Raw genomic sequence first — 72,089 nt, 5'->3', positions numbered from 1 at the left:
AAGGCATCTGCATGTGTGTTCTGATCACGTGTTATCTTATTCAATTCATGATGGTCAAATTTTGCCAGCAAGGAGTTGGCCGTTTTCATGTAAGCCACCATACGGTCGTTTCTTACCGCGTACTCCCCTTTTAGCTGATTGATCACCAGTTTTGAATCGCAAAATACAAGCAAATGCCGAGCGCCTAGAAAATGTGCATTCCGCAAACTGGCTAGAAGGGCTTTGTATTCAGCTTCATTGTTTAATGCTTCAAAGCAGAGCTTGACGGCCTGCTTAATTATTGCGCCGTCGGGAGCCATGATTACAACTCCGGCTCCGCTGCCCCACTGATTGGATAATCCATCACAATACAACTGCCAAAGGTCTCTAACATAAATTCTCCAGTTGGGCTCCGGACGAATCTCATCGGGCTTGAAATCGGCAAGACCCCCGGTGAATTCGGCAACAAAGTCAGCAAGTACCTGTCCCTTGATTGAGGTTCTGGGTAGAAACTGAATGTCATACTGGCCGAGTTCAAGAGCCCACTTTGAAACACGTCCTGATGCTTCTGCACTTCGTAGTACTGATCGGAGGGGATAATCTGTTAGCACTCCAATGCTATGTCCCTGGAAGTAATGCATCAGTTTTCTTGCCGCCATGACTAGGGCTAGGATGAGTTTTTCCAGCGGAAGGTACCGTGTTTTGACGTCAACCATTGCCTTGCTCACATAATACACTGGCCACTGCTCCCCCAGCTCTTCCTTTATCAGTACGGTGCTGACGGCCCTGTCAGAAACTGCCAGATACAAAATGAGCGGGTCACCAGCAGCGGTTGTTGTCAAGAGTGGTACTGAGCGGAGGTAGGTCTTGAGTCCGTTGAAAGCGGCTTTGCATTCGGCAGACCATTCAAAAGCCTTTCCCTGCCGTAGTGTATGAAAAAATTGTCGGTAACAATCTGTAGACTGACTGATGAACCTGTTGAGTGCGGCGGCCATCCCCATCAACTTTTGAACCTCTTTTACTGAACGAAGAGAGCCGAGTTCCAAGATTGCTGTGATTTGCCTCGGGTTGGCCTTGATTCCTCGGTGGTTGACAATGTAACCCAAGAACTTGTCAGAGCCGATCCCAAACGAACATTTGGAAGCATTAAATGCTGAATGTCTTTTCTAGATCGGCTATATGATTCTGTTCTTCCTTGGACTTGACCACCATATCGTCAATGTACACTTCCATAGTGTGGCCGAGTTGTTCCTTGAACATGGCGATGACCAGTCTTTGGTAGGTTGCCCCTGCATTCTTCAGCCCAAAAGGCATAACTTTGTAGCAGTAGGTTCCTCTTGGGATGAGGAATGCAGTTTTGTCCTGGTCCTCCGGATGCATCGCAATTTGATGGTAGCCTCTGTAAGCATAGAGGAAGCTCATACGTTGATGGTGTGTCATCGCATCTACAAGTTAGTCGATTCTGGATAGGGAAAGCAATCCTTGGGACAAGCTTTGTTTAGGTCCGTGAAATCGACGCACACTCACCAAGTCCCGTTTTTCTTCTTCACCGCCACTGTATTAGAGAGCCATGTAGGGTAGGTCACTTCCCTAATTGCCCCAGCGTCAAGCAACCTATCAACCTCCTTAACAACGGCAGCAGTGTGCTCTGTGGCTAACTGCCGGCTTTTCTGAATAGTCGGCTTGCACTTAGGATCGACATTCAAATGGTGCTGTGAAACTGACGGATCTATAACCGGTATCTCATACGGAGTCCACGCAAAGACATTGAGGTTGCTGAGCAGGAAAGAGATTAGCTACTGCCTGTCAGCCTGATTCAGGGAGGCGTCGACCATGAAGAACTTGTCTGGGTTTCCATCGATTTCAACTCGGTCTAAACCTTCCGTGGCCTTTTCATTTGGGAGCCGCCTAACATCTTCGAGGCTCTCTCGATCCGACACCTCAATGGAATTCACTTATAGTTCCTTTGGCATTTTTTCGACAAAGAGATAACATGCTTGTGTCAATTTCTGGGAGCCATGGATTTGCTCAATACCGTGTTCTGTCGGGAAACATAGCAGCTGATGATAGGTGCTCGGCACAGCCCACATAGTATGCAACCAGGATCGCCCCATGATGAGATTATACGGCGATGGCAGCTTGACGACCAAGAATTCCACATCCACTGTTCGGGAACCTGCTCGAATGGGTAGTCTGATTTTCCCCAACGGGTACTCTGGATTGGCATTGAAGCCGAATAGTAGATAAGGGGCCGGAGAGAGATCCGATTCGGAGAAGCCAAGTTTGGTAAATGTCTTATAGTACATAATCTCCGGTGTGCTCCCCGAATCAATGAGTACACGCTCAATAGTGAATCGGTTTACAAGTAACTCAATTATCAAGGGATCAATGTGGGGCAATGTTACTCCGGCCAAATCCGAATCATCAAAAGTAATAACCTCGGCTTCATGGGGCTGTTAAGCTAAAGTGAGTCGGTCTTGAGGGTTAGACTTCGACTGAATTGTATGCACCGCTGATGACATTGGCAGGCTGTATATCATGTGGATCACGCCAAGCGGGGGTGAATCCTGTCTCAAGGCTTTTGCTTTGGTTGGGTTTCCTTTTCGGACGTACTGTTGTAGCCGGCCATCTTGTACCAATTCCTCCAGGAGGTCCTTCAGTGCATAACAACTATCAGTATCATGGCCATGGTCCTTGTGATACTCACACCGTCTATCCCGTCTTCTCGTGTCGGGTGGTCCCAGACTGCTCGGAAATATTCTGCACATCAAAGCCTCATCATCCGCATACAGTGTCATGGCTTGCGTGTAATGGCAGATGTGATCGGTGGGGTCTGGTTTACCGTCGTACAAGGTGAATGACGGTGCTTTGAATTTCTTGGGTAGCACTGCCTTTGCAATCCGTCGTACAGAAGGATCGTGTTGATCTTCATCCGAACTGTTTCTTCTTCGCTTATGCCTTATACGGGGACTCTCTTCGGAAGAACTGGAAGTTTCAGATCGCCCCTTCTTCCTAGGCTCCGGGGATAATGAGTCGGAGTCGCTATCAGTGCCGTCTTGTCAGGCTCGAGGTCGTCGACCATGTGCCTTCGGAGATCATTCCAGATTTAAGCGTGCAGCTTGTTTGGACTTCGCCACTTCTAAGGCCAGATCTTCACGAAAACGTTCGTTCTCAGCGATTGTGTTCTCCAACCTCTGTTCATTTTGCTTTGCTTGTTCCATGATTGCCTGTATTGTCTCATGCTTCGAAGTCGAGGGTGAGGCGAAGTTCAAGGCACGTCTTGCGGCGATAGTCTCCGGTCCAAGCATGTTTGTTAGAGTGAGGTCGTCTCTTTGCGTGGTTTCACCAGTGACTATTGGAGGATCTTCTGTTACGCCTGCCATGGATATAATTGAGTATTCCCACAAACGGCGCCAATTGTGGAGAAGTGGTTTAGGAATACTCTTCTGATCCTAGGAGACGCTAGCGATCCTCTTCTAGTCACCTGAAAATGAATAAACACTCCGGTCGGGGGTGCCGGAATTAGCACTCTGACGGGCAAGTTAGTCCCTAATCTCTGAATTGCTTATATTTTAAGTAAAGTGTAATAATTCTCATATACCTCTTACTGGCTGATATTCTTCTATTTATATCCTTTCTCTCTTGGGCCTCAGGATTAGGCCCACTTTCTGTTCGTCATTCGGCTTTCTTTGTAGCAAATTGCTTTTTACTCGGCCCTTGCCCTATTCGACTATTTGACTGAATAGGGTAGGATTTGGATGTGGGATGAAGCCGAATACTATACATACATTCCAGTTCCTCAAGTTCGTATACTAGGCCTATTTACGACCCCCATTATTCGGCCCCCACAGAGGATAAGCAGCAATGTAAGAATGTGGAAGTTCTATGGGTGGTTAGATAATGGTTAATAGAAGTTTTTTCCTACATTTTTTTTTTTGTGTATAAATTGCCATTGATGGCTCTATTGTAAGAAGGACCAACAAATCAATACATGACTTGATTTTCATTTCTTTCCAATCCTAGGAGCAGATCTAATCTACATAAGAGTAGTTTAAACTTAGATAGAAGTAGTCTTAATGTACTTTACTTGTATTTGATTGTTCATTTAATCATTCACATCATCGTCTTCTTTTTTTTTCTCTCTTTTTTCTTATTTGTTTTGTCATTATTTTTACTCCAAGGAACTTGAACTTTCAAGGCATAGGACCTCAACACAATTGCTTGATCATTGTGTTGTTTGGTGATATTTTGATTAAGGCTCTGTCGATTTAAGCCTAACAAAAATTTTACTAACAATTTTTGGTACGCCTAGTGAGACATTGTCCTAACTTGGAGAAAAAAAATGATACAAACAAAATATCAAGAAATTATGCCATCAAGTGGCAAGTTTGCATATTGTGCACCCATGGATGCAAACTACCAATGGAATCCAATGGGTATGAATTATTATGAGAATGCCTCATCTTCCATGTATAATGATTGTCAATATTATGACAATGATTCTACCGTCTATTGCCAACATAATAGCATGACAAGTGATATGGAAAGAATAATTCGGTGTTGTGAGGATGAAATTTATTGGCGCAAGAGTGAAATTTTGGCTTTACAAGAAGAAATTAATTCTCTCGATTGGCAAAAATTTCAAATAATTTCATCACCGCCACATTATTTGATATAAAAAGATATAAATTACTTTGATGAAAATACTCGTCAACTTAGTTGTCAATTTTATCAAGTTGATGGAGGAATTCAACATTAGAGTAAAAAATTAGAGAATCTTAAAAAGCACAAATTTTATGTGTTTCTAAGAGGCTTTTCCAAGCAAAACTTTCTCTTCACAAAAATCATGGCCAAGGGAAAATTAAGTTCTAAAAATGGCATGTCTGGGAAGTAATTTTTTAAGCCATTAATTGAAAAAGAGGGCCAACTTCTTTTGCCAAAAGTTATTGAGCATTTTAATCCAATTAGAGGATATGGTTTTAAGTCAAATATGAAAACAAATGTTGAACAACCATTACAAAATAATTGTGAACATTCAATTGGAGAGTTTGATTTAAGCTAAGCATGACTAAATTTGATGAACAACCATTACAAAATGATGATGAAAATTCAATTAGAGGGCATGGTTTTAAGCCAAATATGGCTAAATTTGATGAAAAAGCATCACAAAATGATGATGAAAATCCAATTAGAGGGTATGATTTTAAGCCAAACATGGCTAAAAATTATAAACAACCCACATTTGATGAATATAAATTTTTCGACATTGTTAATTTTGTCAAAAAATTTAATTTTCTAAAGTCAATTGACATTATAATTTCTGTCATCCAACAACTACAATGGCTTTGTGGTTCACATCAAAAATTAATTTTGATGAAGTGGTTTATAAAATGAAATTCTGAATTTTATTTCTATTTCTTATATAACAGTAATGAGAGAGTATTTTGATGTGGCCATAACAAACAAAAAATTATATATATATGGTCAATCAATTATAATTTTCATAATTTTCTATTATATATTTATATTCATACAACTCTTCAAAAATTCGAATATTCATTCTTAAAAAGTTGAGAGGGCATTGTTTGCACCATAAATAAAATTTCTATTGATTATAACTAGGCTTAAACTTTCTATTACTTATTATTATTATTGTTGTTATTATTATTATAATAATAATTATGCAGGAAAATCTTGAGAGTTAAGAGAAGTTAAGTCAAGTTTTGAAGACTGGACAAGTGGCAATATAAGAAGGTAGAAGTCATATGGGTGGTTAAATGATGTTTAATAGAAGTTTTTTTCTACATTTTTTTTGTATAAATTGTCATTGATGGCTCTATTGTAAGGAGGACCAACAAATTAATACATGATTTAATTTTCATTTCGTTTCTATCCGAAAAGTAGATCTAATCTACATAGAAATAGTTTAAACTTAAATAGAAATGGTCTTAATGTACTTTACTAACACGTTGCTTTTTTCCTTGAAATTTACTAAACAAAAGGGACTTAAAATGCTATTTACTGTAACATCGGTGATACATATGTCAAAAGAATTCAAAAGGTTCAATAACGACAGTATGGTGGGTTGAAGGAATGGTAATGGTGGGCTCACAAATGTGAATGCAAATCTTTTATGGCTGGTGTCCATGAATTACCTATACTTTTGAATTGTGGGGCCAAAGCCCAAAGGAACGCATTATTCCCGCACACAAAAATAATAATAATAAAATAAAATTGAAGGCATGTGGATTTTAAAGACACATAATTAGATATAATTTTCACGAAAAATTATTAAGTAATTTTGAAGTAACATACCGAATATTATTAATGTAGTGTTTTTAGCTGAGGAATATATTAAATATTTAGCAAAAATAAGTCAATATTATCTTACACATAGTTTTTCGTCATATTATTAGTTTGAAAACACAGAACATGCAATAAAATATAATATTATAAAATTATTGAATAATTACGCGACACTTACAAACTTGTGAATCCAGTGTAAGGCTTATAAACTTGTGAATATATGTGTCGTTTATATATGCCTAATTTTGATAATATTAAAAGTATAAATTCAGTTTAATTGATGAATTTTATATTAATTAATCTAAATGGGTGTTTTGTCAACACACTCTAATAAACGACCTTATTCAATTAAGTTTAGTTGCCACTTTTGTCATGTGATTGATGATAGAGAAGTTAAGTTATGATCATCAGTTGTCTGATAGGGTAGTCTAAGCAAATTAAAATGTTAGCGAGAAAAGTCTTTGCTTTTCTTGAAGATCCTTTCTTGGAAATTTACAAACCAGGAATGGAAGGGTCTCAAAGTGCAACTGTTATATATCACAAGGGTTCAAATGGCTCAATGTAATAGTTGTTGTTTGGTTAGGAGGTTTTACAAATTGACAGGCTTACCTTGTTGACGAGAATGGATTTGTATGCATTAGGGGCAAGTGGGGGCCAGCTATTGTTTAAAAAATTACATTAAAAAAAAAAAAAAAAAGAAAGTGTGAGCATCTCCTCTCATTGTGGTTCAAAAAGTTAGACACATCAGTTGTTCCGATGTATTTCTAATTATAAGACCATTAAGATCATGTCTTGAAATTTTTATAATTTAAAATTCTCATCACATTTTAGAATTGAAAGTGTGCTGGAAATAGAGGGGACAAAGATTTTGAGGGTAAAGTGGAATTTTAATTTCTACATTTTAGATCGTGTCTTGAGATTTTTATATTTTAAAATTCTCATCATATTTTAAAATTAAAAATGTATTGGAAATAGAGGGAACAAAGATTTTGAGGGTACAGTAGAATTTTAATTTCTACATATGGTTTAAAAAAAATTCATCCAAAAATTGCCCCTAATGATTATCACTTTTCTATCTTTAGTTTAAAATTTGGTTTTGATTTGTTCTTCTGAAATTTCCACTAGCCACATTATATTTGGGATTTTATTCATTCAAGGTTAAAGATTTAAGATTGTCAATTATATGGGGAAAAAAAAATCATCCCAATCTGTCAAAAGTTATAGAATTAGTGAAATTGTTAAAAAAAAAAAAATTACGTTGTTTTTTTTTAAAAAAAATTATATATTAATCTAAGCTCAACCCCTGTTACCATGTGACAATCTCATTTTGCACTGAAATTAACTTCTCTGACTATTTGGGAATTTTTGTAATGCAATTTTGTCTTTGATAACTATGATTATAATTTTTATTATTTTTTTTTATATAAATTAAAAACAACAACAACAACAACAAACAAACTTCCAAGACTAGTGTTCTTAAGCATTGCATACACCCATTAGTGAAGCACTTTTGACAGTCACAAAAATGAAATGATTTGATTATTGGAAAAATTACATAACAGTGGGTTGATTAAAAAATATCTACAAAAAGACGTGGGGGCGATTTTTTCTTTGAATCCTTTGCACAGAAAAAGATACGCCCATCATATTTTTGTAATTATTTTTCATCTTTCACCGTGATTGGTAATTCCCCCTCAATTATTCGTACTTGCTACTTTTGTTTTGTTGTATTTTGTTTAAGTTCTTCCTTTGGCCTCTAACTTCTAAATATGGTCAGCAATTGATGTGCGATGCCAACATTATTGATAGAAAAAATTATACTCATTATTTTACCGAATAATGCTTGGGACCCCCTTTTGGGGGTCACCCCCTCACCCCCTTTGCCACGTGGCGGGTGGTGATTGGAGGAGCAGGAAAAAAAAGAAAAAGAAAAAGAAAATGTAACTAATGAGAGAGAGAGGGGGTCAAAGGGGGTGGGAGAAAAATGGGGGATGAATCATTGTTGTTATTTCACCAGACCAATGTTTGAAAATAGATTTTATAGCAAGAGTCTTGACAATTCAGTTGTATGTTTCTTTCCAATCAAAGCTTTTTTTTGAAGAAAAAAAAAAATAGCTGATTCATTTCTATAATAAATCAATTAACTATAACTTTAATAATTAATAAAATGTTATTTATTGCAACAAATTCTCTTCAATACATGACCCAAAAGAGCATCAAACTATTTCAACTCAATCTGAGTTGAGACATGGAACAACATAACCAAACCTTTAGTACATAAGTACACTAAAAAAAACATGGACTCAAAAAACAGAGACTTCAAAACAAAGCCATATCAGATGTGGCATACTACATAGACCAGGCACAGAAATGAACACAAAATTCACTAAAGTGGACGAAATTTTACAAGATTTGTTGATCGAGGCCACTTTTGAAAAATCTTATCCATTGATATACATTATGTGTTCATAAGCTTATTGGGTCCAAAAACACTGGCCATTTCTTACTGGTACAGGGGAAGTAAGCCTCCCCTGTGCGCATTGGCCGGTGTTATGAACCAAAGCCGCCTGTTGATCGATGCTCGTCTCATACGCATTTCTTGCAGAAACCTGCTTATCACTCTCTGATGAAGCCAGTTCCATAGCATCTGAAGTTGGCAGTGCACAAACACAAACTGGTTTGCTAAAAACAGAGTGTAGAGCAAACACAAAACCACCCTCACTGAGTCTGGGCAAAGAATCGAAGCCAAAGAAACCAAACAGAGAGAACCAAACAACCCCATGACACGACTAATGACAGAGCCATAATTTGGCATAGCATGAGCAGTTGAAGAAAATCTCAGCTCAGCATCATATGCGAAGCAATACACAGTCAAACTAGTGATGGAAACAAGCATAGTCGTGGGATGTGTTTCAAATGGAGAAACAACCTGTGCTTGATACTGCAATTGCAGAAAGTTGAGCAACAGCGAAACAAGAAAGGAGAAAATGGTGTGGAGGCGGTGAGTGGGCGGCGTAAGCTGTTGTTGCAAGATGTAGCTTCTTGACCTGACAAACGCGACATTGATTCCTCCAGAGAAGCTCCTTCCCATGTTTGCTCTTTCATAGGAAGCCATTAATGTCAATTTTCCTGAACAAGAAAAGATAGAGATAAGTTAGTATAGAAGAAGAAGAAGAAGAAGAAATAAAATCTACATTGAGAAAGCAGAGAGAAGGGAGAGAAGAAGGAATGAAGTACCAATATTTTCACTTAAAAAGATTTGATTCTGCTATGTCAGAATTAGCTTGCTTTATATAAGGGGAAAGGCTTGAAGTTTTTAGTTATCAGGTTTGTCACTTTGTGTGTACGTCAAAGTGACATCAAACATCATGTATGAGATTTAAAAAGGTTTAGAGATGGTTCAGAAAGGCCATACTCTGGGAAAACATCATGAGTTTGGAGGGGCTTAGAGGGTTTGACTGATAACTCTAAGCCTATGGTACATACATTTGTCATAAAAATAATAATAATAATAAAATACTAAGGATTCTAAGAAGTTTCAAACCCTGTATAATTTTTCTTTGTTTTTTCTTTTTTCTTTTTTGATGGGGAACCAACCCAAAACTTGCATAGTTAAATATTCTAGAAACATTAGAAACTCATAATTTATATCTAGAATTTTGTCAAGATATACGAATGTGTGATTTAAATTTAATCTATATATAAATCCCACAATATACCATTTAAATCTCAACTCTTAATTTATATTTTGGATCATTTCCTAATCCAAAATTCTGAATTTTTATACTTTTCCTAAATATTCAATTACTTGCAAAGAGAATAAAATTTGTCACATGATGAATGTACTAGTTTTCACTACCAGTTTTCATCTTATGTTGATCTATACAAGAAAGAAACTCATATGTATAGGTAAAAACCAATTATATAGTACTTTTTTTTTTATGCCACATCAAATACGTTTCTTATTTTTGTGCTAGGGGAGCGTAGGATAAGGATTCTCTATAATTATTTTTTCACAACAATGTTATTTTTCTTTTTACAATAATCAGAAGTAAAGTATATAATTTAATAATTTGAGTTTAAAAATTAAGTAAAGTGACATTTAAAATGTGATTTTATTTTAAATTTAAACTTAAATCATTAGATTATCATAACAAAATCATTACAAGAAAATTATGATGGAGGATCTGATCCGAAGAGGGAAATACTCATGCTCCCAGCTTGATTTCTTTCCAATTATTGAAAAAAAATTACAATGATACTCAGGACATAAATTAAATAGGACACAATCACAGAAAGTGACATGAAGACTCATGAGGCCCCACAATTGATGAAATTTTCTGAAATGGTAAGAATGTGTGCACAGGGAGAAGATTCAGTTTCTCTGCTTAATGGGGTTGGAACATGGTTCAAAAGGTTAAAAAGGGACTAGAATAAAGAGTTGCTCTGGTTTGTTGTCCTCCAAGGAATACATGAGGTTGACAAAGGGGACATTACCAAAACTTTTGAGAATTGTTTGACTATATAAAAAGCTTTGAGATTGTGTTTTGTATTAATTTATATTTTTCACTATCAAACAAATATGTCTTCAATTTATGTTGGATAAGTTACATTTTAGATGTTTAACATATAAACCTCAAGGGTAGATAAGTGGTTTTAGGTTTTTTTGCTAAGCAAAAGATGCCATATTTCATTTGCTAATTTTTCTTGAAACTAATTTAAAAATTTATGTCAAATATTGATGTACTATTATTGTTTTATTAATATAATATTTTCCATTTTCAAAAAAAAAAAAATCTCTAAATTTGACTACAATTAGTGACTATGAAAAAATCAAATAAAAAAGCATAACCTTCCTTGTTGGTGCTCCAGCCTTTCCCGCTACCGTCTTCTGTGAATACCCCCATCACTTAATGTGAATACAAGTCACTTGTCAATGGGGCTTATTTTAAAAGTGATTCTTTTAATAATTTTTTAGTTAAAATATAAATTGAAATTTTTTTAAATATTTAAAATAAATTTTTATCTTTTTCAAAAAAAATGCAAAACGTAAAGAAAATATAAAAAAAATATTTGAAACTTTTGTATAACTTAACCTTTGCCAAAGGTAGCCAAAATTTGGCTAGGGCAAAATCCCAAGCTTGATTAAAAAAAAAAAATTATAATAAATTACAAATACATCTCTTGAGATTTTGTAAATTCTTCAATCTACTATCAGAGTTTGACTTGTACCAGTGTCAATATTAAAGATTAAATTCCTTTATTACCCTTCAATTCCTCAAGAAAATACCTTTACTACCCCTCATCTTTTTCATCCTTACCTCTATTCTTTTTTTTCTTCCCTTTTTTCTTCATTTTTTCCCCATTATTCATCACTGGAACCAACATAATGGGGCACCGCTCCCCCCCTCTCACCCTTCCACTTTGAAAAACATCATCACCTCCACCAACTTCACAAATAAGCAAAAACTGTACCAAATATTGTGGCATAAATTTCTAAAAACTACACCAAAAATATACTGACATCGGTAGGCCCACAAAAGCTTATGGCCGACCACTTAGAGCCTAATTCATGGTTCAAGTACTAAAGTCCAACACCATTGAGAATCTAACGTTGAAACAGGAACCAATGGCATCTAAACATTTGTCAAGCAGGGAACCAGCCACGTAAACAGACAAAGATCCTGCAGAGTTATTGCACCACACATCAGCCATTAATGAGGCTCTTACAGCATTAAATGCGATAACCCCTTCACGTCGGGACATGCAGCCTCACCATGAACAATGCAAGCTAGAGTATAAACTTTCGGCCAACACGACAGGTCGGAGTGGACAAGGAAATGATGAATAAAGGATATAAGGAGGCTTCCAAGACACATCAAAGGTTAAGTTCTCCATTCTTCTTCTCTCTCTCTCTCTCTCTCTCTCTCTCTCTCACTCTCTCTCCCTCTACATAGTCAATCTCCTCTTTTCTAACTTGATCGTCGGAGGGTCCGTTGGGGGACTCCCACTCCCCGTTGGATCTTTTTGCAGGCACCACCAGCGAGCTCCGAGACTGGTGAAAGGTGTTAGAAACGTGGGTCGACCCGACTCGCCCTTCCTGGGATCAGACATCGTCAGTTGGCACCGTCTGTGGGAACGTCACTCCGGTTAACAGTTGTGCTCATTGTTGTCGGAGACCCGTTCCCGATAATTTCTTCTCACCTGCCATCGAAGTGGATGGTTACAACGAGATCCATGGCTTTTCAACACAATGCCGTCGACCCCCAAACCAATCCTTCCAACCCAAACAACCCACCTCAGTACTTCACAGAGCTCACCAACAGCATCAACCGCTTGCCCGAGCAAAACCAAACCTTGATAACGCTTTACTCCAGCGAAACCTCCCAATACCTCCTCTACCACCACAAGATATCCCTCCTAATCGAGAACAGACCCCGAGCCATCCTTTCGAACAAGCCCACCTTTCTAACCTAGAGGGTCTGCAAGCCCCACCTCAAGACATGAACCCACCACCTCGGGGCTTACATCCATCAATTCAAGCATTTGCCCCTAAAGAAGAGGCTAGTAATGTTTAGCCCCCACTGCACTCTGGAGAGGACAATGTTCCTATTTGGGATGCGAAACTCCGAGCCATGAAACTCCAGCTTCAAGGAGTCATGTAGAACATACAGACTAAACCCTCCACAACAGCCAACTCCCCGTTTGTCGCCTCCATCAGGGACAAACCCCTACCCCGCAAGTTCAAAATGCCTTCGATCAACTCTTTTGAGGGCATAACAAATCCGTTTGACCATTTGGAGACCTACAGAACCCTCATGATTCTCCATGCTTTTTCTGACAAGATCATGTGTCGAGCTTTCCCCGTGACGCTTAAGGGGTCGGCTCGACTATGGTTTAGTCAGCTACCGCCGGACTCTGTCTCTACTTTCTAACACCTAAGTGATTCCTTCCTAAGCCAATTCATTGGTGCTCAGCGCCAGCGGTACCCGACAACTCAACTTCTTACTATTCGGCAGACGAAAGGGGAGTCACTACGCAATTTTGTCACCCGTTTCAACACTGAGGCTCTACAGGTGGCGGAAAATGATGACAAGGTCATCCTCACAGCCTTCATGACTGGTTTACGACCATCCGATTTCTTTTTCTCCCTTTCTAAAAACCTTTCGACCGCCATGGCCCCCTTTCTTTCCAAAGCCCAAAAATATATGGATGCCAAAGACTCTTTGGTAGCCTGCCAAGATACCACACCCAAAAATCCAACTCCTAAGGACAAAAGAAATGAACCAGAAACCAGATCCTCTCAATAGACACAGCAACCCCTTCAATATACTGACCGACTCGCTCGAGCCAACCGACCGACACCTATCCGACGGCTCGGTCGGTTCAAGCGAAACACACCTGTCAATTCCCCTATGGAACAAGTCTTGAACCAGATTCAACGAGATTACAACCTGAAATGGCCCCAACCATCACGGTCTCCCTCCAATCGGCGAGATCAATCCAAGTACTGCCGTTTCCATCAAGACCACGACCACAACAATGAGGAATGTGTTAACCTTAAAGACCAGGCAAAGGATTTTATACGCAAGGGGCGCCTCAATCAGTTCACGGCGGCCCGTCCCCAGCAACGACCAAGGATCGATTCGCTGGGGGACCACCGCCGACATATCCACCCAATAACCCGCACAACCAAAACGAGACAATGATCGGCCCCCACCACAACCCCAGGCACAAGGTAATCCCCCTTCTCGGTCGGAGAGATCATAGTCATCGTTAGCGAGCTCACATGCGGAGGGCCATCTCGTTCGGCCCAGCGAACCGAACTCAGAAAAATCAAACAAGGCTTCGATAAGGAAGTCACGACATTGGATCACCCCTTCAAACACCCCAAGCAATAGTCTGAACCCATCACCTTTACGGAGGCCGACTGCACAGGCATTCGTTACCCCCATGATGACTCCCTCGTCATCTCCGCTCTCCTATCCAATTACAAAGTTAGACGGGTGCTTGTCAACAATGGCAGCTCTTCAGACATCATATTCCTGAACGTCTATCGCCAACTCAAGGTCGGAGAAGAAAAGTTATCCCCTCTCCAAACGCTGCTAGTCGGCTTCACTAGCGATCGAGTGACCTCCATAGGCTCCATCGATCTTCCCATCACCATCGGAGAATATCCATAGCAAACCACCAAGCTACTCACTTTCCTCGTCGTCGACTGTCCTTCTGCTTATAACATAATCCTCAGACGCACGGCTCTTAATGCTTTCTAAGCTGTCACCTCCACATACCATCTAGCCATGAAATTCCCGACCGATCTCGTGGTCAGCATTGTGAGGGGCAAACAGACGATAGCCAGAGAATGCTACGTCGCCTCACTAAAGGAGGTCAAAATGAAGAAGGTTATGATCATCGAAGGTCTCGACGTCTGGGACGAGAAAGAGTTAGTCAGAGGGGAACCAGTGGAGGAATTTGTCGAAGTACTTATCGATCCTACCAATTCAACCAAAACAGCTAGGATTGGCAGTCAACTATCCTCTTAGGCCAAGGTTGATCTCACGGCTCTCTTAGCTGAGCACAACGATGTCTTCGCCTGGACCCATTCAGACATGCCAGATATTGATCCCTCTTTCATCACTCATCATCTCAGTATTGAGCCCCACTTCCGACCTTTCTGATAGAGGCAACATATTTTTCACTCGGAATGCAATACCCTCATCGCTTCTGAGGTGGACAAACTACTGAAGGCACAGTTCATCAAAAACATGGACTAACCTAGGTGGCTGTCCAACGTAGTCTTGGTCCACAAAAATAATGGTAAATAGCGACTCTGCAACGACTATTCCGACCTCAATCGGGCTTGCCCCAAAGATAGTTATCCCCTCCCCCGGATAGATCTGTTGGTCTACATAACTGTAAGACATCAAATGCTTAACTTTATGGATGCCTTCTCTGGCTACAATCAAATCCTAATGCACCCGGCAAACCAGGAGCACATCTCTTTTATCACCGATAGAGGGACTTATCACTATCACGTTATGCCATTCGCCTTGAAGAATACCGGAGCAACTTACCAACGCCTGGTTAATGCCGTCTTTCAACACCAGATAGGTTGGAATATGGAAGTCTACGTCGATGATGTGCTAGTCAAGAGTAAACTCTCCTCCGATCACTTGGCAGACCTGCGAGAGACCTTCGAAACCATACGCAAATATCAAATAAAGCTGAATCTGGAGAAGTGCGCCTTCGGCGTGGGATCTGGGAAGTTCTTAGGCTTCATGGTTAGCCAACGGGGCATTGAGGCTAACCCCGAAAAGATCAAGGCCCTGATAGAAACACGGTCTCCTAGAACGGTCAAAGAGATTCAACGGCTCACGAGCAAAGCTGCCACCCTTAACCACTTTATTTCTCGAGCAACCGACAAGTGTCTTCTATTTTTCAAAGTCCTCCGACAGGCATTTGAATGGAGCACCGAATCCGAGGAGGCCTTCCAACAACTGAAGCAATACATGGCCAACCCTCCCCTTCTCTCTTAAGCGCTGCCAAGCGAGACCCTCTTCATCTACTTGGCTGTGTCAAGCACTGCGGTCAGTGCTGCCCTTATCCGGGAAGACGGCTCAGTACAACGTCCAGTCTATTACATTAGTCGTGCTCTCAAGAGGGCAGAACAGAACTACCCTATGTTAGAAAAAATGGCCCTCGCCTTGGTCATAGCCTCCAGGCACCTTCGATCTTATTTCCAAGCTCAATCCATAGTGATTCTCACTGACCAGCCTCTGACAAAGGTCATGTAACAACTAGAATTGTTAGGAAGACTTATGCAATGGTCCGTCGAGCTAAGTCAATTTGAAATCTCCTACCGACCTCGAATAACGATCAAAGGTCAAGTTGTCACCGATTTTATCTTGGAGTTCATCAATCTCACTCCGAACGTACCTCCTCCACTAGCACACTTCACCACTGATGCAGAAGACCCCCACTCCTAGACCCTTAGTGTTGATGGCTCATCCCGCAAAAGGGTAGTGGAGCTGGTCTAATCTTCACCACCCCAGAGGGTGAGTACTTCAAGTATGCCCTACGTTTCCTGTTTGACGCAAGCAATAATGAGGCTGAATATGAGGCATTGATAGCAGGTCTTCGACTAGCCCGAGACATTGGTGTAAGCCATATCCAGGTATTCAGTGATTCCCAACTGATTGTTGGACAGATTACTGGGGAGTTCGATGCAAAGGAGGAAACGATGTGAGCATACAGGGACATTACCCTTCTTCTTGTCTGCCTCTTCAATACTTTCCAGATCAAACACATCCCTAGATCAGAAAACTCCAAGGCGGACGAAATGGCTCAGTTAGTCTCGGCCGACCAGCCAGACTTTAGTTATGGCATCTGCATTGAATACCTGACCCATCCGACAACTTCGCCAAATCCACAGGAGATCCACTTCCTCCAAAACGAACCTATCCCATGGGCTCAAGATATCATTCCGTTTTTGACACGAGGGGAGTTACCGGATGATAAACAGCAAGCCGCTAAAGTTAGAGCCCAGTCGTCCAATTATATCCTTGTCAGTGGCCTACTATACAAACGGGGATTCTCACGCCCATACATCAAGTGTCTCAATCCTGCTCAAGCGACCTATGTGATGAGAGAAGTACACGAGGGCATTTGTGGTAATCATTCAGGTGGAAGATCTCTGGCCCATAAAATCTTCCGCACTGGCTACTTCTGACCCACGTTCAATCAAGATGTCAACGAATTTGTGCTTAAGTGTGATAAATGTCGTGCTTTACCCGTTTAACCCTATCCTCTGCCTCTGTCTCTGCCTCTGCCTCTGCCTCTACCTCCAGCCTTGGCTCCACCGACTTGATGGGAATCTTCCACATTGTGCACACCTCCCTCCCGCCATTTGCTGATACGTAAAACCACCTTGGTCTTCACCCCTTCACCGACGATGGCATACCTGCTACTAATCCTCTACCCGCCACCGCCTGCAAGGTCACCCATTTTCTTGTTGACCGGAGGCCTTGTAGCAAGAAAAGAACTTATCCACCATCATCGTCGCTCCCCCGGTCACCTGTGGCCATGCAATTGCGTAGGCCAGTAATATTTTCCACACGTTTGGCATAAGCCGACCTGGTGCCACCTCCAATCGGTTTAGCACATCCACCACTATTTTTGGGAGCAGCAACCTCAGACCCCCCCCGGCAATGCCTCCTCGTATAGCGTAAACTTCATCGGATGCGCATCCGACACCCTCTCCTTAGATGTCGGCAACTTCAATTCTATCTCTGCAGGAATCTGGTACTTCTTACACATCTCCTCCAACTCCTTTACTTTAAACGTCGATTTGTCTGCCTTGGTGTGCCAGTGGTTAGGTCCCACTTGGCTAATCGGCCTCACGGCCACAATTATTACGAATGGACGAGGTCGCACTACTAGCTCTACCCCTCTTTCCTTCCGCCTCTTCGTCCTATATTGCTCCACTAACTCCACCACATCATATTCGCCTAACGCCTTTAACCTCATGGTTCAGCCATCTCTTTCACGTTTCTGTATATTGCTTCGGACGCAGGCGCAAGGAAGTTCGTAAACTGTTGGAGGGAAGTGTCACATGAAACAAATGAGGTCAAGTCTGGAATGTGTTGGTTTCTCGCAGTGAGATACATAAAACGGATAACTCCAAATGCCCACGGTTTGCCTATTTTCCAAGGATTAAGGTTAAATTTTGCCAGTTTGAAATTTTCAAAAGTTACAACCCCCGCCTTTTCCATGTCCTATCCTAGTCCTAACCTTTCGCTTCCTACTAACTATAGACACCCCATTTTTGACCGCCCGTAAGACTTGGGCACCATTGATTATTTACTTGGTGATGAAAGTTATGCAGTGCAAAGGTTCGATTTCTTCGCCCAAGAGAGCGTCAAATCCCAACCTTATACCCCTATTTTGGACCAAAACTATTCAAAATGATTTTAGACCTTAAAACCCTCTCTTTCAAAATACTTTTGAAAAAATTCCTACGATGTTCCGAGGCTCGCATTTTGTTAAATGTTGCGTTTTTCGGTAAACTGAGCAAGGACAAAGTGGAAATGAATGAACCAGAGGTGAACTCTTTGAAAAATATTTCAAAACACCTTTTTTAGAGGTTTGGAGTTGAAGAAAAGAGGAGCAGAGGCAAGAAAACTAGCTAAGAAGAAGTTAGGCATAAATCCGGGTAGGATCAAAACTAAGCAGTCTTCACTAAAAGAAGCATATCTTTTTGCACAGTTAGAATTTTGATGTTAGGCTTCCACCATTGGAAAGAATATTTCCGGGGATACAATTTAGGCTCAAGAATGACTTGAAAAGGAGTCCAGATAAAGGAGATATGCCCATTTGAAGTTGGGCCCAAAAAGCAGATTTTTTTGGCCAACCAGAGGTGGAGGTTGTTGGCCATGAATGGGCTTTTTTGGCCATGTGCCGGCCATGAATGGCCTTTTCTGGCCATATGCCATCCAAGAGTGATCCTTGTCGGCCAAGAATGGACCTGTGCCGGCCATCAATGATCCCTTGCCGGCCATTGATGTAAAAAGTCAAATTTTTGCAGATATTTGTGTTCCAGCTATTCCAGCTGTCCATTTTGGGATATTTTTTACCTGAAGCCTCATTCTTCTATATATAGAGGGCCTTCTCTATGGTTTTAAAGGTTGGAAGAAAGTTTGGGAGCCTCTCTCTTTACAATCCTCTCTCTCTTGAGATTTTATGCCTTAAAGCCTAAATTCTCTACACTCTTGCATGTGAGCCCTTGATCAAACTTGATCATCATTGTGTTGAGGTTGCTTGAGGCCCTATTTGAGCTCTAGAAGAGGATATTGGCTTGGTTTGACTTGCCTTTGTTGCCCAAATAGCATCTTGTCTTCAAGAGGTAGAACATTTGTATTTTAAGCTTAATTTAAATACTTGTTTGGCCATCTTTGCATGCCGTTTTAAGGCTGGTTTTGACCTCTTTAATCTCTATTTTTATAGACTAAAATGGTGGTTTGAGGTTTGATTGGAGTTAGGGGTGGTCCACCCTTCTTGTAGCTTGCTTGTTAAGTTGTTGTACCATCTTTCAAAGCTTTCTAAAACAACTTTTTTTGGCTCTTTAAACCACTGAATTCTAGGGAATTTTCAGTGGTAAAAATTATTTTTTGAGGTCCAAAATAGGAGGGGGTAGCCTCCCCTCCTTGTGTCTTGTTTGTAAGTGTAGATAGCCTAACATGTCAGCATGTTTTTCTACCATTTTGTGACTTGATCTCAGCATGTTTTTGCTACTTTTTTTACTAACTTTAGCTCTATCTTGAGCTGGTTTGGCCACTTGAGGCTTGCTTTGTATGCTTGTAGTGCAATTGTGCTTAATAGTCTAGTTTGTGCTATGTGTTAACCTTTCATTCTAGCCTTTTTTAGCTTACTTCAAGAATGTTTTAGAACTCCTTTTAGGTTGTTTTAGGACTTTTTTGAGGTGTTTGTACCTTTGGAGCTTTGTATTGCATGCCTATAGTGTAGTGCGCTTCACTAGTTTGGTGTTTTGGCTTTTGAACATGTTGTGCATGAGTTGCTTGCATGTTAGAGTATCATTTTGCATGTCATTTCAGTACTAAAATATCTGCAACCTCCCTCATTTCTTCACTTTTTCATTTGCTTTGAGGATTGGTTAGCCTTAAGGTTGTGTTTAAGCTTGAGATTGAGACTTGTGCTTAATGGTTTTAATCCTCTTTTGAGGGTTTCTACTAACCAACGGTGTGATCTCTCTCATGTCTTAAGTCATCCCTTGGTTGACCCCTCTCTCATTAGAGGACACTCACCTTGGACTAACCGGTTAAAGAATGGTTGGGTTTTTTAATTTGTAAGCAAAATTTGACAAGTAAAACTTGAGCAAGTTAAGCATGTTGTGTTTGCATTGCATGTGTTCAATCGGACGTTATAGTGAACACAAGGAAGATTGGTGCATTTCATACTCAAAGTGATGAAATGAGCCAATCTCCTTAGTCTCCATTGCCTTTGATCACACATGATAAGGTAGTGTCTTGAGCATTGTTTTGTGCATTTATTGAAATTGTACTCCTTGGATCTTTGGCTATCATGCATTGAAAATGCTTGATTTGTGGTTTTGGATCCAAGAGTGCCACTCCTTTGATGTTTTGAGATAATAAGGAGGGGGCACAATACAAACATACCCTTGGAAAACCCTTTATTTTCCTCTGTTTGTGCTCTGTTGCAATGTGGTGACTCAGAGCACCATTGGTCGGCAGTGGCTCATTGGTGGCCGACGGTGGCTCACAATTGGCCAGCAGAGGCACATTTTTGGCCGACAGGGGGCCGACAGCAAGCATTCATGGCCAGCAGGCCACTGGTGCAATCCTCAACATTGAATTGGTAAGTTGGCGCAAAAGGTTCTGGAGTGTAGTCAACCCTACAAACAGAGCCTCTCAAGAGCAAATCGGAAGGATTTTTGGGTCGAAAATCGAGTGCATGCATCCTACATTTCCTAAAGCAGAGCTGAGGCAGCGTAGTTTAGTGTTCTAAATGTTTAATTAGTGTACATTTGTATTGTAATTTAATTAACTAGTTGTTAATTAGTTAAGTGTTGTAATAATTAGTAATTAGTTTGCTAGTTATTCGATTGGTTTGTAATAATTAGTCTAATTAGTTTAATTAGATTAGTTTTAATTAGCTTAGAGTAGCTTAGCTAATTATTCATTCGGACCCTTGTAGACACCCTATTTTTGATCGTCCTCAAGACTTGGATGTCACCATTTGAACACTCGGTGATCATCTATGTTCGTGTTCATTTTGAGTTCCCGGAGGCCTCGGCCGCATGCCTTGCCTCAGGATCTCTTAACTTGCCTGTTCTGTGCTTGGTTTTGCACCAAGGACTTGTGTTTTGTGCTTCTGAGGGTGGGAAGAGGCTTGTTAGCCATCCCTGAAACCCACCGGCCATGGCATGAAGCCACTGGCCTTGCCTTTTTTTTTTACCGACCAAATGTTTGGTCGATCGGCACTTATCTGAGCTATATCGGCATTTTGTGTGGTCGGCCGACCATGTATTTGGCCGGTTGTCTCTTTTTTTGGTCGGTACCTCCTTTTTGCCTTTTTCAGGCATTGTGCATGCCAGCTGTGCCAGTTGGAGTGCACAGACCTGTCCTCCATACACGTGTATAGAGGAATTTGCACCCTTTGCACCCTTTTGGTCTAGCTTCTTAGGGAAGCTTGAACCTTTGTCTTAGCTTCCTCAAGAAACTTGGACACCTGTCTCAGCTTCCTAAGGAAGCCTTGGCCCCTTTGCCTTAGCTTCTTTAAGAAGCCTTGACCCCTTTTGTTAGCTTCTCTTGGAAGCTTAGGCCTTTTGCCTTGTCTATATAAGGAGGCCTTCCTCTTCCTTTGAAGAGGTTCAGCAAAATCAGAGTTATATAGCATATATACATTACTCTCTCTATATATCTCCTTCTCTCTTCATTTGTGTGTGTTAGAGGGCTTAAAAGGGTGTTTTGTTCTTAGTTTTGCACTAAGACACCTAGTATTACACCATACTTGGGTTATTGAGGTCTTGAGAGTTTTTTCTTGGAGTTTTGAGCTGGTTTTGATCAGAAGAAGGGGGCTGGACTTGCTGTTCTTGAAGTGTTCTCCAAGGGTAACACTATTGCTTTATATTCCCCATTCTTGCACTAGATTTTAACCATCTTTGCATGCTGTTTTGAGCTTTGCGTATAACATATAAAAGTTTTATTTTTTTGTGTTTAAGATACTTCATTAAGGTCATTTTGGTGTTGGGGGTCGACCTCCCCCTCTTAGGCCTTGTTTGGCCCTTTTTGTGTTTTCTTTGTTGAGCTTTGGGAACCTTTGTGCATTAGCCTTCTCACCACTGAAATCCAGAGGATTTTCAGTGGTGAAGAAGAGGTTTTGAGGTCTTGCATAGGGAAGGGACACCCCTCTCTCTTTGTGTCTCATTTGTTCATGTTTTTGGCTCATAAGGGTAGCATGCATGCTTAGTTGTTTTTGGCTCCATTTCAGAGGTTTTTGGGTGATATTTGGTCATAATATACCTCTATTTTTTGTCAGATTAATGCCCCCTTGCATGCATAATATACTTGTCTTGTATTCCTCTATTTTGCCTAGAAATGCATCTTGCCATTAGACCATCATGCTTGCATGTTTTTGCCTAGCTTTGTGAAGCTTTTGGTCATATTTCATCATGCTTGAGGTCTGTTGCGTATTGATTTGATCATGTTTGCCATGTTTGGTATAGCCCCTTTGTATTTTGGTTTGTGAACCTTGAGTGTGTGGGTCACTAGCATGCTTTACTTAGCTTATTCTCATGATTTGGCATCATTGGAGACCATGTTTCAGTCCATAATCCATGCTTGTGCACTTGCATTTGGCTCCCTTTCAATGCTTGAAAGTGTTGTAGTTTTGAGCCTCAAGAGTGGGTCATTGTGTATGATACCATGTTTAGTCTTTGGGCTGCCATATTAGTGGGTTTTGGGGGCTTAGTTTGCATGTTAAAACTCTGATTTTGCATTGGTTAGTCCATGCCACTTGTGGTTGGGGTGGTTGTAATAGAGTGCCCTCTTTGTGGCCCTAAACCCCCCTTTGTTTTGCATCCATTTCTTAGCATGTCTTGACCATGATCTATGCATGCTTTAGTCTTCTTTTGGAGTGCCTTAGGACTGCTTTAAGTCATTTTGGTCCTTTGGGGTTTGGTTGACATAGCTATGGTTTGGACCCCTTTGTTGGCTTCAAGTTTTTGTCATGGTTGCATGCCTTACTTGCATGACATGGTTGATTTGGCATCATCCTCTATACATTTTCAGAGCTTAATATGTTAGTCAAGCATCCATGTTTGTCATCATGTGAGTGCTCTTGAAACTTGTATTTCATACCTTAGCCTTAGGCTCATTGGTTTACATGTTTATTTTGCATGATTGGCATCATCATTTTAGTACTTTTGGCCACTGTTTTGGGGTGTGGTTGAGGTTCCTCCATCTTAGTGGAGATCCATGGATCATGCATTCGCAGCTTGTAGCATGCTCATTACATTGTATGATCGTTGCATCCTTGTAGTTAGTGCATTGTTACATGTTTATCACTTTGCCTAGTTGCCTATCTAGGTTGCATTGTAGCATTGCATGCTTGGCACATTGCATACTTGCATTATAGGTTACATTGCATTTGGCATGTTTTGTACCTTAGCATCATGTATATACTTGAGCCACGTTGCATACATGCATTACATTTTGCTTGGTTTGGGGTGTCAAACCAAGCATGAGGAATGAAATGTGTTCGTACTCAAAGTGATGAAACACGTCTCTATCCTCGGTCACCGATGCCTTTGATATCAACATGATAGGGCATGTAGCACTCATGCATTTTTGTTGCATTCATTTACATTGACTTGCAAGCTTGGTACTTTTGGCCATCATGCATCAAAATGCATGATTGGTGGTCCGAGTACCGAGGTCCACACCCCCTTGAGTCCATAACATGATAGAGAGAGTGGACATGCACACATTTGCTTGAAAATTCCATGCCATGCCTTGTCTGTCCTCTACTGCTGTCAAAACAGGATTCTGCATGAAGATTTGGCCGACCGGCTACCTACAGTGCCGACCGACCAAAAATAATTAGCCGATGGCTCAACAATTGGTCGATGACCATTCATCAATGGCCGGTGATCTTATGCCTTGGTCGGTGGTATCTCACAATGCTCAGGGAGCAATTCAGAGGCATCTCCAGGGTTTTCACAGTCCTCAGAGGTATAGGACAGTGCAAACAGAGGCAACAATGGCATGGCACCGGGCTTCCGGACAAGGCAAATCGAGCATGCATCATCCACGCATTCCGAGGCAGAGCTGCGACAGTCTCTTTTAGTTTCATGTTTAGGCTATTTTTGTAATTAATTTATTAATTAATTAGAAGTTTTGTAATAATTAATTAGCTAGGATAGTTAATTCATTATTCGGCCTGTATTATTATTTTGGACCCTCCGAGCGAGGGCAATTGTGTAATAAGTGTGCGTGTGTGTGTGCATGCCTTCCAACCCCCACTTCTTTCTCCCTTTTACTTACCTGCTTTCAATGGTTAAGTATTAGGTCATATTTAAATTAGCATGCCTTATGCTATGCATGCGTGCATCCATACATTTGTCTTGCATGCACCGGGCCCGGCGCATCATACTAACTGCATTTGTATTTCAATTCCAAGTTGAATACATGTTATCTGTTGCATTTCATGTGGCATGTTTAGAATAGCCCAGCCTAGCTTAGTTGCATCTTGCATGTGTTGCATTAGCCATCTTAACATGAACTAGGATCATGCATATGATTACTAACTAGTTTCTGTTTTGGCTCGGAATACTCGGTAAGCATTTATGCTTTAGCATCCTTGCATGTGTGTGAATGCTGCCATGATAGCATGCTTACCATGAGGCTATGTGCTTATGTGATATAACTGCCTGGTTGCCTGTGGGTGAAGGTTGGATTGCTTGAATTGGAACAATTCATCGAAATCCGTGTTTTAGCCTACTTGCGAGTAACGAACCTCAAACTATTTTCCAAGCAAACGGATATGCAATGCTTTGTTCCAAATTAGGCGATCTAGTCTATACTTGTGTGTTGTGCACACCACATAGTAAATTCTAGCTAATTAACCGGAATAAGAACGCATAACATTTTCAAAACTAGATATCATGGTTAGTAGAGGCCGATCTTCGGATCGGGCGAGCAGGGGTGCTCATAGCTGACCTTCCCCAATCGTACCCAAGTTCCCGAGCTGAGGCAACTTTGGTGATGACAGACACGTGGCCTTAGGCAAACGAGTCAGGGTTTCCTAAATTCCCCCATAAAAAATATTTAGGTGGCGACTCTATATCTATCAAAGCAGTCCATGTTTGGCACTTCTTTACAAAAATCTATTTTCAAAAACGATTTGCCGGATTTGGACTCTTTGGTTCAGATTTAGAACCGTGACAATTCGAGTCCGAACTGTAGTTTGCCCCAAATAAATAGAACGGGATTTCCCTCCCGGGTCGTTCGGGGGACGTCTACAACCCTCCTTCGCGAGGGCGCAATGTTGTAATAAGTGTGCGTATGTGTGTACATGTCTTCTAACCCCATGTCTTTCTCCCTTTTATTTAACCGCTTTCGATGGTTAGATTAGGAGTCATTTTCAATTAGCATACCTTATGCTCACATGTTTGCATCCATTCATTTGTCTTGCATGTACCGAGGCTTGGTGCATCATTCAAACTGCATCGTATTTCAATACACTTATTTGAATATGTGTTTATCGCATGTTGTTCAAATCGATCATATGCCATATTAGTAGCCGAGCCTATTAGTTGCATTATTGCATGTGTTACATTAGACATTTAACATAGTTAGAAATCATGCATATTTCTAACTATTGGCTTGGAGTACTCAGTGAGTTTTATGCTTTAACATGCTTGCATGAATGTGATTGCGAATGATGCCATGTTTCGCATGCTTGCCATGAGGCTATTTGCTTATATGCTAAACTGCATGAATACCTATGGATGAAGGCTTTGTTGCTTGAATTGGAATGATTCAACAAATGCATGTTTTAAGCCTATTTTGTGAAGTGGCAAGTCATCATGTTTTAAGCCCACTTGAGGGTGGCAAATTCAAACCATTTTCGAAAGCAAACATGATTTAAATTCGTTCCAAGTCTTGCAACTTAGTCTATACTAGCTTGTGTGCATCACATAGTAAAGTTAGCTAATAACCGGAATAAGAACATATAAGGTTTATAAAACATCATATCATGATAGTAGAGGCCGATCTTTGATCGGGCGAGTGGGGGTGTTCATTTCAGGACCTTCCCCTCTCGTACCCAAGTTCCCGAGCCGAGAGAACTTTGGTGATAACGGACACATGGCCTTTGGCACGAGTTAGGGTTTCCTAAATTTCCCAAAAACAAAATATTTAAGTGGTGACTCTGTAATCTGGCAAAACAGTCCAATTTTGGCATTAGTTGATTTAAAATCAATTTTCCAAAATGATTTGCTAGATTGGACTCTTTGGTGTTTATCAGTTTCATATTGCACCTTGTGAGATTAGATTCAGAATCGTGACAGGAGTCCGAACTGAAGGACTAATTCGAGCTCTCCAAAAGGGGGCGTGAAAAAGTCGGGCTACACTAACACATCACCTCCCTCACCATTGGTTTAGATCATACCACGTGTACAACCACGATTCCCCACCCTTTTCCCTTTCCTGTCAATTCCACTTCACATCATCACGTGCCTCCTCGAGCCCCGCGCACCGTCACCACCTCGTGCTCGGCCCCCCCTTCGCGGTCGACCTTCCTCTCGGTCGGTCTTCGCGCTCGACCCCCCTTCGCGGTCGGCTCTCCTCTAGGTCGGCCTTCATGCTCGGCCCCCTCCGCCAACTTCACAAATAAGCAAAAACTGTACCAAATATTGTGGTATAAATTTCTAAAAACTACACCAAAAATATACTGACATCGGTGGGCCCACAAAGCTTTTGGCCCACCATTTAGAGCCCAATTCACGGTTCAAATACTAAAGTCCAACACCATTGAGAACCCAACGTTGAACCAGGAACCAATGGCATCTAAACACTTGTCAAGCAGAGAACCATCCACGTAAGCAGACAAAGATCCTACAAAGTTATTGCACCACACATCAACCATTAATGAGGCTCCTATAACATTAAATGCGATAACTCCTTCACGTCGGAACAGACAACCTCACTGTGAACAATACAAGCTAGAGTATAGACTTTCAGCCAACACGACAGGTTGGAGTGGACAAGGAAATGATGAACAAATTATATAAGAAGGCTTCCAAGACACATCAAAGGTTAAGTTCTTCATTTTTCTTCTCTCTCTCTCTCTCTCTCTCTCTCTCTCTCTCTACACAGTCAATCTCCTCTTTTCTAACTTGATCATCGGAGGGTTCCACTGGAGGACTCCCACTCCCCGTTGGACCTTTTTGCAGGCACCACCAGCGAGCTCCGAGACCGGTGAAAGGTGTTGGAAGCGTGGGTCGACCCGACTTTCCCTTCCTGGGATCAGACATCATATATATATATATATATAAATAGCTCCCTAAGTTGCAGCAAACAAGCCATTAAACCGGGTAAATATATAATACAATGCAGCCCCACCCACAGAAAAACTGAGAGCAGGACATTAATCACACCAAATAGTTGAGCCTCCACAATTCCACTGCTTTTCTGTCTGTTAGTCTCTTGTTTCCCATCCAACCAAAGTATCATAGAAGGCCAAGTCTCTTTTTGTTAAGATTACAAGATGTACAAGCAACCATCATCTTCTGGCTAATCTGCTTCTTCTTAGTCCCCTCATAGGTGTTGTATAAGAAGCCGGTCCTGCAAGCCTATCTGGACTCTGCAGTTCTTCGTCTTCACCGCTATCACCAGACCTCTATCTTGGTCCGTTATTTACATTTCCATCCCCAAGAGTACCATTCTCTCCATGGCTAAAATGAAGGAGTACAACATACAAATTGAAATTTAAGTAACTAGTAAGTAACAGAACAACACCAAACTCCCATTTATAGGCATTAAACTGCGTAACCTGACAATGAAAAATAAAAATTGCTATTAAAGGTTGGGAAAAAGAGAAACAGAAAGATTTTACCTCCAAGGGACGTCCATTAGATCATCTGAGGGGACCGCCTTCCAAAGTTTATGAAGTCCATCTAATGAGGCCTGTTTACCAGACGTGTTTAGGTAAGGATCTCTAGCTGGTTTTTTTGTTAAGAAACCATTGCTGCTAGGTGAAATTACTGGATCAGTTCCAACCCTAAGGGAATATGGCCTGGAATTTTGAAGTCTGTGAATGACCCCATTTCCTTCCATCTGTGGATAAACTTGATCAAATCGATAATCTTGGAAGCTGCTATTTTGAGGCACTCTTGATGAACTTTTGTTGAAATCTTTGAATGGGGTTGCAATGATTGGACGAACACAATGAATACCAAGAGTCCTAATGTCTTCGAATTTGAACATCTTGCTGACACCACTTTGAGGTTTTGGGACTCTTTTCGCATTGGTAGAGAGACTACCTTGCAGAATGAAGGGAGAGCCATGGTTCTCAATTTCAAATTTTGAACTATTAGCATATCCACCTAGTTTTGATGGAGTTTCGAGAACTGAAGGTTTTGAGGAAGTGACTGTTTTGCCCATCCGAAGAACATGGAAAGAATCAATGGAGGTGGGAACCAATAAACTCGTCAAATTTGGTTCTTGTACCTTAGCAAGATCACAACTTACAGGAGTTTCAAGTTCATTAATGGTAGAAACAGCAATCTCAAGCAATTTTCCTCACTTCACTTCTTCTTGCTGAAATTCTAGCAGCAACTCTATGCTCTTTTCCTGTTAAAAGCACGTCAGTATAAGCATCCCACTTTTTCTTTTGCCACTCCAAAATAGAATTTGTTATTATAAATGTTAAGCAGCACTAAAAGGCATAACGCATATTTTCTTCTCTCTTAAATCATTCGTCTCTACACTTTTTGAATCAGTTCATCAGAAGGTAATGATTTTGTTGGCGTGCAGTTGGAGTAATGGGGCTGCAAGAAACACATTGCATAGAATAGCCTTCCAACAAACAAAAAAAAAAGAAAAAAGAAAAATAAGATACCAACAAATACAAATTCTATTAGAAAAGCTTGTTTCATAAGAGCACTCTCCATTGCCAGATAGTTTCCACCCACCTCAATACATTGTGTATTGGAGAGAAAAGAACCTAGCAAAAGATGTATTTAGTTTGTTACATGGGGATATGCCTAGTTGATCTTTAGCTTAAAATGGGCCACTTCATACTTTAATTTTCACATGTTTAGATACAAAGACCTTACTCATAAAGAGAAAGCATACAAAGTTAAAGTTCATCAAACATGAAAATCTTGTTTATGACCTCTGAATCCTGCACGAGTGATTTCACTCAACCAACTTATAAATATTTTTTTTTTGGGAGGGGGGGCGAGTTAAACTTAGAATACAAATCAATCATGCAGTCTCCAAACAGACTACAGTGTAGATAACCTGTTTCTATTTCCGACAGATATTAAGGTTGAGTAGCATGCTGCTCTTCATGAGCCATTTGAAGCTAAGGCAAAATATGAATTTCATAAAATGAATTTTCAAAAACAAAAGCATCAGCAATTTAAAATACTTACAACCAATCCTGCTCTCCAGTAACTTGCTAATCTCATTTTAGATATGACTACTTCACTAACAGAATCCTTTGAAATAAAGTCTTGCACACACTGAAGTTTACGATCAACTTAGTATGCCTCAACAAATCGGTAGCGCTAAAATGGTCAGAAAAAAAAAAGAAAAAAAAAGACAAGTCAGTGAACTAAGTTGTAGGCATACCAGTCACAGAATTTTGCTCAAATGACACAGCTTATAAAAAGATTAATCTGACACATACTAAACATAATATATCACATTGTGTCTAGAAATCAATGTAGAACACAAGCATAAGACCCTTTACAAGGACCTACCACATGAAGATATGTCTAACATTAGACAGTAGGATATTTACTGGACACCTAAACACTGACACCAATAGATAGGAAAAAATAACCAAGTGTTTTGTTTTTCTCCATGGAGCATTATCCACACTATTTTGGGATGAAACACAAATCATGCTTTTTCATACAAGCCTTCCAAAATCCAAATCATTCATCTTCAGCTCACTCCAAGGTTGATTACAAGCACAAAAGTTCATTCTCCTCAATTTCACCATTGGTGTTCTTTGCTCATCTCCAAGTTCTCAATTAACCCTAGCTTGTTTCTACTGCAGACCTGGCTACTCCTATCCATACATCTTAATCCTGCTTAAACATTTTTTTCTTGTGCTACAACATTGCCTATAAAAGACAATATTCTAGTTGGTTGTCATGTTAGTTAACCGTGTTATTAGATATTAAAGTTGGTAACACAACTTCTAAGTCATACAAATCATAAAGAGGAAATAACAATGTTTTCGACTTTGAACAAATTTAGAGGTTACCTACAGATAGAAAACCACAAGAAGACTTCCAATTGTTGTTGAGGGGTCATCTGTCACGACCCGCTCCCTGTACCTTAGGGTTAAGTATCGTGATGGCCAGTAACTGAAGTTACCTACGGCCAATTCTTGAACAAATTAATAAATGCAAGTGGAAATAATATTTAAGTGAGGGTACCAAAATAATCATTGGAACTTCTATTTAATTAAATTGTCAGAGCTCAACTATGTCTACAAAGTGCTTTGTGCCTATCCCACGCACCGGCCCTAACATGTCACCTGAAAGTGGTAAACAACTATAAGCACATGGCAGAGTAAGACATATTATACTAAGAGCATAAGGGCATAAAATTCACCATGGATAATTATGGGGCTAAACAGAGCTTGATATGAAAATACAGAATATTTAATACGAAAATCATTTGACAAATGATACAGAAATTATGTAAATGACCATAACCACAGTACAGGACAGAACAGAACAGGGGTCACTAGCATGACAATCAAAACAAGGGTCAATGGATCCATGACAAATAGAGGACCACAAAGTGGCCAAACAGGGACCAATGGTTATTTAAAGTCCCCCAAGGCATGGGACCACCGTAGTGGTACTTATAAAATAATTACTCCAAACACGTTTTAATAAACAGTTATATCCATGAATTTTTTTTATTATATAAAATAAGGTGCATAAAATAAATAACATAATTAAAACATAATTACATAAAATAAATTATGGTAACTCAAAACATACGTAAAATATATTATAATGGCTCAAGATATAATATAACTCACCTTATTATTGACCCTTAACCTTTATTTTCTTACTCTTAAGTCCCTACTACGTATGTTGCACCTATTCTTCTCTATGTATGCTTTGTTCACTTTGTTCCTTTCCTTATCAACACCACACCTATATCCTATATCTATAGGTGGGTAGAATAATTGAAAATCTAGATTGTTATGTCATCAACAGCAAAATCCAAGAGGCTTTTGTGGAGATATTTCTCTTCAACTAAATTCCATGGGAATTCTAACATTCGGTCAACCAAGTTTCTCCGGATACAAAGAAAACAAATTTTTGTCACCAGTGCCTCCACCCAAGTCCTGCACTCACCTTTTAAGTCGTTTGAGGAGCGCTGAGATGATCCATACTTCAACTTCTTTTCCTTAACTTTTATACAGAGCATTCTCTGGTACATAAATGCTTCGGTCAAAAGTCTACACTCCACTCTCACTCAAACTGCAGTGACAGCCTTACCAAGTGAAACCAACCGTGCTCCACCATCACGCCCACACCACCTTAGAACCATAAGAGCAGCATTGGCATCGGGATTTTTCCTTTCTAACAGAACTTGTGCAACCTTAGGATGAGTTGTTGGGCCTGAGATTTCTAGAAGAAGGTAACAAGCTTCCTATGTGACAAAAAATGTGAAGAACCATAAGCATACACAACAATGTTAAGACTCGAGCATAATTTGGATAACTCAGCCAAGATCAAAAGGCAGTCTACCTTGTTACCACCAGCATGATATCAAGGACTAGTCAGGTTATAATAGCCATATCGTATCTCAGTTTAGATACAGAAATGACACATGAATTTGGTCTAAATATATCCATCCATACCATCATTCCCAACCACAATTTGGAGATATTCTAAGAAGCATGAACACGGACACGTGATACGACATGGACACAACACGGACACGCCGACACGCTAATTTTCAAAAAATGCAGGACACGACACGCAGGGGACAGTATAAAATATATAATTTTATATATTTATTATATGTTATATATATGAATATATCATTCAAAGATAATAAAAAAATATAATGTGACACTAATTCTTATAAATTTATATGATTTTTGTTTTATTATTATGTCTTAAGTTGTTTTATTCAAACTTATAATTAGTTTCACATGTGTCTAATCCATAGACACGTGTGTTTAAGCAACAGAGTGTCCTCCAAGTGTCCAAAGAGTGTCTGGGTCTTTAAAATATGACACATTTTGAAGAGTGTCGGACACGTGTCCTAAGAGTGTCCAAAGAGTGTCGGTGTCCAACACGAACACAACACGGATACGTCACATTCTTAGAAGTGTCTGTGCTTCTTAGGAGATATTGAAGCATCAATTCAGGTAGTATGCTATAGGCAAGAAATATCACATGGTGAGAAACATTTGAATGTAAAGATTGGACAATGAACAAGCTTTCCTACCAAGGAAAAGAAGAAATGCCTAGTAAACGACGTTCAAAACGTAAAGTAACATTCATATTACAAAACCCTATTGCAACAAGAGAGAAAATATTCTAACAGAGTTCTCAAATCCATAAGCCTTGTCAACAACCCCTCAGCAGACAAGGTTCATTCCAGCCCTAAAATATCCCAAACTCAAACAAAGCTGGGGTAAAATTTACCTACATTATGTCCTTGCGAACCTATCAAATATGCTTCCCCTCACCAATAAAGATGATGAAAGGTCAACAGATTTGACATCTACAATAGATGAGCACTCACTAGGGAATTAGGAAGATTTAGTAAATAAATAAAGAACACAAATATTGCTATTTCAGCCACATAACTTCATGTAAAAATAAGGCCTACCACAAAAATATTTCGTTTGTAAGAGGGGCCATGACTCTGAAAAGACAGATAACATATCCTTACTAAAGAAAATATGATTATAAAAACCAACTTCAAATATTTTAGGTAAACTTTGATGTTATCCAGATTAATCAACCTTCTTGTTTCTGCTTCAACATGTTATATGTGATCATTGATTCCAGTGTACGATTAATTGGCCTTATTTAAGTCATCAAGGACTCGTTTAAAACTACATAACAGATAATAGTGTAAGAAACACTACCAACTGCACCTACATTCCAACCTTGTCTGTGTACTAAAGCATTTTGCTACTACTATAATAATATTTCAAATTAAGAGAAGTATGAAACTTAAATAAACAGAACAAAGTTTTTTTTATTGACACCGGAGTGTCAGGATCAAAGCCCGACCAATCCCCAAGGGTGCACAAGCTCTCGGCAAGGAGTTTTCCACAAGTGCACCACGGTTAACTCAAGGGTTTTCCTCCAATCCATTGGCACCAAGGAATTGATAGTACCTATAAGGTTTTGATTCTTATACCTTAGAGGGAGCACACCCCTAAGACCCAAGGCCTTACCACCAGGCCAACCCCTTGGGGTTAAATAAACAGAATAAATTTTAAGAAAACATCATAAGATTGATAGGCTTAAAAGTATACCTAGTCAGCAGAAAGCAGAAGCTTATATTCATACGCAACAAAGATCTGAAAAAAATATGATAAGTTACCTACAGAGTGTCATCAGTATGGTCATCCAGAAGATAAAAGGTAAAAGACTCCAGTAAGGAATGCCTCATAATATTAAATGTAGCTGCAAAATCATCTATAATGTGTCCCCATTCCTCTAATGGCCTTGTCTAGTGCCAATCGAACAAGTAATATAGAAACTAAGATAAAATTAAGGAAACAGAAGAAAAGACTATTCTAATAACTGTAAATATGTCCTATCAGCAGAAGGAGCAAAACAATACAATGGGAAAGGATACTATTGCTTGTTTGGCAATCGCCAAATTAGAACTCCCATGCAAAAAGAGTATGTCAGCAGCAGGTCGAATATTTTCAAATGGGTAGCACCCTGTCATCCCCTCTATCTTAGACCTGAAAAACAATGAGCCTCCAGTCTTCTGCAAAGATGCAATTTCTAATTCCCCTCCTATTTCATGTGTATATCCCTGTTCTATCTCAATATTCAACAGTGCATCTTCAATAAAGAGTGTCGAACCACTTGTTCTAGCAGATTCTGCAGAGTGATTTACTGAATCAGGCCATGAACACTTAATTGCAGCTGATTTCCTTTCATGGATAGAAGAACACCATGATGTAAAATTTGTATATTGAGACCCAACATTCTCAAGAAAGTGATGATGTAGCTCGACTTTCTTCGCGCCCCCTTTCGGAGGGCTCGAATTGGTCCTACAGTTCAGACTCCTGTCATGGTTTTGAATCTAGTCTCACAAAGTGCAATGTGAAACTGATAAACACCAAAGAGTCCAATCCGGCAAATCATTTTGAAAAATCAAATTTTGGATCAAATAATGCCAAAACTTGACTTTTTTCCAGATTACATAGTCGCCACCTAAATATTTTATTTTTGAAAAAATTTAGAAAACCCTGACTCGTGCCAAAGGCCACGTGTCTGTCATCACCAAAGTTGCCTCGGCTCAGGAACTTGGGTACGAGAGGGGAAGGTCCTGAAATGAGCACCCCCACTCGCCTGATCAAAGGATCGGCCTCTACTAAGCATGATATGTTGTTTTATAAACACATGTGTTCTTATTCCAGTTTATTAGCTAACTTTACTATGTGACGCTCGCGTAAGCAAGTATAGACTATGTCGCAAGAATTGGAACATTTCAACTCATGTTTGCTTTCGAAAATGGTTTGAATTTGCCACCTTCAAGTGGGTTTAAAAATGCGGATTTGCCACCTCAAGTGGGCTTAAAACATGATGATTTCCCACTATGCAAAGTGGGCTTAAAATATACATTTGTTGAATCATTCCAATTCAAGCAACAAAGCCTTCATCCATAGGCATTCATGCAGTTTAGCATATAAGCAAATAGCCTCATAGCAAGCATGCTATCATGGCAACATTCACACTCATGCAAGTATGCTAAAGCGTAAAACTTACAGTGTACTCCAAACCAAAACAAAAGCTAATTAGAAACAATGCATGATCCTAGCTATGTTAAAATGCCTAATGCAACACATGCAACATGAAATAAGATAGGCTCGGCTACCTAATCATGTTATATGCAACACTTTGATGGCATGCTTTGAAACGCGTATTCAAATAAGTATTGAAATACGATGCAGTTTGAATGATGCGCCGAGTCTCAGTACATGCAAGACAAATGAATGGATACAAGCATGCGAGCATAAGGTATGCTAATCGAAACATGACCCTAAACTAACCATCGAAATCAGTTAAATAAAAGGGAGAAAGACGTGGGGTTAGAAAACATGCACACATGCATGCACGCACGCACACTTATTACAACATTACGCCCTCATGAAGGAGGGTCCGAATGAATAAGCTAAGCTAATCAAACTAATCTAATTAAACTAATTAGACTAATTATTACAACACTTAACTAATTAGCCATTAGTTAATTAAATTACAAAACCAATGTACACCAAACATGTAAAGCACTAAACTACATTGCCTCAGCTCTGCTTTGGAAAGTAGAAGATGCATGCACTCGGTTTTTGCCCCGAAAAGCCTTCCGGTTTGCTCTTGAGAGGCTCTGTTTGTAGGGTTGACTACAATCTAGAACCTTCTGCTCCACCTTACCAAACCAATGCTGAGGATTGCACCAGTGACCTGCTGGCCATGAATGCTTGCTGCTGGCCATCTGCCGGCCAAAAGTGTGCCCTGTCGGCCAAGGATGAAGCACTGCCAGCCATCAGTGAGCCACTGCCGGTCACTGGTGTGCTGAATTACCACACTGCAACAGAGCACAAACAGAGGGAAATGAAGGGTTTACCAAGGATATGTTTGTACTGTGCCCCACCTTATCATATCAAAACATCAAAGGAGTGGCACTCTTGGATCCAAAACCACCAATTAAGAATTTTCAATGCATGATGGCCAAAGATCCAAGTTGTACACTTTTAATAAATACACAAAAACAAGACTCTAGATCACTACCTTGTCATGAATGATCAAAGGCAATGGAGACAAAGGAGATTGGCTCATTTCATCACTTTGAGTATGAAATGCTCTAATCTACCTTGTGTTCAATATGACGTCCAATTGAACACATGCAATGCAAACACAACATGCTTATCTTGTTCATGTTTCACTTGTCATGTTTTATTTACTCATTTTACATTACCAAACCATTCTTTAACCGGTTAAGTCCAAGGTGAGTGTCCTCAAATGAGAGAGGTGTTAACCTAGGGATGATTTAAGACATGCGAGAGATCATGCCGTTGGTTAGTAGAAACCCTCAAAAGAGGATTAAAACCATTAAGCACAAGTCTCAATCTCAAGCTTAAACACAACCCTAAGGCTAACCAACCCTCAAAGCAAAAGAAAAAATGAAGAAATGAGTGAGGTTACAGATATTTCAGTACTGAAATGGCATGAAAAATGATACTACAACATGCAAGTAACTCATGCACAACATGTTCAAAAGCCAAAAACACCAAACTAATGAAGAGCACTACACTATAGCCATGGAATATAAAGCTCAACTGACCATACCAGCTCAGAATAGAGTTAAAATATGCCAAAACAGTGGCTAAAACTTGTTGAGATTAAGGCACCAAAAAGGCTAGAAAAACATGCTCACATATTAGGCTACAAACAAGACTCAAGAGCAACTCTACAAATCAATGAAAGAGTGAAGCAAATGAGCATGTGACAGAGCTACGAATACTAAAATTACATGTAAAAAGACACTTCAACATGCAAACATCTCAAGCAAATCAAGTTTAGAGGGCTAAAATGCCAAGCTAGTGAAGCCATTTGCACTACAACCATGCAAGACAAGGTTCATATGACCAAGACAGCCCAAAACAGAGTTAAATCATGCCAAATCAGTAGCTAAAACATGCTGAGATCAAGTCACAAAAAGATAGAAAACATGCTCACATGTTAGGCTACACTTGCAAACAAGACACAAGGAGGGGAGGCTAACCCCTCCACTTTTGGACTTCAAAATAAAGTTTTTGTCACTGAAATAACTCTAATTTTCAGTGGTTAGAAAGGCCAAAAAGTTTGATTTAAAACAACTTTGAAAGATGGCACAACAACTTAGCAAGCAAGCTACAAGAAGAGTAGACCACCCTTAACTCCAAAATAGCCTCAAACCACCATTTTTAAGCCTCAAAAATAGAGGTTTTTGTAGTTGAAAACCAGGCCAAAAACAGTTTGCAAAGGTGGCAAAACAAATGTGCAAAACAAGCTTAAAGAAGGTAAGTGTTATACCTTTGAAGCAAAGCACAACTTAGGCACAAATCCAAGCTCAAACCTAGCTAATATCCTCTTCTAGAGCTCAAATAGGACCTCAAGCAACCTCAACACAATGGTGATCAAGTCTGATCAAGAGCTCACAAGCAAAAGTGTAGAGAATTAAGGCTTTAAGGCAAAATATTTAAAAAGAGAGGATTCTAGAGAGAGAGAGAGAGAGAGAGAAATTTTTGTCTTCAAAATTTCCAACCTTGAGCATGTAAGAGGAAGGCTCCTATATATAGAAGATACAAAATCCTCTCAAAGAGATCCAGCCATACACGTGCAAGCAGATGGCTCAACCTGTGCAAATAGCTGGCACAAAATATTAGAAAATATCTACTGATACACTGGTGGCCGACTGGCCATCAGTGATGGCCAGCAGGGGCTCATTGATGGCCGGCAGGGCACATTAATGGCCAGCAGACCAAAATCCATCACCGACAGTGCCTTAACATGGCCGACAGTGCTTCAAGAATAACATGCTGGAATGACCAAAACATGGTCCAAAAATGAGATAAAATTGATGCAGGGTTTGGAAAGCTCAAACCTGTGGCGTTCTGCTGTGGAGTTCGAGCGCTCCGACGAGCATTCAAACTTGTCACTGAATATACCTGCAAGAACATCCAAGTCTTGAGGACGGTCAAAAATGGGGTGTCTACAGATGCCTTATGCACCATATCATGATCTCCATATGCTGGAAACCCAAAACAATGTCAGATAATAGATTAACAATGATCTAACCAAATCAAAGCATTGTTCTTGTGTAGAACTTTAAACTTGAAAACCTCTGAACAATAACCAAACTAAGCAGTGAAAGAAGATTCTAATAAAAACCATTGCCAACCAATACAAACAAACTAAACATGCAGAGGCAAGCATGTGCACATGCATCAATGAAACAAGGTAGTAACCCTGTCAATGAAAATATCAAGAGAACTCAATAACCTAAGCAAGAAACAACTTTATTAGCTTAAACTCCAAATATCATTTGTCTTATAATTTCATGCATATGTGACTACTATTACATGACATTACATTCTTTTTACGGTTACCTAACAAAGTAATGAAGATATGTAAACATCTTAGCATATAGAAAGTAGATATTTAAATAATCAAGAATTTTAGCAATCATACTTGCTTTGTCTTTAATATGCTTTCTTGAAGGTGGTAAAGATCATAAAGCTGTACTGAAAGAGTACCAATCCAAAACTTCCAAAAGATTGGATATGCCAGACAGCTTAACTGAAAACTTAAGAAGTGAGCTTAAACTCATTTTCATTTGTTGGAAATTAGGCCGGGTATTGGACCCGAATTTGGGTGCCCATGTAGCATGACCCATGGCCCATTCAAATTACCCATGTAATTTGAGTTTGATTTCCTAATTATCCTATTTGTTAGGATAACCCTCTATCTATCTACATCTATCCTATCCTTAGGAGATATGGATAGATGGATATATATGGTTATATATCTGATTATATATTTTGAATATATAGAATATCAGACACGTTATGTGGTTTTTACCTATAACATTCTTCCCATACTCTCTCTCTAACTCTCTCCCATATCAGAGAACGATCTAGCCTTTGCACTGTGATTAGAGTAGGTGATACTCATATTGTGGTATCAGCCCATTGCTGGGTATTCGTTGTTTGTGATTAAAGAAGCACGTGATTTACCCACAAGGTTTTTCGTTTCGGATTCTATCACACAAGGTATGGTTTGAATCCTTTTACCCGCTGCGTTGTATATATCTTACATTGGTATCAAAGCCATAAATGGATATTTTCATGCTTGTTTTTTGTGCATTAAAATATGTATATAATTATATATATATACACATATGATATATGCATGAAAAATTAATATTTTTTTGAACTGTCTCCGATCAACCTGAAATTTATATATGTTGTAGTATATTTCATGTAGAATATATCTGCCAAGTTTCATAAAAATCCAACGGTCGGATTTTGAGAAAAATAGAAATTCACATTTAATTTTTCATAACTTTAACTACATGCTGGTTTTACATGCTTTGTTTTTATGTTATGAAAATTATATATTTGGAATCCTTATTTTGATACCTTTGAAACGGTATATTATGGGCCTGATTCCGACTTACAGTTGATGAGAAAAAGCAAAACCCTAATTTGGGTTCGTTTTGTATTTTTTGGTGGCTTAAGGAAGAAGATGAAGTGCAGAGTTTCTACACTTCCACTCTCATTTGAGAGAGAGTGTGATACACCATATTATTTGGGTTTGTTAAATGTCATTTTTGATACCACCATTGTTTTTATTTTGGAAAATGGAGTCCGGCAGTACCAAAATTGAACCAGAAAACACCTCGAAAGGCGATGCATGTGCCTTACGCGCCAGATGACGCCGTCAGCGGCGGCCACGCGCTGCCATGCTTAATCACACGCAGACGCGCCTCCACGCGCCATCACGCGTGCGTCAGCCGCGCTGTCCGCATCTTCCATGCGCGCGTCTTGTGCAGTCCACGCACGCGCCCTACATTGTGCTACGTGCCGAGCCAAGCCGAGCGGCACCATTTTTCGCGTCGGCTTGGCTGCTATTTTTTTAAGACTCTGTTTGTTTGTTTTAAAAACCCAGAATTGCTTTAAATGGTTATAAGTAATTCTTTATAGGTTTGTTTTAAGTGTGGTTAGTTCTATTAGACTCAAAATTAAATTTTTTATCTATTGTAAAATTTTCAAAATTTTATAAAAATAAAAAATAATTTTTCTGAAATAATAATTCATTATTTCTGCTTTAAAATGCTTTTGGGGTTGCATGACTAAGTTTCTAAGGTTGAAATTTTTTCAATAGACTACTGTAATGGTTTACTATTTACTGGCATAATTGTTGCATTTTCCCAGATTCTGAAATATTTATTTCTAATTTTATGTATATTTATTAATTATTTAAAATCCCAGAAAATACCAAAATTTTCTAGAAAAATTTCAAAAGTGATATCACTACAAGAATTTTCACTTTTGGCGACTAAATTTTTAGTCGCCAAAAGTTAATTTTTAGTTGCCAAAGGGTTTTAGCGACTAAATTATTTGGTCACAAAAGTAGTCATCAAAGAATTGTCGGTAAAGGCAATTAGCGACTAAAATTATTTTATTTGCCAAATGTATACAATTTACGACTAAAATTTTAGTCGCCAAAAGGTTAGACATTAAATTAATTAGACCCTTTTCGGCGACCAAACTTTTAGTTGCCTAAAGTCCCACATTTTTAACTACTAAAATTTTAGTTGGTAAAGAGTTTTTCTTTTGGCTACTAAAAATTTGGTCGCCTAAAGTTCCACATTTTTTGCTACTAAAATTTTGGTCGGCAAAGAGTTCTTTTTTTGGATACTGAATATTTGGTCGCCTAAAGTCCTACATTTTTTGCTACTAAAATTTTAGTCGGTAAAAAGTTCTTCTTTTGGCTACTAAATATTTGGTCGCCTAAAGTCCTACATTTTTAGCTATTAAAATTTTAGTCGGCAAAAGTGCTTTTATTCTTTAGCTTTTTGTTGTTAGCTACGAAATATTTTAGTCGCCAAATGTTTGATTTTCTTTTGGCTACTAAATTTTTAGTCGCCAAATGTCTTTTTTTTTTTTTTTGCTACAAAACTTTTAGCCGCCAAGTGTCTTTTCCCAATTTCTTTTTAGCTGCTAATTGTTTAGTCGTCAAAAACATGATATTATGTTTTATCGCAAAATTATAATTTCTCCATAACCTGTCCATATTCCATACAACCTGTAATACGTATATAAACAAAATGATACATACTATCAACATTCCACAATCTGTATCCATATACAAAAAATAAATAACTTTAAATGTCAAAGTCCATACAAATCAACTATTGTCCAAACTAAAATAATAATTCCATACAAAATATATCATACAAAAATCAGACCCCTTCATATACAAAAAATACATTTACTGCCAAGCGAAATTACCATTTGGCATGATACAAATTACCATCGTAATCTGTACCACAACAAAAGGTGATATATGTACCATGACAAAAGTTTTCTATGGACCATGACAGAAGGTCATATATGTACACCGACAAATGGTATATATGTACCACGATAGAAGGTGATCTATGTACTATGACAGTCATTATCTGTTGATTGCCAAAAGTTTTTTGTATCAGTAATAATGAACTACACAAAAGTTGAGGACGACAAAAGTATTATATTAGTTCTACACAAAAGTGAAAATTCTTCTCCATACACCAATATAGATTATCCACAAGTCCACGCAACAAAGCCATCTACAAAGAAAAATAAAAAACGAAACATTAGAATTGGTTTCAAAATATCAATTCTGTCAGCCATATGGAACATGTTCTAACATGCATTTAAGGTAGAACAATCGAGAAATGTCTTCTTGGAAATAAAAGAAAGTATATATATATGTATCATGCAATATTTATTCCAAGCAACTGCACAAACAATCTAATATGTAATTTCTTCATCCTATAAATATATAAAGGTAATTATTAGAATATGTAGATGTTATTTTCATAAAATTGTCGCTTCTTAAACTAAGTATTGCGAGTTTTTCGACTAAGTGTAAGGCATATTTGGGGGCTGTTATGAATTTTCGCCCCCGGAAAGCTCTTTTTCGAGTAAGTTTAGGGCATATTCGGCTCTAACACCCAACCTACAGTCAGAATTATGTTCCGTCAATTGTCAAAAGTCCTATTTGTCATGAAGAAACTGTTCATGTGAGCCACACGGTGGTTCAGAGGTTGTTTTGAATTTTTTCCCCGAAATGCCCTTTTTCAAGTAAGTTTACTGCATATTGCACTCTAACTCCCAACCTACAAGTCCAGATTACATTCCGTCAGTTTTCACAAGTCCTATTTGTCATGGAGAAGCTATCCATGAGATTCACACGGTCATTCGGAGGCTGTTTTGAAATTTCGCCCTCGAAAAGCTCTTTTTCAAGTAAGTTTAAGGCGTATTCGGCTCTAACTCCCAACCTACAGGTCTGGATTACATTTCGTTAGTTGTCACAAGTCCTATTTGTCATAAGGAAACTGTCCCTATGAGCCACACAGTTGTTCGGGGGCTGTTTTGAATTTTTCCCCCCGAAACGCCCTTTTTCGACAAAGTTTAGGGCATATTCGGCTCTAACTCCCAACCTACGGGTCCGAATTATGTTCCGTCAGTTGTCACAAGTCCTATTAGTCATGGAGAAACTGTCTGTGTGAGTCACACGGTGGTTCAGGGGCTGTTTTGAACTTTTTCCCCCGGAACGCCCTTTTTCGACCAAGTTTAGGGCGTATTCGGCTTTAACTCTCTACCTACGGGTCCGAATTACATTCTGTCAGTTGTCACAAGTCCTATTTGTCATGGGGAAGTTGTCTGTGAGAGTCACATGGTCGTTCGAGGGCTATTATGAATTTTGGCCCCCGAAAAGCTCTTTTTCGAGTTAGTTTAAGGCGTATTCGACTCTAACTCTCTACCTACGAGTCTGAATTACATTCCGTCAGTTGTCACAAGTCTTATTTGTCATAAGGAAGCTGTTCGTGTGAGTCACATGGTGGTTCGGAGGCTGTTTTGAATTTTCACCCCAGAAACGCCCTTTTTCGACTAAGTTTAAGGCGTATTCGGCTCTAACTCCCAACCTACGGTCTGAATTACATTTCATCAGTTGTCACAAGTCCTATTTGTCATGGTGAAACTGTCTGTGTGAGCCACACGGTGGTTCAGGGCCTATTTTGAATTTTTCCTCTCGAAACGCCCTTTTTCGGCTAAGTTTCGGATGTATTCGGCTCTAACTCTCTACCTACGGGTCCAAATTACAATCCATCAGTTGTCACAAGTCCTATTTTTCATGGGGAAGCTGTCCGTGAGAGTCACACAATCGTTCGGGGGCTGTTCTGAATTTTTTCCCTAGGAAAGCTCTTTTTCGAGTAAGTTTAAGGCATATTCAACTCTAACTCTCTACCTGCGGATCTGAATTACGTTCTGTCAGTTGTCACAAGTCTTATTTTTCATGGGGGAAGCTTTCCGTGAGAGTCACACGATTGTTCGAGGGCTGTTTTGAATTTTCGCCCCCGAAACGCCCTTTTTCGACAAAGTTTAGGGCGTATTCAGCTCTAACTCCCAACCTACGGGTCCGGATTACATTTCGTCAGTTGTCACAAGTCCTATTTGTCATGGGAAAACTGTCTGTGTGAGCCACTATGGTTCGGGGGCTGTTTTGAATTTTCGCAACCGAAACGCCCTTTTTCAACTAAGTTTAGGGCGTATTCGGCTCTAACTCCCAACCTACGGGTCCGAATTACATTTCGTCAATTATCACAAGTCCTATTTGTCATGGAAAAACTGTCCGTGTGAGCCACACGGTGGTTCGAGGGCTGTTTTGAATTTTTCCCCCCGAAACGCCCTTTTTCGACTAACTTTTATGCGTATTCTGCTCTAACTCCCAACCTACGGGTCCAGATTATATTCCGTCAATTTTCACAAGTCCTATTTGTCATTGGGAAACTGTCCGTGTGATCCACACCATGGTTCGGGTGCTGTTTTGAATTTTTTCCCCCAAAACGCCTTTTTTTTACTAAGTTTAGGGTGTATTCAACTCTAACTCTCTACCTACGGGTCCCAATTACATTTCGTCAGTTGTCCCAAGTCCTACTTTTCATAGGAAAGCTATCTGTGAGAGTCACATGGTCGTTCAGGGACTGTTATGAATTTTCACCCCCAAAAGGCTCTTTTTCGAGTAAGTTTAAGGCGAATTCGGCTCTAACTCTCTACTTACGGGTCCGAATTACGTTCCGTCAGTTGTCACAAGTCTTATTGGTCATGGGGAAGCTGTCTGTGAGAGCCACATGGTGGTTTGGGGCTGTTTTGAATTTTCACCCCAAAACGCCCTTTTTTAACTAAGTTTAGGGCGTATTCGGCTCTAACTCCCAACCTACAAGTCCGAATTACGTTTCGTCAGTTGTCACAAGTCCTATTTGTCATGACGAAACTGTCTGTGTGAGTTACATGGTGGTTTGGGGTTTGTTTTGAATTTTTCCTCCCAAAACCCCATTTTTTTACTAAGTTTAGGGCGTATTCGGCTCTAACTCTCTACCTACAAGTCCGATTACATTCCGTCACTTGTCACAAGTCCCATTTGTCATGGAGAAGCTGTCTGTGAGAGTCACACAGTTGTTCAGGGGCTGTTCTAAATTTTCACCCTCGGAAAGCTCTTTTTCGAGTTAGTTTAAGGGGTATTCAACTCTAACTCTCTACCCACGGGTCCGAATTACGCTCCCTCAGTTGTCACAAATCTTATTTATCATGGAGAAGCTGTCCATGAGAGTCACACGGTGGTTCGGGGAATGATTTGAATTTTTGCTCTCGAAACGCCCTTTTTAGACTAAGTTTAGAGCGAATTCGGCTCTAACTCCAAATCTACGGGTCCATATTACATTCCGTCAGTTATTGCAAGTCCTATTTGTCATAGAGAAACTGTCTGTGTGCGCCACACGGTTGTTCAGGGGCTATTTTGAATTTTCGCTCCTTTTTCGACTAAGTTTAGTGCCTATTCGACTCTAACTCCCAACCTACGGCTCTGAATTACGTTTTGTCAGTTGTCACAAGTCTTATTTGTCATAGAGAAACTGTCCGTGTGAGCCACACGGCTGTTCGGGGGTTGTTTTGAATTTTTTCCCCTAAAACACCCTTTTTTCGACAAAGTTTATTGCGTATTCTGTTCTAACTCCCAACCTACAAGTTTGGATTACATTCTGTCAGTTGTCACAAGTCCTATTTGTCATGGGGAATCTGTCTATGTGAGTCCCACGGTGGTTCGGATGTTGTTTTGAATTTCCCCCTCCAAAACCCCCTTTTTCGACTAAGTTTAGGGCGTATTCGGCTCTAACTCTCTACCTACGGGTCCCAATTACAATCTGTCAGTTGTCACAAGTCCTATTTGTCAAGGGGAACCTGTCCGTGAGAGTCACACAGACATTCAAGGGCTGTTATGAATTTTCGCCCCCAGAAAGCTCTTTTTCGAGTAAGTTCAAGGCATATTCGATTCTAAATCTCTACCTACCGGTCCGAATTACATTCCATCAGTTGTCACAAATCTTATTTGTCATAGGGAAGCTATCCGTGAGAGTCACACGGTGGTTCGGGGGCTATTTTGAATTTTCGCCCCCGAAATGCCCTTTTTCGGTTAAGTTTAGAGCGTATTCATCTCTAACTCCCAATCTTTAGGTCCGAATTACGTTCCGTCAGTTGTTACAAGTCCTATTTGTCATGGAAAAATCGTTTGTATGAGCCACATGGTGGTTTGGGAGCTGTGTTGAATTTTTCCCCACGAAACGTAGTTTTTCAACTAAGCTTGGGGAGTATTTGGCTCCAACTCTCTACCTACGGGTCCAAATTACATTCTGTCAGTTGTCACAAGTCCTATTTGTTATGGGAAAGCTTTCCGTGAGAGTCACACGGTCATTTGGGGGCTATTATGAATTTTCGCCCCCAGAAAGCTCTTTTCCAAGTAAGTTTAAGGCATGTTCAGCACTAACTCTTTACCTACGGGTCCGAATTATGTTCCGTCAGCTCTCACAAGTCTTATTTGTCATGGGAAGCTATCTGTGAGAGTCACACGGTAGTTCGGGGGCTGTTTTGAATTTTCACCGCCGAAATATCCTTTTCTGACTAAGTTTATGGCGTATTCGACTCTAACTTCCAACCTACGAGTTCGGATTACATTCCATCAGTTGTCACAAGTTCTATTTGTCATAAGGAAACTGTTTGTGTAAGCCACATGGTGGGTCAGCGGCTGTTTTGAATTTTTGCTCCGGAAATGCCCTTTTCGACTAAATTTAGGGCGTATTCGGTTCTAACTCCCAACCTACGGATCCGAATTATGTTCTGTCACTTGTCACAAGTCCTATTTGTCATGGAGAAACTGTCCATGTGAGCCACACAGTGGTTTGGTGGTTGTTTTAAATTTTTCCCCCTGAAACATCATTTTTCGACTAAGTTTAATGTGTATTCCGCTCTAACTCCCAACCTACGGGACCGGATTACATTCTGTCAGTTGTCACAAGTCCTATTTGTCATTGGGAAACTTTTCGGGCGAGCCACACTGTGGTTCAGGGGCTGTTTTGAATTTTTTTCCCCGAAACGCCTTTTTTCGACTAAGTTTTGGGCGTATTCGGCTCGAACTCTCTACCTACGGGTCCGAATTCCATTCCGTCAATTGTCACAAGTCCTATTTTTCATGGGGAAGCTATCCGTGAGATTCACACAGTCATTCGGAGGTTGTTTTGAATTTTTACCTCTGAAAAGTTCTTTTTCGAGTAAGTTTAAGGCGTATTCGGCTCTAACTCTCTACCTACGGGTCTAAATTACGTTCTGTTAGTTATCACAAGTCTTATTTGTCATGGAGAAGCTATCCATGAGAGTCACACGATGGATCGGGGGCTGCTTTGAATTTTTGCCCCCAAAACGCCCTTTTTTGACTAAGTTTAGGGCGTATTTGGCTCTAACTCCCAACCTACGTGTCCGGATTACATTTTGCCAGTTGTCACAAGTCCTATTTGTCATGGTGGAGCTGTCCCTGTGAGTCACACGATCGTTCAAGGGATGTTTTGAATTTTCGCTCCCGAAACGCCCTTTTTCGATTAAGTTTAGGGCGTATTTAACTCTAACCCCCAACCTATGGCTCCGAATTACGTTCCGTCAGTTGTTAAAAGTTCTATTTGTCATGGAGAAATTGTCCGTGTGAGCCACATGGTTGTTCGGGGGCTGTTTTGAATTTTTTCACCCGAAACGCCTCTTTTTGACTAAGTTTATGGCGTATTCGACTCTAACTCTCTACCCTACGGGTCCGAATTACATTCCGTTAGTTGTCACAAGTCCTATTTATCATGGGGAAGCTATCCATGAGATTCACCTGGTCATTCGGAGGTTGTTTTGAATTTTCGCCCCCGAAAAGTTCTTTTTCGAGTAAGTTTAAGACGTATTCGGCTCTAACTGTCTACCTACTAGTCCAAATTACGTTCTATTAGTTGTCACAAGTCTTATTTGTCATGGAGAAGCTATCCATGAGAGTCACACGGTGGATCGGGGGCTGCTTTGAATTTTTGCCCCTGAAACGCCCTTTTTTGACTAAGTTTATGGCGTATTCGGCTCTAACTCCCAACCTACGTGTCCAGATTACATTTTGTCAGTTGTCCCAAGTCCTATTTGTCATGGTGGAACTGTCCCTATGAGTCACACGATCGTTCGGGGGCTGTTTTGCATTTTCGCTCCCGAAACGCCCTTTTTCAACTAAGTTTAGGGCGTATTCAACTCTAAGTCCCAACCTACGACTCCGAATTATGTTCCGTCAGTTGTTAAAAGTCCTATTTGTCATGGAGAAACTGTTCGTGTGAGCCACATAGTGGTTCGGGGGCTGTTTTGAATTTTTCCCTCTCGAAATGCCCTTTTTCGACTAAGTCTAGGGTGTATTTGGCTCTAACTCTCTACCTACGGCTCCGAATTACACTCTGTCAGTTGTCACAAGTCCTATTTGTCATAGGGAAGCTTTCCGTGAGAGTCACACATTCGTTTGGGGGTTGTTATGAATTTTTGCCCACGGAAAGCTCTTTTTCGAGTCAGTTTAAGGTTTATTCAGTTCTAACTCTCTACCTACGGGTCCGAATTACGTTCCATCAGTTGTCACAAGTCTTATTTGTCATGGGGAAGCTATTCGTGAGAGGCACATGGTGATTCGGAGACTGTTTTGAATTTTAACTCCCGAAACGCCCTTTTTCAACTAAGTTTAGGGTGCATTCGGCTCTAACTCCCAACTTATGGGTCCGAATTATGTTCTGTCAATTGTCACAAGTACTATTTGTCATGGAAAAACTTTCTGTGTGAGCCACACGGTGGTTTGGGGGCTATTTTGAATTCCCCCCCTCCAAAACGCTATTTTTCAACTAAGTTTAGGGTGTATTCGGCTCTTACTCCCAACCTACGGGTCCAAATTACGTTCTGTCAATTGTCACAAGTCCTATTTGTCATGGAGAAACTGTCTGTGTAAGACACATGGTGGTTCAAGGGCTGTTTTGAATTTTTCCCCCCGAAACGCCCTTTTTCAGCCAAGTTTAGGGCGTATTCCGCTCTAACTCCCTACCTACGGGTCCGAATTACATTCCGTCAGTTGTCACAAGTCCTATTTGTCATGGGGAAGCTGTCCATGAGAGTCACACTGTCGTTCGGGAGCTATTATGAATTTTGCCCCTAGAAAGCTCTTTTTCAAGTAAGTTTAAGGCGTATTTGACTTTAACTCTCTACCTACGGGTCCGAATAACGTTTCGTCAGTTGTCACAAGTCTTATTTGTCATGGGGATGCGGTCCGTGGGAGTCACACGATCGTTCGGTGGCTGTTTAGAATTTTCGCTCCCAAAACGCCCTATTTCGACTAAGTTTAAGACGTATTCGGCTCTAACTCTCTACCTACGGATCCGAATTACGTTCCGTTAGTTATCACAAGTCCTATTTGAAGATAAAGAGTACACATATTTTAATTCTTCAATTGCATGATCTTAGCTTGTCCTCATGCTTAACAATAAAGAGATAGTATTGTTTAGTGAATATGTAAATCTAAGTTTGTATAAGTCTTAGTATGATATGAATAAAATTCTTCTTACCAAATATGACGATGACCGTCTGAACCCTCCAATAGTGTTGAGAGTTGTAAAACCACAAAGTTCAAATCATTAAGTTGTTCTTGTTGCGCCTCCCTTGCTTTTTTTTCCTTCTTCTACTTCTTTTATCAACTCCTCTATATCCATCATCATCTCTTCACGATCTCTCTGGCGCTTTTCTTTCTCCTTCATCAAATTTTCATGAAAAACCTCCATCTCAGATCGCATTGCCTCTATTTGTTTGTCACAAGATCGTGCTGCACTATCAGATGGTGAATAGGGTCATAGGCCAATCCCAAATCCACGTAAGTAATTCTTTCTCTGTCCAAGCACTTGCTGTGAGAGTTCCTCATGTGTCAATGAAATCCCCGCATCCATGGTTGTCGGTTGTAGATTCACCATCGCATCCTGTCATTACCAAAAAAAAGTAGACTATTCAACAAAGGCACAAGAAATCACATTCAATTTTGTGCTAAGATATGAATTAATATTAAATACAATTGGCAAAAAAAAGTTTACTCCTTACATGTAGCTCACCACATTTGGGGTCAATCCATTCGTTTGTTTTCTTCGATTTGTGTGATTTGAAATAAAATTCTGGAAAATTTAACTCCCTATTTTCATCTACCTGTTAGTTTCAAATAACAAAATTAATTTGTCACAATAGTAACCATGACTTTCATCTTACATATATAAGTGATGAGAAATATGTTCCAAATGCATCTAGCTCACCATGAACGACATTGCTATTGGAAAGGAGCGAGATCAACTGGTGTGATTGTATGGTAGCAAACTCTGGTTTTCTTTACCAGCTTTAGAGCGTTTCTAAAAAAAAGGAAGTATTCAAGAATTAGTACATATCAATGCATAATACACAAATAAAACAATTGAGTCGTTTATATTTGTTTGTTACCAAATGAGATGCATCCTTCCTAGCCACATCAATCATGTGTTTCCAATCATCCAAGCAAACTCCTGTAGGCGGATGACTATATGGGTCATCAACACCCTCTTCTATAAGTTTTTCAAAGTGTTGCTTCAGGGTGTACCCCCAATCCTTGTACAAGAGATACACCTTCGTATCAACGATCTCTTGAGCTTGTTGATTAGTATGAAAATCCTCCCCAATTTCAAACTCGTCCTGCAAGCATAAGTGTGTGACGTATTATAGAAATTGAATGCAGCAATTGCAACTTTACATAATGAAGACATTTAGTTTAAGGTCAGAAATTACTAGCACAGCTTGTACTACAGCATCTTTGATACTCTTATCAATTTTCTTCCATGACTTCACTCCCTTGAGAGGGCACAACCGCCTTATCTGCAAGCCCAACTCATTTGTTGCAAGGATGGCATTCCCTCCAGTGAGTGCATTCAGCATGCGATTGACATAAACATGTAGTTTCTCCCTTTTTTTGCTCGCAATCCTTTTTTGCACTCCTTTTCCGAGTGTAGGACCACGTGCACAAGTTGACGTACTTTTCCCTGGTCAAGAAGGGGCAACAAGTGTAAGGCCTTCAAATTGTAAATAGTGCCCCAAACATATAATTGACAATAATTAATATTAAATTTTAAATTTTATCAGGAAATTTCTAGGGGATTATAATTTTTTTATACATACAAGAAATTGTATTTCTAGATGAACAAAAATCATTTACTTAAGTTCAATGGTCTTACATACGCCATGCACCTGTGTCTCTTCCACAAATGCTTGTGTGTTATCCGGTGGTTGTGTCTCATCGGATAAAGTCTATGGTGTGACAGTGACATGTGCAGATGTTCCTGAGGGTGATGCTATGGGGTCAATTGTTGTTTTCTTACGCCGCCCTGTCTTCGTCCTAGGAACCATGTTGGTACCTGCAAAATAGCTGCAAACATGATATATTAAGTAAAAATATCACATGCATCATCGATATTATGACCAATATGGATTGTTTACAAAAGCTAAAGTATTCACAAAATTACAACAAGACAACAATAGGAAAATAATTGATAATGATTGTCAAATAAAAGTGTTGTACATAAACCGATGTTAAGCATAGATGTCAAATGAGAAGGTTCATCAATTAAAGAGGTTCAACATTGCGAAAAAGTTTACAATATAGCTCATCATGATGACATGAAGAACAACATAAACAAAAGGACTAAACTCTCATCTAATTACATAACACATAAAGAATAACAATCTCCTTCATCGTTTTCCCCATTACATCAACAAAAGGACAAAAAGACAAAACAACAACAACGAAGAACACACATCGAAATTTAGAACCCATACATCAAGACTCTATCACACATCCAAATTTGCAACCCATACATCAACATTCTATGTCCATATCTGTACCAAAATCACTGTCAAGCTCATCCTCTTCTTCATTGTCACCCTCCATTGTCGGTACATCTTCATCATCACATATGAAGTCATCATCTATACCAACCTTAGGTTGTACACGGTTATCAGACTTCAAAACTTCCATTGGAATAATTTCAGCGACAATATCATCTCAGCACAACACCACATCGTCATCCATAGGCTCAGTTGGTACAACATCAGTGCTTTCATCTTGTTGGAACACATCATCAGGTTGTGGCACATCCACCTCGGGCACATCCCAAATTCTTCGTTGTTGAAACTTTTCTACTACTCTCCAATTGGCACCTAACTTCATATCATGCACGTAGAAAACTTGTTGCACTTGACTTGGTAACACAAACAGGTCATCTTTATACCATCGAATTCGTATATCAATAGTAGTGAAATGTGGTTCGACCCGCAAAGTTCTATTACTACTGATGTTATACCATTCACATTGGAATAAAACAACACAGTGCCTAAACAAATATGTCATTTCCCAAACTTTGCAAATGTAGCCGTAGAACTTTATGAATTGGCCTTCATGGTGTTTCATTACCAATCCACTATTTTGAGTTTTACGATGATTGTCACGGTCGCAAGCATGGAATCGGACGCCATGACAAATGTATCCCGAATATGTGTTCACTAAGCTGTTAGGACCATTTGCCAGTGACCACATCTCATCGGTTGCTTCGGGTGACTTGTTGTGCGGCAATTGGTTCATCTACATTAATAGAAACTGTCATGTTATTTTTGACATAAATTAACTTGATGTGTAAACTACACTATAAGGAAGTTTAGTTTTGAACCATTTAGGAAATTCTTTGTATTGTATCTTGGCAATGTCGCATGCACTTCCATGTTGTTGTTGCAACAACATCTTGTGTTCCCTACGTAGGACAATGTAATTCATAAGTAATTTGAAGAATGATTACTAAAAAAAAAAGCATATAGGTCACAAATAATACGTCACAGGTTCGACGTGTATTCTACGTATTCTTCCATTTCTAAGCTATTGTGTAGGACAAACCAATGAGCCTTTTCACGGTCGGCTACAGACACATTAGTTTCCCTTGTTAGTAGACCAAATGGACGACCATTTTGAGTGAAAATCGCCAACCTCGGGCCGTTGTCACCCCCGTCATAGTTCCATTCTTCCCGATTAAACACCGTTTCAACGCCATCTAAATACATTGAACAAAACGTCGTACACTCTTTTGAAATGTAAGCCTCTACAATGGAACCTTATGGCCGAGCTTTATTGCGAAGAAATCCTTTCAGAAGTCCGAGCATCCTACATGGCAATATGATTTGAATGTTAATGTTTACATTATCTACTATATGTAAATAGGGATGTTCAGGAGCTCATGGTGTTACCTCTCAATGGGATACATCCATCGATATTGCACAGGTCCTCCAAGCATAGCCTCATAAGGCAAATGAATTGCCAAGTGAACCATGACATCAAAAACTGTAGGAAGAAAAAACTTCTCAAGCTTGCAAAGTATAAGTACGATTTGTTCCTCTATTTTCTCCAAATCAGTCACCCTCAATGTCTTTTAGCACAACTGTTTGAAAAAATTTCCCAACTCAAAAAGTGTGGTCCCAATCTCCTTGGAAAGGTATCCACGTATCCCAATTGGAAGTAGTCGTTGTAGAAGGACATGACACTCATGAGTTTTGAGGCCAGCTAATTTTCCACCATGAGTGGTGACACAGTTGGATATATTTGCTACATAGCCATCAGGGTACTTAATCGATTTAAAGAAATCACAAAACCCTTGTCTCTCTACCGGGGATAGTGTGTACGATGCCGGAGGCTTCTTGAATGAGCCATTGGAAGGCCTCTTCAAGTGTAACCCCTTTCGTATCTGCATGTCTTCTAGATCCAAGTGTGCTTTATTCGTGTCCTTGTTCTTGCCATCAATACTCAGTAGTGTCCAAACCAGATTGTCACATATATTCTTCTCTATGTGCATGGCATCAAGGTTGTGTCGAAGCTTTAGTGTTTTCCAATAGGGTAGGTCAAACATAATGCTTCTTTTTTTCTAATTGGAAGGTGGATTTTCTGACCGTTGTCTTTTTCGATTGTTTGGATGCTTGCCATACGGCCTGTATGTCCCCAAATCAATTTGCTGCAGTATTTGTTCTCCCAATAACTCCACAGGTTTGGACCGATGCTCATTTTTTGACCATTGAAGAGCTTACTTCTTCACCAAATATGGTTCTTGGGCGGGCACCCATATATCCTATCTTACTTCGCAGACGCTGAGATGATACATCCATGTTACAATTAGGGCAAGCCAGGTAACCTTTTGTAGTCTAACCAGACATGGTACCATATGCGAGGAAGTCATTGATGGTCCATATGACAGCTGCATGCATTTTAAAATTTTGACCATTTGACGCATCATATGTTTGCACACCATGCCCCCACAAATTCGTTAACTCCTCCACTAATGGTTGCAAGTAAACATCGATGTCTCTTCCAGGGGCGGATGGATTGGGAATAAGCATTGACATCATCAGAAATGGCTCTTTCATACACTTCCACCGAGGAAGATTGTAAGGCATTAAGAGTACGAGCCACATGCTATACGATGTGCTCATATTTCCAAACGGATTGAAACCATCCGTGGCAAGCCCTAACCTTACACGCCGGGGTTCCACAGAAAATGTAGGATGTTGCATATCAAAGTCCTTCCATGCCAAACCATCAGCTGGATGCCTTAACATTCTATCATCCACACGCTTCTCTTTGTGCCATCTCATATCTGCGGGGGTTTTTTTTCAACATGTACAATCTCTTCAACCTCGGTGTCAAAGGAAAGTACCTCAATATTTGGTGAGGAATCTTTTTACCACTCACATTGTTGAACTTGTATCTAGACTCCTTACATGTAGAGCAGTTATCCAGTTTTGCGTTGTCCTTCCAAAACAAAATACAATCATTCTTGCATGCATGAATGGCCTCATATCCCAAACCCAATTCATGTAAGAAATTTTCCAATTCATGAAGGGTCCATGGAACAGTTTCATTGCACTTTGGGAGAATGTCTTTGAAAACTTACATAACCATATCGAAAGATTTGTTGCTCCATTTATTGTACACCTTAATATGAAGCATCTTAATAACGAAGGACAATAGGGAAAACTTTTCACACTCCGGGTACACTTTGCGTAGAGCATCATCAAACAACCTAATGAACTTTACTGAATTTTCTCTCTCCGAGCTATTAGGTTCTTCGTCGATATGATCATCCATGAGGCCACTCATGTAAATCTCTTCCAACATAGTAGGCAACTCGCCTAAATTATCGTCAATGTCAAAAATTGCAACTCCATCACTTTCACCAGCATCGTTTGACACACTAGGCTAATCATGATGCAATGGAACATGTTCCCGGTGGTGCACCCAAGTTCTATAAGAACACGCGATTCCTCTTTGAATCAAGTGCAGCCATACAACTTGTCGACTATGTTTTGTGCCATTCAAGCAATCAATACATAGACAACGAATGTCATCGTGTGGGCCTAAATCCTTCGTAGCAAAGTCAATAAATGGCTTAACACCTTGTTGGTACTCTTTACTTTTCAACCTATCAGTTATCATCATCCAACTCTTGTCAATCTTTTGAACCCTACAAGTCAAGCAAAGATTAACTAGGACTTTTGAGGATGGCCATAAAATATGACAATTTGGGTGAAGTAAGATTAAAAAGAAAATACAAACAAAATTTATATTAAAAAAAAATCACATATAATGATTTATCTCATTTATATTATTTAATAAAAATTAAAATGTCTATCACTTTAGTGAATATTATAAAAATAACATTATTTCATCAATATTGCCTTTAATATCATTTTTGTTTTAATAATGGAGCATCAATCTCCTTGTATTGTCTTTCAAGTGTTAGATGAGACTTTTGCACTATATTTCGCAAAATTTATGAGAAGAATGATACAAGACATGAGCAAATAATTGACCAAATATCTGCACTTATTTATGATGTCTTCAACATAAATAACCAAACATATACTCATTACTAAAGCTGCATATGATTTTTTCCCTATTTCCCTATTTTGTAAGGCAGGAAGCAACAGATGACATTTTTCCCTTCATTAAAATTGTTACTCTTAAAAATCTCATACTAAAAAGACAATAAGGTCTAAAGTTTGATGAATTTTTTTGATCGTCCAAATACAAATTTTATTACATCGAATAGATAACTATTTCTTTGATTATCTTGATGGTATTGCCCACTACAAATTGACATAATCAAAACTTTTTTTAATTTTATTCTACAAGGTAATCACAAGTAAATAGTTTTTTAAGTATTATTTGCCATGCATATTAATCTATTTCTAGGGTTCCTCATAGCCTTGAATTCTTTAGCATGTTCCTCATACCTCAATCTATTTTCTCTTATCTTCTCTTTCATTAGTACCATTTGTAACTTGCATTAAATGTATTTTTATTTCTATCTTTTCTTATAACCACCTCAGTATATAGCAATCCCAAAAAATAGGAATTTTACTTATAGCTCAAACATCATCACATGCAGCAGAAAGTTGGATTTGGCAGTTCAATCTGTTCAAAATATCTATGTCTATTAACTCAATGCAAGAGTGAGAATACCAATTAAGCACATAAACATGTAGACATATATACATGTAAACATATAACAAACAAAATTACACTTGTAACTTTATGTCTTAGAAAAAAAACATCAACACAAAGATGTTTCTAGATAACAATGACTCAAATGAAGCAAGCAGGAAGCATCTCTTTTAAGGGGCAAGAGGCAAACGAGGAGATGGATATTCATGGCTTAATATGTAGAGAATCTATTTCAACATAAACAACTCTGATTCATGTTAACACAAAATAACCCAAAATCATCCAAGGAAAACAAACCAACATAAAAAAAATATCAAAATCGTAGAGCAGTAAAAAAAATTGAACTAAGATAAAGCATAAGGAAAAAAAATTTGACCGTAAATCCAAAAGGAAAAAACAAAAAAACACAAAAAGTAGACAAATTTTCCATAGTACTCGTGGTACCAACTCTCAATTAACTAGCAAAATTGTCCATTTAAACTCCAGTCACTTTAGATAAATCTATTGGAAGTATAACTTCACTACCAATACTTATACATAAATTGTTTAAAGAAGTGTAATTATTAATTGTGATAATAAAATATAAATTAAACATAGTTAAAAACAAGATTGAAAACATTGTCATTTGCATGCACAGTGATTAAAAAGGGCATTTTTATCAAGCATGCATGCTGTGTACAGTGTATTCACACAAATAGAGAGGGAGAGGGGGGAGTTACACTTGGCCTATTGAGTTTTCTTTTCCTTGTTAAGAGGCAATGGAAGCTTTCGCAGGATATTATCATCAATTTTCCTAAACTACGTCTAAATGATCTTATGAGCTACAATCAGCTTCTCGTCAATTTGATCCTGGTACTTCTCATAAAGCACAGGGACCGACAGACTAAGAAAAACCCCTATAGGAAAAATAAAGCAGATAATCAAATTGAATTAAAATATTCTATGGAAAGGCTTGTGCACTTATATACAGGGAAAGGCCACCAAGGTAAGGAGGTTGAAGAAACTACCAATGTAAGAAATTATCCACAAGACCAATGCAACCTGAAGACCAAAGCCATATTACATTGGCACATTCAATTATTTATATGTCTCTGTCAAATCCATAACACAAAAATCAAACCCATTTTGGACATGAAATTTCATAGAAATCAAACACTTCAACCAATGAGCCCTTAACCGAAATCAATACAAAAATAAACTAAAAAAGCATATAAACCCTAGATGAAGTGTGAGAAATGAGCAAATAGGGGAAGGGAGAGAGAGAGAGAGAGAGAGAGAGAGAACCAGAGAGATGGCTTGATAGAGAGAGAGAGAGAGAGAGAGAACCAGATCGTAACGCCGAGGAGAGGACCAAACAGAGAGAGACAGAGACAAACCTATGATTTGCGGCAATGTTGGTGGTGATTTCGGCATCGGCGGTGGTGGTGGCAACGTGCGACAGTGGGGACGGGTGGTGGCCAACAACGGTGGTAGTGACAATCGGTGGTGAGCAGGCCTCTGGTTTGTGGTGAGTGGTCTGTGTTTGTGAGACAAAATAGATACAAAAAAATATGTGTGAAACAGGAGGGCGCCAATTCATAAGCTTCCCTCTAATTTTTTTTGCCTACTTTTAGCGACCAAATTTTGTTTAGTCGGCAAATAATAGTAAATATTAGTCTAATTTGGCTACTAAGTATTCTTTTTGTCGAAAAACACTAACCATACAACGACTAAGTTATTTTAGTCATTGATAGTTTAGTAAATACGCCTATCTTTTGGCGACTAAACTTTTTTTGGTCACCAAAAGGCTATATACCCCGACTAAAATCATAAGTAGTAGCCAAAAAAATAGACAAATGCCTACTAAAACCTTTTTAGTCGCCTATTTACATGAATTTTAGCGACTAAATTTTTTTTAATCACCAATAACTAATATATGGCTACTAAAAAATTTTAGTAGCTAAAATGCTAAATATTGGCGACCAATAGCAAGATTAGTTGGTAAAGGTCTGACTTTTGGCGACTAAAAAGGTTTTAGTTGCCAAATTTGGTCACTGAAGGTGCAAATTGTTGTAGTGTATACTTTTTGTTATGGCATAATCTAAATATTAAATACGGCATATTGTTGTTTTTTGCCTAGAGTTTCTAATATGTTGTGATTAGAATAGCATGATTAATTATTTTTTATTTAAATTTCATTATTAATTGTAACATAGCATGAGTTGATTGTGAATCTACATTATGATGCTATTGTATGGAATTAGAATATTTTATCATGCTTTAGACATGCCATAGTCAATGGGAGGTTGTTCGGTTGAGAGATATCACGCGTATGAATTGAATTAAATTTTGGATAATTGTTACTTGTGGCGCAAGAGATGATTACGAGTATAGTGGATTTTCGATCTTCCAACTTGTGTAATATTGTCACTATTTAATTTAGATTTTTGCAGCAAAATTATATTATGCTAATCAAATTAATCCCAATGCGAATTTCTCTCTAAATTGACTTAGCTTATGGAAGTTAATTTTGTTGACCTAGACTTAGTAGAGATGTTCAAATGTGAACAATGTAATCCTATTCTTTAGATGAGCAAAAAGTCTTGGAGATTTTAGGTCAGACCTTAATTGAGCCAAAGTAAGGAAACATGACTCAAAGTCGCCGTGATTTTGTTGCCTTGTTTTGGCACAACAAAAAAACTGATGTGTGCGCTATGGTTAACGACATGCTACGTAGTTTTGATTGACAACTTTTGGAGTTGTGAAATTAGTAAGCCCTCAATAGATCTGTATATGATCTTGACTATTGAGCTGTGCGGATTGACTTTGTAATTTGACTTATAATAATGTTGCATCATTGGATGAAGTAACATTCAAGAGTCACATCATCCAAGAAATGCGAGCTTAAATGAATTAGTCATTACGTGTAAGGCGAGTAGCCAGTATGAGCAGTGTTTTGCTCTCTATCCAACTGTTGGGAGTGGATGGAGCAAAATTTCATGCACTATAATAGTGTTCATTAAAGTATCACTTGAAGTTAAAAGATTAGCACTTAGTAGCAGCAAAATCTATTAACACTAAGTGAAAAGATTCGCGCCAAGTGGCTGCAAAATCTATTAGCATTGCCAACTTGTCTAAGTCTGGACACTTACTGTTTCCACACTTGAGTGTGAGACATGAGGAGGGGCTTCTTTGTATGATTCCTTAGCTAGGCTAACATTTTAGAATAACGTTTATCACTAAGCGCAAATGTTGCAGCATAGTAATGAAAAGGTCAAGGCCAACTAGGTTGTAATGACTCTAAGAATTTGACGCATCGCTTGTGAGAGCATTGTATTGAATTAGACTCTTTAGCCTAATTCACGCTTAAGTTACTTCAGAAGCTGTCATAGATTAATAGCTTATTCTCTCCTTCTTGTGGATAGTAAAATTAATTGCAAGTAACTATGAAGCGAGAAACACAGATGGTAAGAGGAGTATCGTCATCTTTCAACTAGATGCAGTAAAGTGTATGGAGAATAAAATTGACTTGAAAGTGCAGGGGATTGGCACTTACTAGTTAAATTTGGGACTTAGGCGCACTTGATATCTCCATGACATCCCTTTATGATCTAGTGAATATGAATTAGTCGTGAATCATTACCTAGTTAGACATAAACCTTTAAAACTTGTCTTCGAGAACTCACATATTAGGATTATTGGAATTAGTTTATGACATTGGTCATAAACCGGTGGCTTATTATACTTAATCACATTAATGAAAAGATGACATGGATGGCTTGAGTAGGCCCTCTCGGGGCCACTCGCTTGTGACTTCCTACTCTCATATGAATGTGTAACTTTGTTCCCAATGGTTGCGCACAAGTAAGTAGGAAAGCCACAGAAAGGCATTTGTATTGGCGCATTTAGTCCACTATGGTATTTGTCACTGGATATGTGTAAGGGTATGATAGCTAGCCTCAATCTCGACACATTTATAGATTATGATACATATCTGAGTCAAGACTATTTGATCTCCTATAAGTCAAAAGTTTTGAGATGATTTTTGACATTACAAATATGAGGTCGAGATCAATTAGATAACAGTTTTCGTGCTTTTAGTTTTGACCAAGGTGGCGAGTATCTATTTGAGTTTTTTTTAGAAAGCTCTGTGAGGAGAAATTGATGCTTAGAAAATTGATTATTCCTAGTACTCAGCAACACAATGGTGTAGTAGAGATAAGGAATTAAGTATTTTTAATTTTAGGTGGATGATGGCGCAAAATGTTTCCCAATTAGGAATTGCACTTTAGTTTGTTGCCTATATCCCTAACTAAGTGCCCTCCATATCAGATTTTACACTCCATTTGAGTAATGGGTTAGGAGAGAGCCATCTATGGGCGATCTGTAACCATTAAGAAGCTTATCTTTATTTTACTTCTCATAAGGTTGCGAAGTTAAGACCTAGGGTTCTATAGCGCATTATTGTATAATGTCTTGTAAACACTTAGGGTCATAGGGCGCATTATTGTATGCAGTCGTATAAACCTTCTACGTTATGTGCTTATATATAAGCAGCTTTGTGGGAGTGTAACTAAGTCACATAAAGTTTTCTTAGTAAAGGTGATGTGAATAGAGTTTTTAGAACTCTATAAGATAGAGAATTCTAAGCCTAGCGCTCTATGTTGCCTAGTTGAGAATGGAAAGAAATTTCCAATATCCAAGACATAGTGGAAGCGATGTGCCTACTAATGGATTACTCCATTAGAGAAGAATACTCTACATTCTTAGTTGCGTGGTAGTGAATGTGAAAAATTTTCACGTCATCATTGGCTGATTGAGAGGAAAACATTCATGATTGCTCCGCAAGACGATAAAAAGCCTAGAATAATGCCAAAGGCTCTAGTCCCCTGTTTTTAGAAAGTGGATCAATGTTGCGCAGTTTAAGACAAAGCCTTTGAGGATTAATCATTTCTATAATTTGGTTAACTTTCCATTATGACGCAAAACTGTTCTAAAGTTATACTTAATTTGAATAGTCATTGTTAAGGCATAAGGCTCGCTACATACCGAAAATTCGCACCATTGAGGAAGGTGTAGACCAAGAGAAGACTTTCTCCTGGGGAGTGAGGTTATTTCGACTTAGGCTATGATTGACATAAGTTCGGAAGATTGATTTGTAGAAGTTATGACCCAACTTCTCATTGGAGAATGGATAAGTAGATCCGTGGGGATTTATCTCCTGCTTTATGGTGAAAAGTTAGGAGCGTAAAAAGGTTACTAGTTCCAATAAATCTTTTATAGCCTAAAACAGTTATCGAAATAGTGGTTCTTAGATTTCGTCGAGCCATGATAGGCCAACGATGATCGATGAAGACCACTGAGACATGATCAATGGTCCAAAAGAAGTTTTTCCTTACTTAGTCATTATGAGCTAGGAATTTATAAAGTTGTCGTCACCTAGGGTGGGCAGTCCTCTGTTTTAAATATGATGGACATGGGTGATGTAATTTATATGCTTGGATGTACGATCCTTAGGGATTGTTTTGGGAGAATTCCCAGTTTATCTTTGATAACCTACATAAGAATATCCTAGAATGATTCTAGATACAAAATTGCAAACCTATTGACTTACCTATTGGTAAAAGCTAGAGCCTTAGCCATTGAATGAATCCTCAGATTGTCTTTGGGAGAAGCAGATGATTTATATTCCTTGATCTTTTCTTTTTTTTTTGTTGTTGTGGAAGCCTAAAGTACGCTATGTGGGCGTATTCGGCATGATGAGTGTTATCTTTGGTAAATGGTTAACTGAGTAGTGTAGACATTGACCTTGCTCATTAGACTGTGGATACAATGCTTTACTAGTAGTATATAAATTTGCCCCTTGTAAGATTTAATGTGCTAGTTGGGTGCATCTTGAATGAACACAGATTGGTCACCAAAATATCTTTAGAGAGGTAATCATGCCAGAGGTAGTGATCTTGAACCACTTTATGTGAGGTACATGGTGGATTCCATTGTATATGCTTATCACAAGAGGTGCTGATAAGGCTTATGCTTGGAATCTAAAATTGCGCAGACTATAGTCATGTTTTTTAAAATCGATCACTTATTTGTTGTGAGATGATGAGATGTTGACACTATTATGGTTTGTGTCATAATGATTAGCAGATGATGATGTCAGCTAGCAAGATTGGCTCACTCACACGAGCAATCGCCCTTAGAGCTTGGGAGCGAGCAAAGATGAGACTAGTGGTTTATTTTTATTTGAAGCCAAGAGAGGCTTAAATTATCCACTATTTATGTCGCCTTGGTTACAACCAAGATGAGATCGTGTTAAGGACCATACATGGATGTTAGTACCCACTTTCCATGTTGTGCCTATTATGATTAGCCAAATACAAGATCTCATTTGGCGCCTGAAAGGTGAGCAAATAAAGAATTCGGGTTAGGCGCTAGAAAGCGACTAGACTATGATCTGTACGGTGTATTGAGTATGACATCACTCTTTGGAAGAGTTACTCTATCGTAGCATGTATTCATACTACATGTGCTTGGTGACCGAGTAATGAGGTGAGAGAATGGATCCATGTTTCCTTACCGTGTGAGTCATACGTGTCATTATTGATATGACTTTCATTTATATATCCTTTTGTGACTTTTGACTATGTCATAAGATAAGGGGTTGATGTTCTGCTACTTTGGTATATTGCATGCGGTCATGTATGATTCGGCCTTAAGGGACATTACTGGAAAAGCGATCAATCCTAAACTAAAAGGCATGAGGGCAAAGGGAAGATCATCTAGTATTACACCACTGTTGTATATTCACTGCCAGCAACTCACATCACTCTGTATGAAGGGCGGATTGAGTGTGAATATATTGTAAGAATTGAGAGGGTCAAACATGCTCTTTTGAGGAATTAGAGATGTTTTTTGGACCAGTGTAATTAGATGGGTCTGGGTTATATGAGATACTATTTTTATTTTCGGGCTGATGTCTCTATGCTGGCTCATTTTTGAGTTCTAGTATAGAGCTCTCACATGCAGGTGTTTCTCAGCGGTCGCACGGTTCATTGGCTAGTATGAGATTGTTAAATATTTTGGGAGATTGAGATAGAGATGTGGCAGTGTCATGCCAACTCATGTGCGAGTGGGAGATGTTGGAAATTGGGTTGGATATTGGACCCGAATTTGGGCGCCCATGTGGCATGACCCATGGCCCATTCAAATTACCCATGTAATTTGAATTTAATTTCCTAATTATCCTATTTGTTAGGATAACCCTCTATCTATCTACATCTATCTTATCCTTAGGAGATATGGATAGATGGATATATATGGTTATATATCTGATTATATATTTTGAATATATAAAATATTTTATATGGTTTTTACCCATAACATTTTTCCCATACTCTCTCTCTCTAACTCTCTCCCATATCAGAGAACCATCCAGCCTTTACATTATGATTAGAGTGGGTGATACTTATACTGTGGTATCAGCCCATTGCTGGGTGTTCGTTGTTCATGATTAAAGAAGCACGTGATTTACCCACAAGGTTCTTCGTTTCGGATTCTATCACACAAGGTATGGTTTGAATCATTTTACCCGCTGCGTTATATATATCTCACATCATGTTTTCTACTAAGAGATCATCTATTAGATGCGTTAAGGACTAGAACCCAAATTATGGAAAGAACAAACGAGTAAAGGGACAAAATTATATAAATAAATAAAGGCAACTGGCTTCACATACAAAATGTCTAGTATGTCTAAGGATACATAATTCTTGAAGTTCTGTAAGAATATTTTTGAATCTCCGCTTGCACCAATCCTTGACAACCACTTCATCCAACAAGAAAGCAATGACAGGATCACTAGACACAGCACTTTCATCCAGACAAACATCTGTAACATCTGTTGGTCCTGTTAAAGAAAACTGAAATCTCAATATAAAGAAAATGTAATAACAAATGCAAAGAGAGATGAGCTAAAATTATCCCTCTTACTGTTCATATTTCAATACACCCATATTCCTTCCATATTAGCAAAATATTTGTTTTTGGTAATACTTTTCCTTGCTGGCAAATGCCCATGGCATTATGGGTGTGAGATCATTTTAAACAAGAAAAGGCAATACACGCCACCATTTAATTTATTAAAAAAAAATTAATAAAGAAACCATGTATGGATACAGTGGCAAATCAGAGAAACCAAGTTGTTTTCTATGGCAACATCAAAAAAAGAATAAAGCCGTTCAATATCAGCAGCTATCTGCTTCTCCCCATATTCTTTTTCTTGTAATCTGTCATCACATTTTTTGGAGACAAGACCAGCCTCTATGCACTCATAGTAAAGGCGAAGGCGAAGTACATTGCCATTCTTTGGTATTGGAATTCTACAAATTGGGCAACTATCATACCCCTGACAACACTCTATACACAAGGAGGCATGTCCACATGAGTTCAATACACGTTCTACTGATGAAAAATGGCAGCAGCCAATTAAAGTCTATAAAAGGCGTGGATCCAACGGTTCTAAGGCCCAAGCCTTAATTTGGCATATGCTAGATGATGTGGGGCCTACTTGGGAGATTAACTAGATTTGGGATTTATTTAAAAGTGTCTTTTGAGTTTCTCAAGTCAAATGTCTTTAAATTTCTAGTCAAGGTCTTTGGGTTATCTAGTTGGTCAAAGAGTCTTCTAGAGTCTTTCACATGATTAATGTATTAAAGAGTCCTAGGGAGTCTAAGTTAGTCATGTCATTTAATTTGGAAAGTTTTAGAATCAAGATGAAGTGAGTATAAATTATATTGTAAGTCTTGTGGCAATTTATGAATGGAATGAATGAAAATTAAGCTTATGCTTCTATGATTGTGCTGATGCAATCTTTCTTTAGTGTGATGCTAAAGAGCCCATTGGTGTGATGCCTTGGGTTTTCTAGGTGTGATATCTAGATCTATCCTTCTTTAACCCTTCCTCTACTTCCTACAAATCACTGTTCACGTCTACTGTTCATATTTACTATTCACAACCCCCAAAACAGCCCTGTTATTTGTGTTTTTGCTCATACTCAGGCCTATTTCGAATCTGTCCTGCATCAACTTGGTATCAGAGCGAGAGTAGCATCATGTCTACACGATCCGGAAAGCCATTTAGGGGAAGATTAACTGCTTATCAGCGTGACGAGATTCTGCTAAAGCTTGTGGAGCAGATAGATAATTTTAGTATGTGCATCAATACTTTGGAAGGCCAAACAACTCAACCTAACGATGGTGAACAAGGCGAAAACTCTAGGAATAACAATACTAATGAAAATGGCGAAAATCAAGGCGAGCGCACGGAAGAGCAGCGTGTAGATCCGCTACAAAGGCAGCAATTAAGGGCTGGCCAAAATCAGGGAAGGCAGCAAAATTCCATGTCTGATTGGGCCCATGATTTATTGCAAAGGAACCAATATGAGACCTATGATTCAGCCGGAGATATCACTAAGAAGATTAAAATGGAGGTTCCAGATTTTGAAGGTAAGGTCAATCCTACTTTGTTTCATGATTGGCTTGCTTCTATTGAAGAGTACTTTGACTGGTACGATATGGCTGACGATCGGCGAGTGAGATTTGCTAAAATGAAGCTTGTTGGATTAGCAAAAATCTGGTGGATGGGTGTGGAAGGTGATATTCGAAGGTTGGGGCAGCCACCAATTAGTACTTGGCAGGAGATGAAAGCCAAGTTAAAGGAGAAATACATGCCATCAAATTACCAGGAGAAGTTGTGTGAACAACTGATTGAATTAAAGCAAAACCGCATGACAGTGGCTGAATATATGCAGAAATTTGATGAGCTAAAGATGAGGAGTCAAATTATAGAAGATTCAAGTCAAGCTCTTGCTCGGTTTAAGGCTGGTTTGAGGCCCGACATAAGAAGGGAGTTGCTTCGCCAACCCTTGTACAGTCTCGAACATGCCTTCCAAGTTGCTTTGGATATGGAGGAGTATTTGAACTACCCAATTTCTAAAAAGTTTGTGTCTCAAGTTGGGGAAACCATAACTAAGGGGTACAATGATGCAAATCGTTTCCGGTCCAATGTTTCAAAGCAAACTTCTATCAATACGGCTGACCCAAAAGGGAAGAATTATGCAGCTAACAAAGGAAACAGGAAGGAAACCAAGTGCTTTAAGTGTGGTGAATCTGGTCACATGGCATTTCAATGTCCAAAGAGGAGTTTACATATGGCAGTGGAGCAAGAAGCTGAATTCGATCAACAAAACAATGATGATAATGATGATTCCTTTGACGTTGGGGTACTAAATACAGATGACTTAGAAGATGAAGAGGTGGACAATTCTCTGATTTCTGTTGTCAGGCGTATCCTTGCAGCGCCAAAAACTGAAAAGGAAGACTGGAGGCGTACTTCTATTTTTCAAATGCTGGTTCGCTGCGGAAACCAAGCTAGGAAGCTTATCATCGATGGTGGTAGTTCCATGAATGTTGTATCTGCAACCACGGTGGAGCGTCTTAAGCTTCCTGTTCAACCACATCCTCATCCATATAAGGTAGCTTGGATCGATAACACGTCCATTCCGGTAACTCAGCGCTGCCTAGTCTCTTTTTCGTATGGTTTTTATAATGATTCTATCTGGTGTGATGTAATTCCCATGAATGTCACACATATCCTTCTTGGAAGGCCATGGCTTTATGATAGAGATGTGCAGCATTCTGGAAAAGAGAACACATATGCTTTCTCATTCAAGAACAAGGAGATTGTTTTGAAGCCAATGACTACAGCTGAAATGGAAAAATTCAAGGAAAAGAAGCCAAAGGATGTCACTGAAAATAAGCCAAAATCTCTCAATATTCTCACCAAGAAGTGTTTTCAAGCTGAGAGTATGGAACTGGGAGTTATATATGCCGTGGTGGTGAAAGAAGTGTCAGATTTAGCTGCTGAATCTATCTCTGAATTGCCGACAGAAGTAGCCAAGTTGCTGTCCCATTTTTCTGATGTTGCCCCCAAAGAACTCCCAGATGAATTACCTCCCATGCGCAATGTCCAGCACGCAATAGATCTCATTCCTGGATCACAATTGCCTAATCTTCCAGCCTATCGCATGAATCCACGGGAGCACGCAGAGCTTAAAAGGCAGGTAGATGAGCTACTATCTAAGGGGTTCATTCGTGAAAGTTTAAGTCCCTGTGCTGTTCCAGCTTTGCTTACACCCAAGAAGGATGGTAGTTGGCGCATGTGCATAGATAGTCGTGCTATAAACAAGATTACAATCAAATATCGATTCCCTATCCCGAGGCTTGATGATATGTTGGACATGTTGGCTGGGTCTTGTCTATTCTCAAAGATTGATCTGAAAAGTGGCTACCATCAGTTACGTATAAGGCCAGGAGATGAATGGAAGACAGCTTTCAAGACCAAGGATGGCCTCTACGAGTGGCTAGTCATGCCATTTGGTCTAACAAATGCCCCAAGTACATTCATGCGCTTTATGACACAGGTATTACAGCCTTTCATTGGTCACTTCCTGGTTGTTTATTTTGACGATATTCTAATCTATAGCAAGACCAATGAGGAACATATCTTTCATCTTCAACAAGTTTTGAGGGTCCTCCGTCAAGAGAAGCTCTACATTAACTTAAAGAAGTGTTCTTTCATGAGTCCAATGGTTGTATTTTTGGGTTTCATTGTGTCGTCTAAAGGAGTGGAAGCCGATCCAAGTAAAGTGAAAGCTATCCTAGAGTGGCCAATTCCAACCTCCTTGCATGAAGTTCGCAGCTTTCATGGGCTGGCGACTTTTTATCGTCGGTTTATCAAGAATTTCAGCACGGTAATGGCACCTATCACTAACTATATGAAAGGGGGACTGTTTGTTTGGACAAAGGCAGCAACAAAAGCTTTTGAAGACATAAAGAAGATGATGTCTGAGGCTCCTGTTCTACACCTTCCTGACTTCTCAAAGGTATTTGAGTTGGCGTGCGATGCTTCCAATGTTGGGATTGGGGGTGTGTTGAGTCAAGAAGGGCACCCAGTTGCCTATTTCAGCGAAAAACTCAATGAAACCAAGCAAAAGTATTCCACCTATGACAAGGAATTTTATGCAGTGATTCAAGCTCTTCGCCATTGGCGACACTATCTTCTTTATAAGGAGTTTGTGTTGTTTTCCGACCATGAAGCACTCAAGTACATCAACTGTCAAAAGAAGCTGAATCATCGACATGGTAAATGGGTTTCATTTCTGCAGGAGTATTCTTTTGTTATCAAACATAAAGCTGGCTCTGAGAACAAAGTTGCTGATGCTCTTAGCCGAGTGGTGTATGTTCTCTCTTCCATGATTCTACAGGTGGTGGGTTTTGACTTGCTCAAGAGAGATTATCCTTCTTGTAAGGATTTTAGCTCTATACCTGCTCAGTTGCTGGCTAGACAGCAAGGAGGATATGGTGAGTTTTCTTTGCATGATGGCTTCCTCTTCAAGGGAACTCGTCTCTGCTTACCCAACACATCAATTCGTGAAGATATGATTTGGGAATTGCATTCCGGAGGAGTAGCAGGTCATTTTGGAAGAGATAAGACAATTGCAATGGCTGAGGATCGCTTTTATTGGCCAAAGCTGAAGCGAGATGTGGGCAAGGTTGTTTCACGATGCCGTACTTGCCAACTTTCGAAGGGAAGAAAGAAGAATACAGGTTTATACACTCCGTTACCTGTGGCCCACGAACCTTGGCAAGATTTAAGTATGGACTTTGTCCTTAGATTACCAAAAACCCTTCGAAAGCACGATTCTATCCTTGTGGTTGTGGATCGCTTCTCCAAAATGGCACACTTTATTCCGTGTTCAAAGACATTGGATGCAGTCCACATAGCTAAGCTCTTCTTTCAAGAAGTTGTCAGACTTCATGGACTGCCAATGACCATTGTCTCTGACCGTGATTCAAAATTTATGAGCTACTTTTGGCGAACGCTATGGAAGTTGCTGAATACAAAGCTGAAATTTTCTTCGGCTTTTCATCCGCAAACTGATGGTCAAACGGAGGTTGTTAATCGCAGTTTGGGTAATCTACTTCGCTGCCTTGTTAGTGATCATGTTGGCAGCTGGGATCAGGTACTTCCTATGGCAGAATTTGCATACGACAGCTCTGTGAATAGATCTACAGGTCGCAGCCCTTTCGAAATTGTCACAGGTTTGCTTCCAAGGAAACCAATCGATTTGGTTCCCCTACCTATTCAGGCTCACCCAAGTGCTGAAGCTGAAGCTTTTAGTCAACATATCCGTGATATCCATGATGAAGTGCGACGAAAGATTGCCATCAGCAATGAGGGGTACAAACAACATGCTGATTTGCGGCGGAGGTTTGCTGAATTTGATGAGGGCGACATGGTCATGGTTCGAATCAAACCCGAACGGTATCCTAAAGGGGTATATAAGAAACTTCATTCGAAGAGTGCTGGACCATTTAAAGTTCTCAAAAAGATTAGCTCAAATGCTTATGTGCTTGAATTACCTGATGACATGAGCATAAGTAATGTATTCAATATTGAGGATCTCACTCGATATTCTGGGCATGCTAAGAGCAGTAACTGGGCTGACCCTGTGGCATCTCTCCCAGCACCCAAAATTTTTCAAGATGAAATCGAAGACGTGGTTGATCATCAAATTGTTTCAACTCAACATAGAGGCTATCAAAAGTATCTCATTAAGTGGAAGAAACGTTCACTGTCAGATTGCACTTGGATTACTGATGAGGAGTTTCGGCGCCTCAACCCTGACCTTTATGAAGAGTTCCATGCTTTTAACTCGACAGGGTCGAGTTCTTTCAAGCCGGGCAGAGTTGATGGAAAATGGCAGCAGCCAATTAAAGTCTATAAAAGGCATGGATCCAACGGTTCTAAGGCCCAAGCCTTAATTTGGCATATGCTAGATGATGTGGGGCCTACTTGGGAGATTAACTAGATTTGGGATTTATTTAAAAGTGTCTTTTGAGTTTCTCAAGTCAAATGTCTTTAAATTTCTAGTCAAGGTCTTTGGGTTATTTAGTTGGTCAAAGAGTCTTCTAGAGTCTTTCACATGATTAATGCATTAAAGAGTCCTAGGGAGTCTAAGTTAGTCGTGTCATTTAATTTGGAAAGTTTTAGAATCAAGATGAAGTGAGTATAAATTATATTGTAAGTCTTGTGACAATTTATGAATGGAATGAATGAAAATTAAGCTTATGCTTCTATGATTGTGTTGATGCAATCATTCTTTAGTGTGATGCTAAAGAGCCCATTGGTGTGATGCCTTGGGTTTTCTAGGTGTGATATCTAGATCTATCCTTCTTTAACCCTTCCTCTACTTCCTACAAATCACTGTTCACGTCTACTGTTCATATTTACTGTTCACAACCCCCAAAATAGCCCTGTTATTTGTGTTTTTGCTCATACTCAGGCCTATTTCGAATCTGTCCTGCATCAACTTCTACATAGCGTCCACAGCTTCTCAAGTCTCTAGTTGCCCGACAACACTCAACTTTTGCTTCATTGCACAATTCAATTAGATCAATAGATGCCAAGTGTTCCAATGCTTCCTGAAATTGAAACAAGGAGCAGAAAATGATTCACAATACAATGGGCAAGTGCTCAACAATCTAAATAACAGAGTTTGTATCTTGTAAGAACATGAAATATAAAGAAAGTGGATCGTCCTATGCAATTTCTCAACTTGGAATGTACCTAAAGAAGGTGTCCTTTAACTGACCATTGATCTGATCAAAGAAAATTATCCAAAATTCCAGTCAATGCACAATGTCGAAGACAGATTCCCACAAAAGCCTGATCAATAACTAATGGCAATTAAGTCACTTCAACATATACTCAATTTCACTTTTCAGGCCTCATAGTAAGGTTATTTTGATCTTTATACCCAGAATTCTACTCAAACCAATCGCACCTTCAATGGCCGGAGCTCATAGAGGTGGCTCAACCGCTAGGCCACATAGTTAGACACCCAGGGCCTATCGCAACAAATTCTTACTACCGAAGCCCCCAATTTTTCAAAAACCTAGTGAGATTAGGCTTCATTTTGATGTATGGCCTAAAGTCTCCAAAAATCTTGAGCCACTAAGCTCATTAGGGATGAGTGGTTCCAATTGCCCTCACTGAACTTTCAAATATTTTCTATTTTATATACTATAATTTTAAAATATGATTCGATAAATATACTTTTAATCCCAAGGCCTAACCATCTTGTAAATATTTATTGCAGGATTCACAACAAAATCACTTCAACCAAAGTCACCTTATGAGGTACTGCCAGAGTCTTAATTGATGATGCAAATAGAAGGCTGTAAGCTCTAGGAAGTGATACCAACATTTGTGGAGGACAACATGCTTGAGAATGGAAATTCTTTTTCACTTTCTGGATTTGTTCTCTGACGAGTATTTCTCTCAAAGGTTCCTGCATTTCTTCTCCAGCCAATGTCCTCATTGTTGTCCTCATATGCTACAATTTGGTCTACATTCGGATGGACAACATTAGAAGAGGCATTTTGAGAATGAGTATCTAGCTCTGACTGTAATTCTTCCAAGCTCTAACTGGTTTCAATATTGATACCTGGAGAAAACAACCATCAATGCTCATCATTAAATTGACACTTGGCGATAGTGGCATGGAGGTAAAGGTGTTGGCATCGGCAATAGTGGCGATGGTGGTTGTGGGCATGGTGTTGGTGATGATAGTGGTGGTAATATGATGGTATTGACAAAAATTTTAGTTCGAAAACGTTTTTCACCTCATAAAAATATAAAATAATTTTCACCCAAATAAACTTGGTTTTTGTTGTACCAAAAGCCAAAAAATACAATCTTAATTTTTTTCATCATCAATTGACCAACATATTAAGCATGTTAATATTTTCGAGAATATTATTATTAAAAATGGTCCAGTAATATTAGCCCCAAAAATGAAATTTTTTCAAACATTAGTAAGATTTTGGGGTCATAATATTCATAATGAGACAATTATCCCAATTGACCCAAGTGAGTTCGCCTCTAAATTTCCAGATGCAATTAAAAAAAACTCAACTACAAAGGTTCTCAATTACTGCTGAATATCATCAAAATTTGGCTCAAGATG

At 39.3% G+C, this 72,089-nt stretch overlaps 1 pseudogene; it reads right to left on the bottom strand.

Annotated features, from left to right (window-relative positions):
• Positions 1–27,567: 27,567 nt before the first annotated feature.
• Positions 27,568–71,441, bottom strand: LOC114260515 (E3 ubiquitin-protein ligase HOS1-like; annotated as a pseudogene).
• Positions 71,442–72,089: the final 648 nt, after the last annotated feature.

The sequence above is a fragment of the Camellia sinensis genome, chromosome 4 (assembly GCF_055761805.1).
Source record: "Camellia sinensis isolate YWXY chromosome 4, ASM5576180v1, whole genome shotgun sequence".
In the NCBI taxonomy this organism is placed as follows: domain Eukaryota; kingdom Viridiplantae; phylum Streptophyta; class Magnoliopsida; order Ericales; family Theaceae; genus Camellia; species Camellia sinensis.
Note: the sequence above shows the minus strand (reverse complement) of the source record. Positions and strands in the feature narration are given on the sequence as shown.